At 47.8% G+C, this 70610-nt stretch overlaps 3 protein-coding genes across 3 annotated transcripts in view; 2 read left to right on the forward strand and 1 right to left on the reverse strand.

The window, feature by feature from the left end:
* Nucleotides 1–1118, reverse strand: part of LOC141552852 (uncharacterized) — a 20201-nt gene extending 19083 nt beyond the window's left edge. The window contains exon 1 of the mRNA XM_074284811.1: nt 930–1118. Coding sequence (XP_074140912.1) covers nt 930–974 — 45 coding nt within the window. The 5' untranslated portion in view covers nt 975–1118. The remainder of the gene's footprint in view (nt 1–929) is intronic.
* A 3406-nt stretch (nt 1119–4524) lies between these two features.
* On the forward strand, nt 4525–34870 carry LOC141552744 (uncharacterized). Its single transcript, XM_074284777.1, is given in 6 exon segments — nt 4525–4865; nt 7473–7599; nt 8722–8859; nt 9915–10005; nt 10389–12577; nt 33013–34870. Coding segments are annotated over 6 exon segments (4317 nt in total). The 5' UTR covers nt 4525–4622; the 3' UTR covers nt 34542–34870.
* Nucleotides 34871–48818: 13948 nt separating this feature from the next.
* Nucleotides 48819–58266, forward strand: LOC141551947 (uncharacterized). Its single transcript, XM_074284252.1, is given in 6 exon segments — nt 48819–49003; nt 49971–50058; nt 50741–50867; nt 51088–51183; nt 54770–56571; nt 56573–58266. Coding segments are annotated over 5 exon segments (2130 nt in total). The 5' UTR covers nt 48819–49003; nt 49971–50022; the 3' UTR covers nt 56642–58266.
* Nucleotides 58267–70610: the final 12344 nt, after the last annotated feature.

Below are 70610 nucleotides of genomic sequence, written 5' to 3' on the forward strand. Positions count from 1 at the left end.
TTCACAATCCTCGGCCCCCATGCTCAGGAGTGGGATCCCGGACACGGGAAGCGCCGCCCACACGCCCCACGTCCCACTGGACTCACAAGTTGGCCAGACCTGACGCGGACTCTGCACTGATGCAACAAGAGCCCTGGCGCACTAAGGGAGCCTCCCGAGCTGCTTTTAGCTCAGAACCAATCTCCGGGGGCCCCTCCATCCACCTGGACGGATGCCCCTGTGCACCCGCAGGGCGCTGCTCCCGGCTCCCTCGGGGGCCACATCGGGCCCCTTCACTGTGGCTGTTCCCCAAGCCTGGCCTAGTTCTGAAGAGTCTCAAAGGCCGGACTCCGGTATTCTCAGGGGCTCTCTGGCTTGGGCTGGCTGGACTTCATGGGCATTTCCCCCAAGGACGCTCCAGCGGCCCGGCCCGCCTCCCACAGTGTCCTCCCCTGCACCCCAGGTCAGTCCACGGGCTCATAGAGCACCCGGATCGGGAGCACCTGGGTCCAAACTCATCCTGTGACCCGGGCACTTCACCCCAACCGCCTCAAAAAAGGGGAGCGGCCATTGCCAAAGGAAAGCTCTGGGGGGGGCTTCGAGAACTAAATGTGTGAACCGGCCCAGGGGGGCGTCCGGGGCGGAGGTCGGAGGGGTGTGCTTCCTTCTCAGGATGAGGAGCCCGGGCCGCGGAGGGGGCTGCGGGGCCTGCCACCAAACCCGGCGCGCTCTGTGCAGGACCCCGCTGGCGGCTCCTCCAGGACGGGGAGCCCCCCCAGCTGTAGGGCTGTCCCTGAATTTTGGGCAGCTCCCGGGGGAAAATGCCTCCAGAGCCCCCTGGAAGGAGCGCGACGAGGGAAGCCCCCTCCCGCGCCTCCGGAGAGCAGAGCCTGGCTTCCCCCGGATACAGCAGGGGGGTCCCAGCCCGGCACGGCCCCGGCCTCACTCACCGCAGCGGGGGCCGCAGGAGACATGGGCGGGGGTCCCGGGGCCATGGCCGCTTCCTTCCCGGCACCAACCAGAAGCCGAGGACCCGGAGGGAGAAGAGCAGAAGGAGCCGGAGCCCACTCCACTAAAGGGGGCCCGGCCACGCCCCCCGGCACCGCCCAATCAGAACTGCTGCAGCCACGTGCGGAGACCAGGAAGACCGGGCGGAGAGGGCGGGGTCAAGAGCGAAGGGCGGAGGAATCCAGCCTACGCGCCTCGCGACTCTCGGACCGAGGAGGAGCAGGGTTACCGCTGATTGGCTGACACCCTTAGCCACGCCCCCTCGCTAGCGAGGAGCTAGGCGGAGAGGGCGGGGCAGGAGGGCGGCTACCCCGGCTCCTCCTCCGCTTTCCCCTCGCCGGGTCCCCCGCCTTGGCGCAGGCTCTGAAACTACGCGACAGCGCCCCGTTTCCACCGCGGTCCTCACTCTCCCCGGCCCAGAGCCCGATAGCGGCTGACGGAGATACAGCGTCCTGAAAAAAGAACCGGCCGGCGGGGCAACCGCGAGGTAACCTTGGAGCCCGCTCCGGGACCTTGCCCTGAGCGCTCTCGAAAAGTCTGCCGGGAAACGTAGTCCGGACATTGCGGGTCGGGCAGTGCGCATGCCTGAGTCCCTGGCCCCGCCCACGCTTGACCGGGAAAGCCAAACGGAGAACGCTGCCTGGTCCTGTCTCTGCTTCGGGGTCCTGTGCACGTCTGTCGTCTCCCGGGCCCCTGTAGGGCTTGGCCGGTTCCTCCAGCTCTGCGGCGTGGAGGCTTCGCTGAAATGAGGGCCGGCTTTGCCCACGGGGAACTTCCGCTCCAAGCTTCCCGCGGGCGGGCTGGAGCGGGCGCCGGGGTCCTGCGGAGTCGGCCCGCCCAGGAGGAGGGCCGCGGGGAGGGAGCACGTGCTGCTCTAGCCCGTCCCGCACCCTCTAAAGCTTGGCCCCGGGGAAAAGCCCCGGAAAGATCAGTCCTTGTACCGGACCGAGGGGGGAAGATCAGTCCTTGTACCGGGACCGGGGAGTTTGGGGGAGGATGGCTGACTCGGGGCTTGCCGGGCCTTTCAGAACTGCCCGTCGTCACTGCTGGGGTTCCAGGCTGGAGTCGGTCTCAAAAGAATTTGCAGATTATACTCTAGAGAGACAGACTTACACTCCCCTGTTAGGATTACTAGGTGAGAACTCAGGTTGTCTGGATAGTGACAAGGTGAGAATTCAGGTTGGACAATTACAAGGTGAGAACTCCGGTTGACTTGATAGAAGGAGCAAGCTCATTGCCTCCCCCACACGGCCCATGAATTGTTATCCTAGTTTCTCTGTGACATTCTACGGGCCCCTGTGTCTCCAGGCTCACACCGCAGGCCCCAGGGCAGGCTCCCATCCACCCCGCTGCTTCAGCACCTGCGCCATGTAAATGGTTTTTCTGAAACGCCTCTCTCTGTGTAGTTCTATGGGCGTTGAGGTCCCTTGAAGGTTCCTTTTTGACTTCCAACCTCACTCTCAGGGAGCATGCTTCTCAATCTTGGACTCAGCCGGGTCCAGCTAGGATGGCGGAAGTATAGAATCCAGTCTGGGGGGATTCGTGGCCCAAGGAAAACAGCCCCTCCTTGTGCCTCGCCATTAACATTTAGGGGGACCCCGTTCATGAAGGAGAAGACCAACCAGAGTGGCCTGGATGGAAATGGGTTCCTCTGTCCAAATTGCTGGAAGTGGCCGAGTCTCGTGATAAAACCCCATTCTCAGGAGGAGCAGCTGAAGACTTGTAGCTCCTTTCAGCAATTAGGGTTGATTACCGGAGCATCCTCTGAAAAACATTTTTGGAACATTCAGTGTTGCCATCAGGTTTTCCAAGATAAACATTGACCATCAGTTGGGTTTTAGTAGTCTAATAGGCTGGATGTTTGCTACCATAAACTATCTCTTGGATCTTTCATTTCAGATTGGAAAGACTTAAGCGGGTGAGAGAAGGGAAAGGAGGGACCCATTGTGGATGGTCTTTGGGAGGAGTTGAGCTAGCTACAAAGGGCAGAAGGGATTTAAGGATCAAGATGTGAACGTTTGTAGGAGAGAGAATTAGCCACTGTTCACAGAGAGCATGAGTCAGAGTGTGGATGGCTCACATCAGTCTTTTCATAGGAAGTCTTTCCCAACAATCTCCACGCTTTCTCCGTTAATTGTTGGCTTGAGTATATTTAATGTCATTGATTGATTGATGACTACGGCGTGATTTGTTGGAGGACGTGAGATAGAAGGGGATTCTTAAGTAGAGAGAAGAGGAGAATGTCCATGTTGTCAGGTGAAAGGAGAAGACAGAAGCAGAAGGCTCCGGAGTGATCCATGAGAAAGGGAAGAAGCAGCGCGTGGCAAATGGCCTCCAATGTTCCTGTAAAATAGGAGACAAGGTTTTCAACAAGAAGCTGGGAGCCAAAAGAGGCTTAAAGAGGGATGGAACGTTTGGAAGAACTGCTGGGGAGCGCGTGTTAACAAGGCAGGGGCGCAGGATCTCCCAGCGCGGCAGAGGCCTGGTAGAGCCTGTGGAACGCAGATTGATGGCGGATCCGTTAGAACGGGCGCGGGGCTTCTCTGGGCTCCGCAGTGGAACCGGTGACGTGGGAGCGGGCCAGGGAGTTGAGGAGGACAGTGTACGTTAAATGGTTTCCCCAAGGGGGTGTCTGCACCGAGTAGACTCCACTTGGAGCCCGAAGTTTCATTTTCTGTAAATGATTATGGGGAGTGAATAACTTCTCTTACGTATCTGGGGAGGAACTCGCTGGCTAAAGCAGGCAAGGACTCGGTGTATGCGGACCTTGCTGGAACTACGTTTCCCAGAAGGCTCTGCGGCTCTGAATGGGACTCTTGCTTGGGAATCCCCAAGACGTCACTTCCGCTGGCTAGTGCTCTTTGGGCCGTTTCCTGCGGCTCCCTCAGGGGCCGGAGTTCTTCTGGCTCGGTGAGTGCGAATGCCTCCATTGGTCAGAGCGAGGCTACGGGGCCAATCAGCATGCGCCTCTCGCTCCTCTCTCCCCAGCCGGTGGGACTCTTTCTCCCCAGCCCTTTTTCTTTGCAACTGCAGGATGGGGACGGGGCTATAGGTTGTCAGACAAAGATCTGCAGGTGTAAGTGGACCACAGGCCTGAGGTTAGAGCTTCCTTGGGCAGAACCCTTCCCCCAATACCTGCTGCCTCGTCAGGCGGTCCGCATTAAGCGCCAGCTGTGTACCTCAAGCACCGAGCTCACCCTGGAGATACAAAGAAAGATGGAGGCCCAGTTCCTGCCCTCCAAGAGTCTACTGGGGAGACTAGAGACAATCTCCCGAGCCCGGGATAAGTGGGAGATAATGAGCAGAGGGAAGGACCTGGGGGGGGGGGCAGTGGAGGAGGCGTGCCCATCCCCCACCCCTGGCAGCTTTGGGGGGATCCAGCTGGGGCAGAGGTGACATGGACGGGCCCTGGCCCCATATTGAATCAGGGCTGGGGCCTGGACAGGAGGAGATCTAAGGAGAGCACCGGCCGTGTGCCAGGCTCGGTGCCCGGGGCACCCAGGCAGGGAGTGGGGGCTGGTGGGGGGGGCTCGGGCCAGAGGCTCCTCTGTGTCGGGCACACCCCATTCCTCAGACCCCCGAAGCCCCCGGACCGGGTTCGGCTCCCTGGCAGCCAGGGCATGGATGGCTGAGCGATGCCTTGCCCAGCTGTGCGAGCTGGGGGAGGGGAGGCTGGCATCCCGATCCGGCTCCCAGCCGGTGCCTCCTGCTGGCCCCTCGCGGGCTCCTCCGGGGAGAGCCGAGCTAGCTGGGGCCCACCGGAGCAGCCCCCTGACGCTCCCTTTCCTGCCCAGACCCGTCTCCGCAGAGCTCTGCCCTCCCGATCCAGCAGCTTGGAGGGGACAATGGCCGCGCTGCTGCCGACGAGCCCCCCCCAGGTGAGTCCCGGGCCTCCGGGAGGAATCATTTTTGTAAACCGCGGCTGTGGGGCCCAAAGAGGAAGGGTCCCAAAGGAACGTCCTGCGTGTTGTGCTTTGCCGTGATTCGGGAACTGGCTCAGGGCCCTGAGGAGCGGGCGGCCCCGAGTTTCTTTGGGGACAGACTTGCTGCCCTGTCTCTGTGGGGCCCGGAGAGGGGCGCCTGCGGGCTCCTGGGAACCCAGCTTGGCCCTCCCTGCGCCAGCGGCTCTGGTTCTGCTCCCTTCCTCGGGTCATCCTCGTCATGCTCCCAGATTTCTCCGGAACCAGGCCCGAGCGGATGGCCGAGCCCCCAGCCGCCGCTTCTCCCTGATCTCCTTGGAGCGCCCGTCTAGAAGCCGTATCGCGGGGTCCAGAGCCCAGCGCAGTTTTCCGCATTGATTTCTGCAATGGCTCGGTCCGCCGGGCACTTTCCTGGCACCTCACTAATGGGCCTATCTTTGCAGTCTCTGCAACAAGATGGTTTTTCTTTTTTTGCCATTTTTGTCAGCCTGATTGGTGGGAGCCCCAGAGTTCCTTTAATTTGCATTTCTCTAATTAGTGATTTGGAGTGTTATTTTTTCTTTTCTTTCTGTTTTTTTTTTTTAATAGTAGCTTTTTATCAAAATATATGCAAAGATAGTTTTCAGCATTCACCCAAATCTTGTATTCCAAATTTTTCTCCCTTCCTTCCTCCACTGCCTCCTTTTTTTTTGGCTGAGGCAATTGGAATCGGGCCTTACTCAGTCACACAGGAAGTGTGAAGTGTCTGAGACCAGATTTGAACTCAGATGTCCTGACTTGGGGCGGATGCTCTACCCACTGCACCACCGAGTGGCCCCTACTCCCTCTCTCAGACAGTAAGCAATCCAATCTACATTAAGTATGTACAATTCTTCTATACGTATTTCCACATTTATCATGCTGCACAAGAAAAATCAGATCAAAAAGAAAAAAATTAAAAAACAAACATTTTTTGTTTGTTTTGTTTTGTTTTGTTTTTCCACATTGCTGTGGATTCCTTGTAACTCCCTATTCATTTACTCTGGCCATTTACCAGTTGGGGAATTAACTCTACGTCTTTTCATTTTGAATCAGTTCCTTTCTTGTAAGTGAGATCTCTATCAAGGATACTTGTTGGAAAGATTTTTCTGCAGTACTTAGTTATATTTAGTGGAGTTTTTATTGCTTTTGGTTTTGTTCATCTCCACTTTGATTTTCAGACCTTTTATTTTGGTATTTGAAACTTTTATATTTGCTCCTTTTCTAGGTTTTAGAGTTTCCTGACCAGTTCATCTGTTCTTTTTGAGATCTAAATTTTCCTCCCATGAATGTTGCCATGTTGCCTTATTGTTGTCTATTATTTCTGTGATGTTCTTTGGCCCACCGATTTCTTAGGATCATGTTATTTAATCTACGATCAGTCCTTTTATTGAGTATAATTCTTACTACCCCATAATTAGTCAAAGATATGTCCTGGGTTCAGTCCTCTTCCGGTCCCAAGATTATTCATTTGGTGGCTGGCTCAACTCCTTGCTACCCCGTGCTTTTGTTCTATTTATTAATTTTATTTATTTTTATTACACCTTCATTTATGACTCATGCTGGGAGAGAAAGATCAGAGCAAAGGGGGAGAGAGAAAAAAGCAGAAAAAAGGAGGGGACAGAGCGCGTGCTGATTTACTGTCGGCCTCCTTTGTTCCTTTTCTGGACAAAGATGGCATTTTCTGTATTTTCTGTCCAATGTCCATTGGGATGGCTCTCGCCCACAGGGACGTCCTTCCAAGCCCCTGGCCTCCCATCCAGCAGCCTCCTCCACCTCTGGGACCCAGCCCTTCATTCCACCTGACACCTGGATGAAGGGGTCCAGTGGGCAGGAGTGGAGAGGTGGGGGAGCTCAGGAGGGAGAGGTGGGACACCTCTGGGGACACAGAGGCAGGGTCCCCCCCACACTGAGTGAGGGGGACCAGCCAAGGAGAAGGGGGCAGCTGTGAGAGGCCAGTGGGAGCCAGACTGAGCCCAGGGCAGGGGGAGCACAGAGCTTTTTCTTTGAGGCTGGTTTAGGAAAGCAGGACTGAGGCTGAAAGTTGAAGGGAAGAGGGCCCCAGGAAAGTCCGAGTCGGGCCTGCAGGTCCAGGCAGGAGGGTCAGGGGCCTGAAGAGCAATGGTGTCTGTAGGAGGAGAAAGAAGGGGATGCATGGGACAAATGACCTGAGAAAATGGTGGGACTCACTTGGGTCTGAGAGGAAGAGGTCAGAGGCCCTACTGGGCCAGACCAGGGGGCCTTGAGTCCTGTCAGAACAAGGGGGCTGGGCCCGATGTGGCCTGTCGCAGGCCAGAGTCAGTGCTCTGGAACCCTTTAAGGCGCCAGATACTTTACTTCTCATTTACATCTGTTTGATTAGTTTTGTATGTGTGTGTGTGGGGGGGGGGGGGGTGGCTGCTGGTATTATCCCTGAGGAAACCAAGACTTGAGCAGTATTTATCTGAGGCAGGATTTGCACTCAGGTCCTCTCAGCCCAAGTTCACTCCTACAAAGTTGCTAGTCCCAGGGCCGGGAAGACTGACTCTGGGGTCTCTGGTGTTTCAGGAGGCAATGACCTTTAAGGACGTGGCCGTGGACTTCACCCCAGAGGAGTGGGGATGTCTGGACCCTTCCCAGAAGGCGCTCTACCGGGAGGTGATGCTGGAGAATTACCGGAGCCTGGTCTGCTTGGGTAAGGGGGCTCCCCCGGGACCCAGATTCTAGGGGGGAGGGTCTTTGGCTTCTATCAGTCAGGAAACATTTTTTTAATACTTACCACGTGCTGGACACTTGCTGAGCTCTCTTTGGGGGAAGGTTTCGGTTTCCCCAGTGTTTAAGCCCAGCTTGAGATTGTTACTCTGGTTGGGCCCAGGAAGCTCCTGTTTGCATTTTCTCTGGGCAATCTCATCGGCCATCACCGGCTGGACTCTTGGTCCCTGCTGGGTGTGACTACGGACAAGTGGCCTTATTCTCTTTGGTCCAAGGCTCTTCCCTAACAGCCCAGGGAGTTCACCTGGAAGCTTCCTGTACTCCGAGTAGGGAACATGAGAGAGAATTCACTGGGACGCCTGCTCTAGTCCAACCAGTACTAGTCGGTTTGATGGAATCCTCTCAAAGTTCTGTTCCCAAGGCCCCGGAGCAGATGCTGAGCTCACTTGCTTAGTCACAGGAAGTTCGCCACAGGCCCTCCACCCTTGTTCTTCCTCATGGCAGAGGTCCCAATACCGGAAAGTCCCCCAGGAGATTTTTGTCACTTCAGACCCGCCCCTTGTCCAGTGGGAACTCTCATGACCAGTTAAACCCCCCCCCCCCCCCCATTTTGTGATGGCTTGTACCAACCTCAGGAGGCCCTGGTGTTCTTGAGATATTCTTGCTCCCCCAACTTGCCCCGCTGACCTTGCTGACACATTATTTTGCTTATTTTAGCTGATACTTCACATGTCAGTCAATGGAATTATTCTGTATTTGGGAGAGCTGTTCTTGAATAACTAGAAAAAGAGGAGGAGGGGGCACAGCAGACTGTGAGGAAGATCTGAGGGCCACTTTACTAGGAGCCATGCACCCCTTGGTGTAAAGTGCCACGGCTTAGAGCTCGGTCTCGGTCTCTGTTAATGCACATGGGAGTGCAGGGGATCACGGCCTTGTGACCTTATGTTCTCTCTGAGCCGCTGCTCTCTATGACCCACTCCCCATCCTACATTGGGTGGGTCAGGGAGCCATTTGCTGGGTCTGCCTCTCAGGCTGCCTTTGTCCCAGGCTGGTACTGGATCCTGGACTCTTCTGTGCTCAGCTTTTCCCCATTTCCCCTGGGCAGGACTTGCTGTTCCTAAACCAGATGTGATTGGCCAGCTGGAGCAAGGAGACGCACCGTGGATGGCTGTGGGAAGTGTCCTAAGGAGCAGCTGCATGTACCAGGAATGGGAAAAGGCTACTGGGGATGCCACAAACCTGGGTGAGTGTAGGCTCATGCAGAGCCAGGAGGATGTCAGCTGTCCCGTAGTCCGACACCCACAGACATCCCTTACCCTCCTCCTGTATAACCCCAGTACCTCGGTGTCTGAGATGCTGCCTCCCACTGTTCTGCCCGTCACAGCTCCTCCCTCAGCCCAGGCCAGGCTAGGCCACTCTGCTCCTCAATTCCAGTGGCTCCATGTTACCTCTGAGACCATGAGCTTGGCATTTAAGAAAACCCTTCCTAACTTGTCTACAGCATACCTTCTCAGCTTTATTCCATCAGTCAATAAGCATTTATTAGGTGCCAACTGTGTGCTAGCCATTGTATTGTAGTCCCACGGTGGGGAAAGAGGAGGCAAGGAGATCCATTGGGAGGCTGTTGCCATAGTCCAGGCGAGAGGGGAACAGAACCTGGATTTAAGATTATGGCTGTATAAATGGAGAGATGGGAATGGATGTTAGAATGAATGGAAACTGCATGAGTTGGTGGGACAGGAAGAGAGGATTCCATCAAGACTGAAGATTGGGTGACTGGGAGGATGGCAGTACTCTCCATAGCAATAGGGGACTTTGGGAAAGAGGTGGGTTTGATGGTGAAAGATAAGAAAGTGGAGGACATGTCCAGTTGTAAATGTCTTTGCCAAATCCTGTGGGAAGTTGGTGAGGTCGTACTGAAGCTCGGGAAACAGGCTGGGGTAGGATCCATCAATGTGGGAGCCATTGGGATAGAGAAGGTAGTTGAACATATAGAAATGGGTGAGTTCTCCAAGAGAGAATGAAGGGATGGAAAAGAAGAGGGCCTCAGTCAGCTCTCCGGGAAGCATTCATGGTGAATGCTGCAGTTATCTCCCTGACCAAATACAAAATTCTCTATCTGGCTCTGAAAGTTCTTCCTGATGCTCTCCTCCCCTTTCCAAATTTTTTACACCTTATTCTTCTCCATATGATCCTCTAAACTGGCCTCTGCTCTTTCTTGAACTCAAGCATACAACTGTGTTTTTCTTTCTCTTGGCAGGGAAAAGCAAGTTATCATTTGTTTTGTTTTAATTTCAGAATTTGAGATACAGCCTGAAAACAAAGAATCAGCTCTGAAGCTTGGAACATCTAAGGAAATACTCTCCAGGGCTTGGCCCTGGATTTCCAGGTTGGAAGAAGTTTCAAAAAGTGGCACTGGGTGGGACAGGCAGCAGATAGAAGAAAAACATTCTAGACAAGTGAAAGTCGCCCAATCAAAACTTCTAATGAGATGGGCGGTGGAAGTAATGAATATGGCACAAACTAGGTCTAGGACAGGTCCTTTTTCTACAATAGAAAGTAACTATCAGAAGCAGTCTGTGCACATGATGAACGATCACCATCTGTTTGTTTAAAGCGGGTGTTTTTCTAAGTAAAATTAATGGGGGAAATTCTTAAATTACAATTCCGACTTTAGTAAATATCATGGAATAATTACTGACAAGAAATGTTATGAAGATAGGGAATATAGGCAAAGTTTAACAGTAATTCATCCATTTCTTTCCATCACAGAATTCAAGCTGAAGAGACACTTCCAACATGTAATAAATGTGGGAAGATTGTATTTGAAAGCAAACAACTTACTCAGCCCCAAACATTTCCTGTCAGAACAAAACCTTGTGAAGATAATGAATGTGAAAAGGTCTTCGATCAGAGATCAGAATTTATTGAACATCACAAGATTCATCCCAGAGAGAAATTTTGTCAATGTAATGAATGTAGTTTACCCTTTCTCCAGATTTCGAGATTTCCTCGACATCAGAAAATTCATACCATAGAGCAACTTTATGGATGTAATAATGACCATGGAAAGGCCTTCCATGAACAAACACATCAAAGAGATTGTACCAAAGAAAAATTCTTTAAATGCAAGGACTGTGGAAAGGCTTTTAGCCAGAGCTCCCAGCTCAATGTACATTACAGAATTCATAATGATAAGAAGCCATACAAGTGCACTGAATGCGGCAAAGCCTTCCAGTATAGCTCTTACCTTACAGAACACCAGAGTATTCATATTGGAGAGAAATCTTTCGAATGTAAGGAGTGTGGGAAAGCTTTCCAGTGTAGCGCAGACCTTACTGTTCATCGGAAAATTCACAGTGGAAAGAAACCTTATGAATGCAGTGAGTGTGGGAAGACCTTCCGTAAGCGAACACAATTCACTGTCCATCAACGAATTCATACTGGAGAGAAACCTTATAAATGTAAAGAATGTGGAAAAGCATTTAGCCAGAGCTCGCAGCTCAATCTTCATCAGAGAATTCATAGTGGAGAGAAACCATATGAGTGTAGTGAATGTGGGAAGGCCTTCTGTCAGAGCTCACAACTTTCTGTACACCAGAGAATTCACACTGGGGAGAAACCTTACAAATGTAGTGAATGTGGGAAGGCCTTTCGGCAGAGCGAACAGCTTACACTGCATCACAGAATTCATAGTGGAGAGAAGCCTTATGAATGTAACGAGTGTGGGAAGACCTTCCGAAGTAGTTCACAGCTTACTGTACATCAGAAGGTTCACACTGGAGAAAAGCCCTATGAATGTAGGGAATGTGGCAAGGCCTTCCGCTGCAGCTCCTACCTTACTGTACATCAGAGAATCCACACTGGAGAGAAACCTTATAAATGTAACGATTGTGGGAAGGCCTTTCGTCAGAGGGAGCAGCTCACTCTCCATCATAGGATTCACAGTGGTGAGAAGCCATATGAGTGTGCTGAGTGTGGCAAGGCTTTCCGTTACAGCTCCTACCTTACAGTACATCAGAGAATTCACACTGGAGAGAAGCCCTACGAATGCAGGGAATGTGGGAAGGCCTTCCACTGTAGCACGGACCTCACCGTACATCAGAAAATTCACACTGGGGAGAAGCCTTATGATTGTAATGAATGTGGAAAAGCCTTCCGCACACATACACAATTTACTGTGCATCAGAAAATTCATACTGGAGAAAAACCTTATGAATGTAAGGACTGTGGCAAGGCCTTTAGGCAGAGCATAGAACTCACTGTACATCAAAGAACTCACACTGGGGAGAAACCTTATGAATGTAAGGACTGTGGCAAGGCCTTCTGCCAGAACATACAGCTTACTCGACATCAAAAAATTCACACTGGAGAGAAACCTTATGAATGTTCTGAATGTGGGAAGACCTTCTGCCAAAGAACAGGACTTACTGAGCATCAAAAAATTCACACTGGAGAAAAACCTTATGAATGTAACGAATGCAAGAAGGCTTTTAGAAATAGTATTCAACTTACTCAGCACCTGAGAATTCACACTGGAGAGAAGCCTTATGAGTGCAGCGAGTGCGGGAAAGCTTTCTGCCAGAGCTCACAGCTTTCTGTACATCAGAGAATTCACAGTGGAGAAAAACCCTATAAATGTAATGAATGTGGGAAGGCCTTCCGCCACAGTGCACACCTTACACTCCATCAGAGAATTCACAGTGGGGAGAAACCTTATGGTTGTCCCGAGTGCGGGAAGGCCTTCCGGAGCAGCTCGCACCTTACTCTGCATCAGAAGATCCACACTGGTGAGAAACCTTATGAGTGTAAGGAGTGTGGAAAGGCCTTTCGCTGTAGCTCCTATCTCACCGTGCACCAGAGAATTCACACCGGAGAGAAACCTTACAAGTGCAGCGAATGTGGGAAGGCCTTCTGCCAGAGCACGCAGCTCACTCGGCACCAAAGAATCCATACCTGAGGTCCCTTGAACAGTCAGTCCTTGTGGAAGTTAGGAATGGAGGAGGAATTTTCGGACCATTCTGGCAGTCCAGCCTCATTAAAAATTTAAGTCAAAGCAAAATCTTGCAGATTATAATATTTGCAATAATAATTTGTAATAAAATAATAATATATAAAATATTTGTAACAATAAATATTTGTAATAATAACTTGACATTTAGAGAAAGTGTAAAATTTTGCAATTTTTTACATGGATAGTTTACAATAGATAACAATAGTTATCCATTAATAGTTATAATGGTTTACATGGATAACATCCTTTCTGAGGCCTTCTACCCCATGCCTCCTTCATGAGCATTGTCCAGCCGTATCCCCCAGGAAGTAGCCACCGACTCATTTTAGGATTATAGGAGGAATCTTGAACGGCTGCAGGTCCTAGTGCTATTAAATCATTGATGGATTTATCAGGATAAGCATTTATTAAACAGGTCTGGCAGAAAAAAGTGGTTACAGGAAGAATCCTTCAAAATAAGGGTGTTCTCTGCCCTTAATCGCATAAGTTCCCTGGGGAGAGTGAGCTCCACCGTGGAGTAAAAATGGAAGTGAGACGTGTAGGGCTCTCAAACTCAAATGTCTAATGGTAAACTCCTAGCTTCTGGTCACTAGAAGTTCTCTCCCTTGGGACTGCCCTCATGACTTTCCCTTTAGGTGCAGCATTCTGACAGGCCCTACAGCTCTTTTTGCCTTTCCTTGGTGTGTCTAGTTGGTCCTCGGTGTGTCAGCCACTATTGCTCCTCCCTCTGTCTACACTCGGGCAATTGGAGTTAAGTGACTAGTTCAGGGTCACACAGGTAGGCAGCATTATGAGTCTGAGGCCTGGGGTCAGGCCAGTGCTCTGTCCACCATGCCATCTGGCTGCCCCAGTACTCTGGTCTTCTGAATGTCACAGTTCCCAAGGTGGTCATCTAACCAATTCCACCACTGGATGCCCTTTTCTGGCAGACCTCTTTTCCCTCAGCATGTTGCTCTTTACTCCAAGCTGGGTGTGATATCTCCTCTTAATAAATTATCTCTTTTAATAATTATTAATTCTAACATTATTAATGGAGAGGGAGGAAGAGAATTTCCCTTCTTAAGCCATTCCCTTTCAGGGGCCTGGCAGCCTTAGTTCCTGAATTTGTCACTTGACTAATTGCCCTCTGACACAGCTTACTGATTGCATGTGTTGCTTAACAGAAAAACTTGATTTCCAATGGAAATATTTCCCATAAGGTGCTGTGTCTTTAATGACCCAAAGCCCCTAGCATTTTCCAAATTAATGATTTAATCATACCTGGTTTGCTTTTGATTGATTCAGTTGGGGTGTTTGGACCTTCTGTGATAAACTGGGGTGGGCCTTCCTCTTAAGATATGCATGATTGCATTTTAGCCTTTTTAGAAGCTGTAGATGTTATTATCTTTGTTTTAGAGATGAGGATCCTGAGTGCAAGGGACTGGCCCAGTCACACAGCTGTCTGTGGCTAGAATCAGGTCTTCCGTATATTCATTATACGCTCCAGCTTCATAACTTTTCCAAGTAGTTCACACTGGCTCTCCCTAGCCCTGATGAAGCACATCTTTGACCATTTTTCCAGTGTTCATTTTTTGTCTTTTCCTTTCCCTTGACCTCACGTCTCTCCCTAAGTTCCTAAAATTACAGATGATTGTTGAAGACTATTAATTTAAAAAATGACTGGGAGCTTTCTCAGCTATACATGAAGGCTCTACAAAAGGTGTTTGATCAAAAGGAGGTTGAAGTTCAAAGGGCCCTGGCAATATCAACCAAGCCTGATTGAGATTGGACTGGTAAAAACTGGAAAGGAAGGAAACGTTTGAAAATCATTTGAGAGTTAACAAATGGAAAGTTAAGGCAATAACACGGCAGAGGTTCATGGCGCCCATGTGATGATGGTTTGAGTACGTCTGGGCCCCTCATCTGTATAGAAGCTTGTTTCATCAGGGCCCTCATCGTTATTCAGTCTATCAAACATTTATATAACGTACTATGTGCCAGACACTCTGCCAAGTTACGGGACTGCAAAGGCAAAAACTGCCCCTATCCTCCAAGGCTCATGTTTCAATGAGGAAGACAAAACATAATTGTATACCTACTCTGTAGCTTACCTCCACATACACTCATATATGTACAGATAAACACGCACACGTGTAAATGAAACACATGCATTCACATGTGTAGAAAACATACATGCACACACTTGTATAGATAAAACACGCATATATTTATAGATTAAAACATGCATTCACACACTCACATATATAAAGGCATGCATATGCATATATGTGCATGAATAAAAACACACAAGTATGTATAGATAAAGCATGCACACATGTACCTATATAGATAAAAGTATACATGCACACACATTTATAGCTAACCATACATACATGCACACATAGGAATAGATAAAATCATGCATACACATGCTCATATATGTATAAAGACATGCACATGCATATATATGTATAGATAAAAATCTACATACACACACGTACATGTATATAAGCTTGAAGGTAATCCCAGGGAAGACGCCCGAGAGAGCTGAAGAAGGTGCAGTTTGCCCTGACTCAGGGAGCCATGCCGGTGGAGATGAGGGGAGAACTTCCCATGCATAGAGAAGAGCCAGGGGAAAGGCAGAGTTGGGGTTGGGGGTCGTGTCCACAAATGCAAGGGTTGCTAGTTCACTGAGAGTAGAGGGGAATGAATTGTGAGGATCCCTGAGAAAAAGGAGAGGTCCAGACTATGAATGGTCTTAGGACGTTTTATAGACGTTCCCCCTATAATAGGGAGCCATTAGTCTGTTGAGTAAGAGCAGCATGATCGGACCTATGCTTTGGGCAAATCCCTGACCACTCTGGGGAGGGGGAGTGATGAGATTAGGCTGGGAGCTGCTAAGAGGTTATTGTGATCACCAGGCGGAGGTGATCAGGGTCTGAACCAGACTGTATTGTACAAGGGATGATCATGAAGGTGAAAGTGTTGGGATGTGGCAATAGATTATAGGAAGTGAATGCAAGAGAGGTCAGAGGCAATACTGAGCCTGGGAAGTGCCTCAGTAATAATGGGAAGCGGCTCCTCCAGCAGCTCTGAAGGATGCGTCTCCTATGGGCTACCCTGTGACCAAAAGCCACATCAATGTTAACGTGGTTTAAGCCTTAGCCATCAAAGCAAATCAAGCTACAGCGAGACATTTTTCTCTTTTTAGGGGAAGGTCTAGCCTAAGCCAGAAGTCAAGATACTCCCAGTAGATATTGTTCCTCCCATGCTGCCCCCTTGGCAAGGTCCTACAGGTCTACATTTCCCATCTAAATTTTGAGGGGGCCATTACAGGTTAATCCTAATCTCAGAGACATAAGGTTGGCCTAGGCAGCAGTGGTGGAATAAAACAAAAAGGAATCTAGAAAGAGCCAGGACATCCATAGTTTTTTCTTCATATATTTTCCATCTATACACGCTGCCTCAAACGCTGGAGAACACAGTGGTTGTTTGTCCTTTGTTTTTGAAGAAGATTCTATGGGGTGACAGCTTAATTTGGGCAAGAGCTGGATTTAAGTGAGACATAGTCGCCCAAAGCCATCCCCCTCACTCTTCCAGTGGCAGAACAAAGTCGAGATCTCTGGCAATAGCCTGGGAGACAGCGGATGACCTTGAAATCTTCCTTGTCTGACCAAACTCTAAATGCTCCTCAGCGCCTCCCCCTGGCTCCTTCACAGCTGATGGTTTTAGTGGGCTGTCCGCTGTGCCACAGCTTCTCGGAGCCATGGGAAAGTTGGGGACGGGGGGAACTGACGATGAATGAGCAGACCTGGAAAGGGCTCGGCCAGCCCTCACGCCAGAGGGGCTAGTCCCCCAAATACTCTGTACTGGGAGTGTGAACCTCTCTAAGATCAAGTACATACTCCCACCTCCAACCTTGTTGACCTCCAATCTCATCTTCAATTGTCTGCTGACAAACTGGATGCTTTATAGACATCTTTACTTTAACATACCAAGCTAAATGCAAACAGTCCTTCCCTCTTCTTAATTTCCTTGTTGTCAAGTATTGGGGTTCTTGCCACACCCCTTGTTGCAGTCTCACTGGAAACCAAAAGTACCTTACCGCGCGCTGCTAGCTTCCTCCAGCCTTCGGACGTCTCCGGCCCCGCTTGGGAGACAGAAGCAGGGAATGAGCAAACAGAGAGCCAACATGTAGCAGAGCTGTTCTTTATTGTCTGCTCCCCAAAATGTCTCCCCGAGCCGTTGCTGTTCCCTACTTTTATACAGAATCTTCTTGGACCCTCCCAGATTCCTCACTTTGTGGGCGGGGCCAGCTCCTTTAGCAATGCCTAGCTGTTTTTCTCCTTATATGGCCAGGCGGCTCACAGCCCTACTTGTCTAGTGACAAGTAGCTCTATTAGCCAACCCGGAAATCACATCCTGGAGATGACTGACATTAGGGCGGCTCCCTTCCGCACAGGAGGCTCAGGTCCAGGTCCATTACAGTCAAGGTGACCATCTTCCTGGTCATCCTCATTCACTCTCCAAAGACAAAGAAAAAAAGCTTTTAAGAGTATCTGTAAGTAAGGGCATGATACCCTATTTGGACAGAGGGAAGGAGAGAAGGAAGAAAGGAAGTTTTCCAACTGACCAATTCCAGTTTGAAGGTGAGCTCTACTCACATAGATTGTTGTTCATCCTTCTTTTTCAACACTATGACATGTAAATGAATTGGATTTAAGTGAAAGAGGACTGTGCAAAGTCACCTGCCAACCTTTCCCTTCCAGAGTCATTTGGGAAAAGTGGAGAGATAATCAGGACCACTGGAGATGGTTCTGGATGTAATGGAAGACCTTAGCCTTTTTAAGCTAAGGTCTCAATTTGACTGAGGCTGCAACCATTCAGTGATTAAGGGTAGGAAGCCACTGTGGCAAAGAATCCCCTCCTTCCCCACTCAAGCTAAAATAAAACTAATAAATAATTTCTGACCAAAGCAGAAATGATCGGTATTTTCATTTAATCTGAATCATTCAAGACCCAAACAATAACCAAATGGTCTTGGCCTGGACAGGATCTCTTCGACTCTGGCTTGTCTTGCTCCACCCCCTAATCCTTCCCACAATTCTTGGTATACACCAAAAGATTGAGCCAGCACAGAATAGTGGGAAGGGCCATTTTCCAAGCATATGCTAATACAGTATTGTCCAATCGGTAATTAGTCTTAAGTGCATGGTTGTCTGACCTCAGTGCATCAACTCAAGAGTTTCAGCCCTTTACAATATTATTGTTACTGTGTACAATGATCTCCTGGTTCTGCTCACTTCACTCAGCATCAGTTGATGTAAGTCTCTCCAGGCCTTTCTGAATTCCTCCTGCTGGTCATTTCTTACAGAGCAATAATATTCCATAAAATTCATAATACTACAATTTATTCGGCCATTCTCCCACTGATGGACATCCACTCAATTTCCAAATTCTCGCCACTACAAAAAGAACTGCCACAAACATTTTTGCACATGGAGGTCTCTTTGGGGATATAAGCCCAGTAGTAGCACTGCTGGATCAAAGGGGATCCACTGATAGCTTTTTGAGCATAGTTCCAAATTGCTTTCCAGAATGGTTGAATCTGTGCACAGTTCCACCAATAATGCATCAGTGTCCCAGTTTTCCCACATCCCTCCCACATTTGTCATTATCTTTTGCTGTCATCTTAGCCAATCTGAGAGAAGTGGAGTGGTATCTCAGAGTGGTCTTAATTTGCATTTCTCTGATCAATAATGATTTGGAGCACCTTTTCCAATGGTTTATCCTTCATTTTTAAAGACCCCATGTGGAGTTTTCTTGGCAGAGATATTGGGAGGATTTGCCAGTCTTTTCTAGCTCTTTAGGAAACTGATGAGGAAACTGAGGCAAATAGCATCACGTGACTAGCCCGGGTTCACTTTTGAACTCATGTCTTCCTAATTTCAGGCCCAATGCTCTGTACATCACCTTGCTGCCCTCCAAATAGTCCTTCAGACATAGTTTTCAGGTCCAAGTTCAACTTCTGATCACCATTTCTTAAGAAGAATGGAAGCCCCCAAGCTGTGCATTCAAAATTTTAATTCCCATCTTACACCAATTCCACAGCGCAGGCACATAGCAAACACCCTGCTAGCCACATCTACAATAATCAGAACCTACAGTCCACGGCAAACGGAGATCAGATAAACTAGACAATCCAGAGCGGGGGCCTTGCCCACCGGGAGGCGGAGCTCGGCTGGACCAAGAATCCCAGGTCTCACCCAAGGGAACCCCCCCAGTGTCCGGTGAGTCCCGAGTCCCGTTCTCTCCTGAGACTGATGTTCTCTCTGGGGCGGCCTCCCAAAGCTGGGAGCTAGAAGATCCGCAAGCGGGGAGCCCTGAGCTCTCGGCTCCCACGACTCCCCCTCATGCAAGTGCATCAGTGTGTGTGAGGAGAGGGCCCTTCCCCGAGCGCTTTGGGGCTCAGGGTTAGAGTTCACCCACTCCTGGAGCTGGTTTCGAACAGCCCTTTTGTGGGTAAAGGCTGCATTCTGGGAGCACGTGAGCCAAGAAATCCCTCTTTCCCTCCACAGACTCCGGGGCTCTGGACCTTGGAATGACGGAACTGGCAGACCTTTGTCCCCTGGGTTACTACCTATCCTCCCCTCCCCCCTTTGCCTTACCCGCACGCAGCCCCTCCCCCCTCCCCCCCAGCTGCATTTGGGTCTATTTCCCCTCCAGTGCAGGTCTCCAAACTTGATTCCAGGAGAGCAGGATCGGGAGAGTGAGGATAGGGAGTGAGAGAGAACAGGGAGCTCTGCGGGGGGGCGCCCCTTTGAGTCCCCATCACTTTTTGTTTTCCAAGACTATTGGGATCGAGACTTGCTCAGAGACCCCCAGCTGCAAAGCGGCAAGTGTCTGAGGTCGGACTTGAACTCGGGTCCTCCTGGCCTCGGGCCGGAGCTGCACCCCTCCCCCAACACTTAAAGTTTTATTTCATTTTGACTGTGAACTTAGTCAGAAACAAACTCATCTTAAAAGATGAAGAGAAACGAGCCGAGGTCCACCCTAATCCCTCCCGCCCCAAGGTGGTTCTGAGGTGCGAGCTGAGCCAGCGTGGCCGGAAGGAAGCCACGCCCATCGGGCACCCTTTAGTTTTTTAATCTCCTGGCCGGACCGGGGACCGGAAGTTGCAGGCGGGCAGGCCTCCGGGCCACTGGCACATGGGAGTGCTGCTCCCCCTGCCGGGGCTGCCCCCAGTCCCGTCAGTGCACCATCTTCCCCGGTAGGCGGCGGCCGTGACCTCGCTGGGCACCGCCCGCCCTCAGAGCAGCGGCAGGCACGTGTACAGGTCCACGGCAGTGAAAGGGATTATGGGTCACAGCTGTCTTCTGCAGAATGAATGCTGGCAGGAGGGAGGGAGAGATGGAGGGAGGATTCATTAAGTGCCTGCTCTCTTCGTAACTCCGACAAGTAGGGTTGCCCCATGTTACAGATGAAGAAACTGAGGCAGACAAAGGGGAAAGGCCTGCTGGGGTCATCCAGGCAGCGATTACCGCTTCCGGGTCCTGCACTCCTGCTCTGCGGCGCCCCCTAGTGTTCTCACGAGGATTTAGCCCTTCCTCTCTCCAGGCCAGCGCTCTGGACACTGCGGTGCCCCCTAGTGGTCTCTTACGGAACTGAGCTTCCTGCCTCCGGGCGCCCCAGCACTGCGACGCCCCCTCATGACCTCGTGGGAATTGTCTCCCTCACACTCCTTCCGAGTCCACGAGAGTAAAGCCCTCCACGAGCTGCCCCCACCCCTTCCTCCCCACACGCCATCCCAGATGCTCCAGACTCCAGGCCTTTGCCCTGACCGTCCCCCAGGCTCATCACCTTCCCCTCCGGCCCTCTCAGGAGCTGATTGCGTCCCGTCTGCACTTGCTGGGGACGGAGTTATTTGCATGTTCCTTCTCCTCCCCATTAGCCGGTGAGCTCCTCGAGTTCAGGTACACAGGAGATGCTTACTAATGCCTCCCCTGGACTACCGAGCCTCAGTTTCCCTTGCGCTGCTCGCCCATTCTCCGTACGCGTACTACGGGGCTCAGAGAAGGGGTGCGCAATCCGGGTCGGGGGACTCCCCCTCCTTTCTGCGTGTGCGGCACACGGACTACGTTTCCCACAAGCCTTTTCTCACGTCACCAACGCTCCCTCAGAGGCGTGGCGTGACGCAACTTCCGATTCCGACTCTCGCCGCGTCCTGGACGCGCGCGCTCGTGACCGTCTCGGCTTCTTCCTCTGCCGCCGCCGTTGGGGTCCGAGCCCGTGTTCCAGGTCTCGGTGAGTGGGAGCTGGGGGCCAGTGCCCTGGCAGCGACGGGAGCGCGCAGGGGGCGGGGCGTCCGCCACTAGGTGTGGGAGCCTCCGGGGGAGGGAGGACGCCCTAGCACTGGAATGGAGCGTCCGAGGGAGGGGCTGCGCCTGCGCCCCGCCCCAGGCCCCGCCCCTATGACTAGTCACGCAACCCTATTGGCTCCCACATTTTTGCCCCGCCCCCAGGAGCTAGGGCGGGCCAGCGTTTCTGCTTCCCAGCAGGGGCGGTTAACCTGAGCAGCCCCGCCTTGTGTCCCTCAACTGCTCTCCTGATCTGCCCAGGGAGGGGGAGGGGCTGGCACTGCCGGGGAGCCTCGGTCCACTGTGTCCCCCTCACCGGCTGTGCTCCCCTTCACTGTGTCCCCATACCCGCTGTGCTCCCCTTCACAGTGCCCCCCCCACCCTCTGTGCTCCCCTTCACTGTGTCCCCCCCCCCCCGCTGTGCTCCCCTTCACTGTGACCCCCACATCCACTGTGCTCCCCTTCACTGTGTCCCCCCCCCCCGCTGTGCTCCCCTTCACTGTGTCCCCATACCCGCTGTGCTCCCCTTCACAGTGCCCCCCCCCCGCTGTGCGCCCCTTCACTGTGTCCCCATACCCGCTGTGCTCCCCTTCACAGTGCCCCCCCCCCCCCCCCCCGCTGTGCTCCCCTTCATCCGCTGTGCTCCCCTTCACTGTGTCCCTCCCACTCGCTGTGCTCCCCTTCACTGTGTCCCCCTCCACCCGCTGTGCTCCCCTTCACAGTGCCCCCCCCCGCTGTGCTCCCCTTCATCCGCTGTGCTCCCCTTCACTGTGCCCCCCACATCCCCTGTGCTCCCCTTCACTGTGCCCCCTTCACTGTGTCCCTCCCACTCGCTGTGCTCCCCTTCACTGTGTCCCTCCCACCCGCTGTGCTCCCCTTCACTGTGTCCCCACACCCGCTGTGCTCCCCTTCACTGTGCCCCCTTCACTGTGTCCCTCCCACTCGCTGTGCTCCCCTTCACTGTGTCCCTCCCACCCGCTGTGCTCCCCTTCACTGTGCCCCCCACACCCGCTGTGCTCCCCTTCACTGTGCCCCCCACACCCGCTGTGCTCCCCTTCACTGTGCCCCCCACACCCACTGTGCTCCCCTTCACTGTGCCCCCCACACCCACTGTGCTCCCTTTCACAGTGTCCCCCCCCCGCTGTGCTCCCCTTCACTGTGACTCCCTCCACCCGCTGTGCTCCCCTTCATAGTGCCCCCCACCCACTGTGCTCCCCTTCACTGTGTCCCTCCCACCCGCTGTGCTCCCCTTCACTGTGCCCCCCACACCCACTGTGCTCCCCTTCACTGTGCCCCCCACACCCGCTGTGCTCCCCTTCACTGTGCCCCCCACACCCGCTGTGCTCCCCTTCACTGTGCCCCCCACACCCGCTGTGCTCCCCTTCACTGTGTCCCCATACCCGCTGTGCTCCCCTTCACTGTGACCCCATACCCGCTGTGCTCCCCTTCACTGTGTCCCCATACCCGCTGTGCTCCCCTTCACTGTGACCCCCACATCCACTGTGCTCCCCTTCACCCGCTGTGCTCCCCTTCACAGTGCCCCCCCCCCGCTGTGCGCCCCTTCACTGTGTCCCCATACCCGCTGTGCTCCCCTTCACAGTGCCCCCCCCCCGCTGTGCTCCCCTTCATCCGCTCTGCTCCCCTTCACTGTGTCCCTCCCACTCGCTGTGCTCCCCTTCACTGTGTCCCCCTCCACCCGCTGTGCTCCCCTTCACAGTGCCCCCCCCGCTGTGCTCCCCTTCATCCGCTGTGCTCCCCTTCACTGTGCCCCCCACATCCCCTGTGCTCCCCTTCACTGTGCCCCCTTCACTGTGTCCCTCCCACTCGCTGTGCTCCCCTTCACTGTGTCCCTCCCACCCGCTGTGCTCCCCTTCACTGTGTCCCCACACCCGCTGTGCTCCCCTTCACTGTGCCCCCTTCACTGTGTCCCTCCCACTCGCTGTGCTCCCCTTCACTGTGTCCCTCCCACCCGCTGTGCTCCCCTTCACTGTGCCCCCCACACCCGCTGTGCTCCCCTTCACTGTGCCCCCCACACCCGCTGTGCTCCCCTTCACTGTGCCCCCCACACCCACTGTGCTCCCCTTCACTGTGCCCCCCACACCCACTGTGCTCCCTTTCACAGTGTCCCCCCCCCGCTGTGCTCCCCTTCACTGTGACTCCCTCCACCCGCTGTGCTCCCCTTCATAGTGCCCCCCACCCACTGTGCTCCCCTTCACTGTGTCCCTCCCACCCGCTGTGCTCCCCTTCACTGTGCCCCCCACACCCGCTGTGCTCCCCTTCACTGTGCCCCCCACACCCGCTGTGCTCCCCTTCACTGTGCCCCCCACACCCGCTGTGCTCCCCTTCACTGTGCCCCCCACACCCGCTGTGCTCCCCTTCACTGTGTCCCCATACCCGCTGTGCTCCCCTTCACTGTGACCCCATACCCGCTGTGCTCCCCTTCACTGTGTCCCCATACCCGCTGTGCTCCCCTTCACTGTGACCCCCACATCCACTGTGCTCCCCTTCACCCGCTGTGCTCCCCTTCACAGTGCCCCCCCACCCGCTGTGCTCCCCTTCACAGTGCCCCCCCACCCGCTGTGCTCCCCTTCACAGTGCCCCCCCACCCGCTGTGCTCCCCTTCACAGTGCCCCCCCCGCTGTGCGCCCCTTCACTGTGTCCCCACACCCGCTGTACTCCCCTTCACTGTGCCCCCCACACCCGCTGTGCTCCCCTTCACAGTGCCCCCCCCCCGCTGTGCGCCCCTTCACTGTGTCCCCACACCCGCTGTACTCCCCTTCACTGTGTCCCTCCCACTCGCTGTGCTCCCCTTCACAGTGCCCCCCCCCCGCTGTGCTCCCCTTCACTGTGCCCCCTCAGGATCCCCCATACTTGCCCTGACTCCCCAAAGCTTGTCCCCCCCAGGGCGCCCACCGTGATTCCCCAGGCTGCCTGTGCCCCCTTCGTGCCCTCAGGAGGCAGTGGCGCGGTGACTCGCACCTGGCAGGAGGATGGCGCCCGTGCTCCTGATGCCCGGCAGCTGCCAGGTGAGCCACAGGGGCCTCTGGCTTTGGGGGAGCCCGGGAAGCTGTGGGTGACCCCGGCCCAGGGCCCTTTCTGCCTCAGTTTCCCTACCTGTAAAATGGATGAAGCCGTGGAAAAGGCTGAGCTGGGCCCTGGAGCGAGGTGCATGGCATTCAGTAGGTGCATAATGGGTACTTATTTCAGGGAAATGGAGGGGCAGAGTGCCCCCCAGTGGCCCCCATTTACCCTTATGCCAGATCTAGGAGGGCAGGCTTCCTCTGGGACACGTGGTCACATTTCCACCCAACCCGGGTCTGCTCCTGGTCTGTGGTGAGAAGCTGTGTCAGAGACCTCCTGGGTCCCCACCGGGTACCTCCCCCACTGTGGCCAAAGCCCGGCCCAACGGGAAGAAGGGCCCCGACGGATCTGTGGCCACGCCTAGTGTGCGCTTTCTTGCAGGGCTCTGTGACCTTCCAGGACGTGGCCGTGGACTTCACCCCCGAGGAGTGGGGGCGCCTGGCCCCCGCCCAGAAGAGGCTCTACCGCGAGGTGATGCTGGAGAACTACGGGCACCTGGTCTGCCTGGGTGAGGAGGCTCTGCCGGGCTGGGGGGCTCCCGAGCCTCCTGGCGGGGTGATGGGGAGGTCCGGGCAGACCATCCTGCAGGGCAGCTAGGTGGGCCCAGCATCCCCCAGGGCAGGTGGCCAGGGCCCAGCATCCCTTGGGGTGGTCAGGGCCCAGCATCCCCCAGGGCAGGTAGCCAGGGCCCAGCATCCCCTGGGGCAGGTGGCCAGGGCCCAGCATCCCTTGGGGTGGTCAGGGCCCAGCATCCTTTGGGGCAGGTGGCCAGGGCCCAACATCCTTGTCCCCACAGCCTCCCACATTTTCACATTCCCAATGAGCAGGACTCGCAGTGTCCAGTCCCGACGTGATTGGGCAGCTGGAGCGAGGGGACGCCCCATGGATGGCAGCCAGAGACCCCCAGAGAAAGAGCCGCCCCGGTGAGTGAAGCCTGGGCCAAGGGTCTGGCATTGAAGTGCTTGTGGGGTTGCAGGGTGGGTGGGTGGCAGCTGGAAGGGACCAGATTCACTTCTCTTCCTTCTCCTCCTCCATCCTCCCCTTTCTCTTCCCTTATTTTCTTCCTCTTTCTCCTTTTCTTCCTTCCCCCCCTCCTTCTCTCCTTCCCCTCCTGCTCCCCCTGATTAAACTGGTTTTTAACCCATCCCATCTCCGTTGTCGGTCCTGCCAGCCCCCCTTCTTCTCCATTCTCTTTTCGGAGCTTGGGTTGCTCCAGCTGAGCTCCTCCCCTTAGCACTGTGGAGAAACCCTTGGGTGGGTACGGCAGTCTGTATCATGTTGGCTCAACCTATCCATGGACCTTTAACCCTCTCACAAGTCTTTGCTGATGTTTTGTGATCGTGTCAGTGTGGTTCCCACTCTGTAAAGTCCGAGCCTGCTCCCTGGAGGCCTCAGGGTCAGCCAGGGTCAGGATAAGCAAAAGTCCTTGGTCTTTGGGAGTAGAAGAGGAAGAGATGGACAGAACTGCCAGGAGTTTTGCCAGAGATCTCTCCTCGATTCTGGAGTCTCGAATCTCCACTTTTCTCCTTCTCATCCTGCCTCCAAGTGAAGTCTTGCCTCTCCCCCTGCCCTGTAATCGTTGTCTAGGATTATTTTAACATCAAACAGAACACATCTCTGGGAACATGGGCACCGCCAGCCCTGTGCCGGGGGCACCAGGCCCCCTTGTGAAGGGGGTGGCAGCCTTTTAACCTTGGAAGTCTGAATTGGCTGGGGGGAGGCAGGTTGTGAAGTCTCTGCTTTGGCTAAAGCTTGTGGGCTCTTCCTGCCCTGCCCTCCCAGGGACCTGTCCCTCTCCTATGTGAGCATCCGTGGTTCACCCTGATAAAGAAGGGGCTCTAAATTTGGGTTAGATTGGTACCGCTGCCCTTGCCCCCTGCAGAACCCAATGCCAGAGGCTTTAAGTCCCTTCTCATCCCTCCTCAGTCACTGATTCGTCTCTTTTCCTCTGTCCTGTCGTTCCCTCTTCTCTTCTGAGTGAAATGTGCCCAGCTCCATGTATGTGAGTGAGTGAGTGAATGTGTGGGTGCTCGGGGTGCTTGTGGAAGCAGGGGTGGCTGTATGTCCCAGCCCAGCTGCGCGCTTCCCCCTTATTCTTCACGCTGGTCCGCCACAGCATTGGCAGCAGCCCCTTTAGGCCATCCGTGGTGCACTCCGAACATTTCCTGGCTTTCTTGGGTCGGGTTTATTCCTGCATGGGCCCCCGCCACCCCTTTCTTGGACCTTGAGGCTTGTGCTGCTCTGGGATCTTGGGGAGAGTCCGGCCCGGAGATGTCCAGGCTTCATTCTCCAGCCACTGCCCCCAGTTTCTGGCTGGCTCTTGTCCTGGTTCAAGTGTCCACTTCTGGCTTCCCCTGGCCTCAGGTCTAGAGCCCCTTCTTGGGGTACATTGGTGCCCTGGTGCCCATCGGCAGCTTTGGCCTCTCTGCTTGCCCTGGAAGAGATAGGGCTTGAATATATCTTGGGATCTCCCAGTCTTCCTGGCCCAGGTTTGTCCTGCACGTTGCTGGATCTTGGGGAAGAGGTTCCATGGGCACTATCTCTACAATTCTGGGAGTCCCATCTTCCACCAGGAGCTTTCTCTGCGTGGCCCATGACATCAGTTGGGTTTAGATGTGCTCTTTGTCTTTGGTTCTGGCTGGTCCACTTCTGGGCCTCTTAATCTCCCCCTCACAGCATGGAGATGGCGAATGACCCTCCTGCTCTCCCTTCCTCCAAAAATTAAGCTCATGCAGTTGCCTTTTTGCTAATATTTGTGGTTTTTGGATCAGTGCTCCTTAAAGAGGCTGGTCTGTTGTCTTTCGGTTTTGATGATTCCAGCTACCTCTGATCCCATTTGTGTCACAAAAGGAAATTGTAGGATCCCTTCCTGGCCTTCCTTCTTTCCAAACAATAATGGAATTTGTCTTTGAATGCTTGATAGAATTCACTTGTAAATTGATCTGTCTTGGGGGTTTTTTCTTTATGATTTCATTTATGGCTTACTCCTTCCTTTTTCTGTTATTAGGATTATTTAAATCCCCTATTTAGTTGTTTTTAGACATTTGTATTTTTGTAAATATCCCTTTTTTGTATTTTGTAAATATCTAATATGTCCATTTTATTGACAAAATGATTTCTAACAATTTCCTCTTTTTCTTAATTGTTAATTTTTTTTTTTTTTTTTTTTTTTTTGAGGCTGAGGTTAAGTGACTTGCCCAGGGTCACACAGCTAGGAAGTGTTAAGTGTCTGAGAACAGATTTGAACATGGGTCCTCCTGACTTCAGGGCTGGTGCTCTATCCACTGCGCCACCTAGCTGCCCCTTGTTAATTTTCTTCCTACATTTGTTGCTGCTGCTAATTTAATTTTTCCTCTTTCTTCTATGTAATCATTTTATTTTTTATTTTTTTTATTATAACTTTTTATTGACAGTAGATATACATGGGCAATTTTTTTTTACATTATCCCTTGTACTCACTTCTGTTCCTACTTTTTCCTTCCCTCCTTTCACCTCTTCCCTTAGATGGCAGGCAGTCTTATAGGTAATCATTTTAGCAAATAGTTTAATTTCTTGCCCAAAAAAGTATTTCTTCATTTTATTCATTAACTCTGGTTTTTTTAAGCTTTTAGATTTTTCACCTTTGGCTTTGATTTTCTCAATCTCTTCTAATATTTGAAATTTTATGGACTTTTCCTTAAAATAATAAGGAGCATATATTTAAAACCATCAGTAAGCATCATATGTAATGGGGAAAAACTGGAACCTTTCCCAGTAAGATCAGGAGTGAAACAAGATTGCCCACTATCACCATTATTATTCAGTATTGTATTACAAACACTAGCCTCGGCAATAAGAGTCTAGAAAGAGATTAAAGGAATTAGAGTAGGTAATGAGGACACCAAACTATCACTCTTCGCAGATCATATGATGGTATAGTTAGAGAACCACAGAGATTCTACTAAAAAGCTATTAGAAATAATTCATAACTTTAGCAAAGTTGCAGGATACAAAATAAATCCACATAAATCCTCAGCATTTTTATACATCACCAACAAAATCCAACAGCAAGAGATACAAAGAGAAATTCCATTTAAAATAACTGTCGATAGCATAAAATATTTGGGAATATATCTACCAAAGGAAAGTCAGGAATTATATGACCAAAATTACAAAACACTTTCCACACAAAGTCAGATTTAAATATTTGAAATTTTAGAAAATGGGTTGACTTCTAGTTTATTTTTTGTTTTTTTAGTTTTATGCCTAATTTATTAATCTGTTCTTTACCTCTTCTGTTGATCAAAGTGATTAGAGATATCACCCAAATTTGAGTAGGGTGTCTCATTATTGTTATAATAAAGTTACCCATCATTTCTATAATTTGTTCTTTGACCCACCAATTCTTTGGGATTGATTTATCTAGATTACAGTGAATTTTTTAATCCTCTCTATGACAGCCCTGATTGAACATAATTTTTAATTCTTTGTGGTCAGGAAAGGCTATGCTTATATTTCTGCTTTTCTGCATTTGTGAGGTTTTTGTGCCCTAACTGGGGGTGCCATTCATAGCTGATAAATATACTCATGTTTTGGGCTGTATGGTGGTCCAGAGAAAGCCTGGCATTCACAGCCAGCCTGGATGCTTCCTAGCTGGGCTAGTGGTGTACTTCTATCTCCTCAGTTTCCTTCCCTTTCTTTTTTTTCTTTTTTTTTTTTTTTTTTTTTTGTCCTGAGGCTGGGGTTAAGTGACTTGCCCAGGGTCACACAGCTAGGACGTGTTAAGTGTCTGAGACCAGATTTGAACTCGGGTCCTCCTGAATTCAAGGCTGGTGCTCTATCCACTGCGCCACCTAGCTGCCAGTTTCCTTACCTGTAAAATGGGCCTACCTCAAGGGACTGTTCTGAGGGTCAAATGAAGTCATATTTGTAAAAGGCTTAATTAATAAAAGCTTATTCCTCCTGCCCTTCCTATTTAGCAGTTGATAGCTAGGGGGGCACCATAGTGCACAGAGTGCCTGGCTGGAGGCAGGAAGCCCTGGGGGCCTGAGTTCAAATCTGCCTTCAGACACTTCCTTAATGTGTCACTTCACCCTGTCTGCCTCATTTGTAAAATGAGCTGGAGCAGGAAGTGGCCAGCCCCCATCTTATCCACTGTGTTTAACTTTCCAGACACTCTACCTAAGTCCTTATTATGGGCCAGAACTTGAAACAAGGTATTAAGTCAGTGGAATTGATAGAGACAATGATTATTTAGCATGATATTTAACAGTTCTCTAGTTCAATTCATGTGCTTAGTACTTACTAGAGTTTTACAAGATTCACACCTTTAAGAGAGCATATATAAGCATGGACAAATTCAGGCAGGATTCAATCGAGGAGATTCAGAAGCCAGAGCTCAAGCTCTTTGACCAAGACTACAGAAGGCCTCTAAGAGAGCTAACCGGGCCGCAGGAAAAGAGACAACACTTGGAAAGAAACAAAGTATTTGGACCTTAATACCTGGCTGCATTTGGGGTGATTACTGAACTGAAAGGAAGGATGCCCCCCAGAAACCCCCCAAGAAACCTGCTCCCAGAGAAGATTACATTTTAGAGAAGAATATTACACTGGAGGCCATAATTTTAGATTTGTCTGGGGCCAGAAGGGTGAGTTCTTCACTGGAGTTCCAGCGGCTCCTTGAATCTCTGGAGCCTTCAGCCAAGGGCACTTCCCTGCCTACCTCTGGGATGCAAGCTTGGCTAAAGCCTGGGAGGTCGGCTGGCCCCTTGGCTCTCCTTGGTGTTTCCTTCTGTGAGTAAGCCGGTGGCACTGAGATCCCGGCTGATCGGGCCTGCCCTTTGCCCACTCGCTCCCCTCCCCTTGGTCTCCCTCTTCACAAAGAAGTTCAGGGAGAAGCAGTTTCTAGGCCTGCAAGGGCTTTCTCTGGTCCTTCTGGTGACATCATCACCCCCGTGTTTGGGATGGAGATGAGGTCCAAAGTGTCTTAAGGTCCCTCTTCAGGGCATCAGAATTGGTGGCACTGGAGAGCCCAGTTCAGGATTGCCCGGCGCAGTGAAGCAGCCCAGCCCAAAAGGCCCCAAGGTGGGGCTGGGGATGTCCAGCGTGATTTAGAGTTAGAGTAAGGAGTGTGGTCTGGCCATACCTGGTAGGGTCACTGGGCTCCTCCCTGATGCTGCCAGAGCCTGAGCCCACTGGTGGCCTGTCCCTTCCTGCCTTCCTCTGAGCTGCTCTCAGACCCTCTTTCTGTCTGTGAGCCTGGTGCCTGCCCTGCAGCCCCTTGAGTTCACCTACTCAGCCATTATTAAGTGCCTGCTGTGTGCCAGGCCCTGGTTTTGGGCCCTATGCACTTTACTCTCTGGTTTTTTCCTGCAGCATTTTCATTTATAAAGTCTTTTTTACTGGCTTCATCTGGTGGCCAATTTGGGTCCTTCCTATCTTCCATTCTTTGCTTCTTGGAGTTGCTGTTCTCTCCAGATTTGTGTCCTAGGGTCTCGGTTGCAGGGGATGCTCTTCATGGTGGCTCTGACTGCTCCTTCTGGCCTTATTCCTGCCAATGCCGTGATGTTGAGTCTGGGCTTTGTGCTCTGCTGCGTCTTTCTGGAGGTGTTCAGGGGTCTCTGGCTGGGTCGGGGGACCCACAGACTCCCTTGTGTCCTTAGAGCCTGATGGAGGCAAAGTCTGGTCCGATTCTGCCTGGACATCACACCCGCAGGCTTCCCCTGTGGGTTCCCCGCCCCAAGTCAGCTGGCTGGAACGCCCTGCAGGTTCACTGTCACCTTGTGGCCAGCTCAGCTTGATCACTCACACAGACCTAGAACAGGCTTGAGGCTGAACTTGAGGCCTCCCTTGGAGTCAGAGCCATGGAGCCGTGGCTGCCATTTTCAGGCCAATCCTTTGCTAGATCCATGAGCTCCAGCGTCCTGCTGGTGCTGGCCCGGGGCCAGAAAGGCTCTCCCTGAGTCCAGGAGCTGTGGCCTGGGCTGGACAGGCTGGAAGCTGAGCCAGCTTCAGGAACCCAGAGAAGGTGAGCGGGCAGCATGGAATACAGAGCTGGGCCTCCAACTCTTAATCCATGGCCCTGATTATAATCCAGAAATGCAGTGGGAAGTCATCCTGGTAACTGGAAAGATCTGGATTCAAGTCCTGAGCTGTAGCTTATTGCCTGTGGGACTCTGGGTAAATTGTGTGACCTCTCAGCATGTCCAGGCCGTCCTCTGACTGTCTGATGGTGTGCACTTACCTCTCTGCATTGCTAAAGGAGTTTCTTTGCCTGGAGAACTGTGCTCTGCTGACACCAGCCCCACTGTGCTTCCTCAGTTTTCTGAATGTAAAATAAAGGCGCTAGACAGGTGCTTTCAGAGTTCCCCGCCACCTTTAAGCCTTTGACCGTAATTATCAGATACTCATTCTTCATCTTGAATTCAAGTGGTCTCCCTGGAGCTTCAGCCTCTTCTTCTTGATCAGCCTTTTGGACTTGGTCAGATGAGTTTGAAGAGAGATAGGGAAGTCAGCAGGCACTGACAGAAAGGCAATGGAGCTGGCAAACAAAGATGTCAATCAGTCGAGCTGAACTTATTTCTTCCTTTGGAAAAAAGAATGCCCACCCCACAGGGTGTGGCAACTTGGAATGGGAAAGGAGGTAAGTGAACGATGTGCAGAGTGGGCTGAAAATCATTTGGAGCTTTGGGGAAAAGGTTCCCCACAACTGTTATGTCCAGGCTAACTCCCTGAAAGGCTAAGAATCAGCCAGAGTCAGGATAGGCAAAAGTCCTTGCCCCACATTGGGCGCCAAAATGTAATGTTCTGTTGTCTCTCAATTATAATCCTTCTCTGGGAGGAGGTTTCTCTTGGGGAGCTTCTGAGGAGGCAGCCTTCGTTTTAGTTCCAGTACCAGTAATCCCCAAAATGCAGCCAGGAGTTAAAAGTCCTTTCCAAATCTCTAGCCAGCTTCAATCTCTAGCTCCCTCTGAATCCAAAGCCTCCAGTCAGCACGAAGGTAGACGTGGGAATGAATCAGACTCTGCCTCCAAGAGTGCGGGATTATGGGTTTCCTGGAAATCAATCCTAGTTGTGAATCTCCATAAGCAAGCTTTTCCTTTAGACTTGTGAATCTGCTCTTGTCCAAGTGTCCCCAGTCAGCACCACAGTAGAATCTTGAATCCTCCTCTTCCTGAATTCTGGCTCCTTAAATTTTCCCAGAGAATGGGCTTGTGGGAACTCCTTAACGGTGTAAACTCCTTTCAGAAGTCTAAAGATGTAAACTTTTAAAGGTGTTAACTAAAGGTGTGAATTCTGAGCTAGAGAATTGTTAAGTACCAACTTACCACCTAGTAAGGAACCTAACACACAACCACCCTGAAAGTGTAGGTTCATGTTTTTAGTATTTGTCCTGCTTTGTAAAGTTTAATAACCTTTTTTTTTCCCCAATGAGGAATGCTTCCCCCCCAATACTTAAACACAATTCCTGGCACATAGTAGATGCTGAACTTTTTTTGTTGTTGTTAACCTGAATTGGGTGAGTCAGAAGCTGAAAGACTTGGGAGTATTTATATTTTGCATTTTCTTTTAGATGGCAACCCCAGGAGTGAAATCGAGTCAGTGCCAAAACTGGGCCTTTCTGTGGAAGAAGCATCCTTTGAAGGGCTCACAAAGGATGGTCCCTATATCTCTAGTTTCAGAAAAGCTGGTGTGTGCAATTCTAGTTTAGAGGGACAGCAGGGCAATAAAGAACAGAACCTTCAGAGAAGTGATACCCATGGGAAGAGCTTCAGGCTGCAGCCGGGCAGAAGAAGATATCACCGAATCTGCTTAAAGAAGATATTTTCCAAATATAACGAGTGTGGGAAACCCTTCGATTACAATTCAAGTCTTATTGACTATCAGCTAATTCATGCTGCAGAGAAACCTTTCGAATGTAATGAATGTGGCAAAGGTTTTCGCTGGAGCACAGAACTTACTGTCCATCAGAGGATTCATACCGGAGAAAAACCTTATGAATGTAATGACTGTGGAAAGACCTTCCGTCAGAGCTCTCAGTTGACTATCCATAAGAGAATTCACACTGGCGAGAAGCCTTACAAGTGCTTTGAGTGCGGGAAGGCCTTTCACCAGAGCGCAGGACTGACACAGCATCAGGCAATTCATTCTGGAGAGAAACCTTTTGAATGTAACGAGTGTGGGAAAACCTTCCGTCGGAGTTCACAGCTTACAGGACATCAGAGGATTCATACTGGGGAGAAGCCGTATAAGTGTAGTGAATGTGGGAAAGACTTCCGGCAGAGTTCCCAGCTTACCATACACAAGAGGATTCACACTGGCGAGAAGCCTTACGAGTGTCACGGATGTGGGAAGGCCTTCCACCAGAGCGCGGGACTGATGCAACATCAGAAAATCCACACTGGTGAGAAGCCTTATGAGTGTAGTGAATGTGGGAAGGCTTTCCATCAAAGCTCACAGCTCACTGTCCATCAGAGAATCCATACTGGAGAAAAGCCGTATGTGTGTAAGGAGTGTGGGAAGGCCTTCCACTGGAGCTCCCGGCTCACCCAGCACCAGAGAATCCACACTGGGGAGAAGCCCTATGAATGTAATGAATGTGGGAAAGCCTTCCGGCAGAGCTCCCAGCTCCTCGTGCACCAGAGGATCCACACGGGAGAGAAGCCTTACAAGTGTAAAGAGTGTGGGAAGGCCTTTCATCGAAGCACGGGGCTCACCCAGCATCAGAAAAGTCACACTGGAGAAAAGCCCTATGAATGTCATGAATGCGGGAAGACTTTCCTGCAGAAATCTTGGCTTACTGTCCATCAGAGAATCCACACCGGAGAGAAGCCTTTTGGATGTAAGGAGTGTGGGAAGGCCTTCCGCCGCAGCTCACAGCTGACTCAGCATCAAATAATTCACACCAGAGAGAAACCTTTTGAATGTCGTGAGTGTGGAAAGACTTTCCATCAGACTTCCCAGCTTATTCGGCACCAGGTAATTCACACTGGAGAGAAGCCTTTCATCTGTAATCATTGTGGGAAGGCCTTCCGCCAGAGTAAACACCTTACTCGCCATGAGATAATCCACACTGGAGAGAAGCCTTATGAATGTGGTGAATGTGGGAAGGCCTTCCGCCGGAGCATAGAGCTCACCCGACACCAGACCATTCACAGTGGAGGGAAGCCCTTTGAATGCAGTGAGTGTGGGAAGGCCTTCCGCCTGAGAACGAGACTCACTGAGCACGTGAGGATTCACACTGAGGAGAAGCCTTATGAATGCAGTGAGTGTGGGAAGGCCTTCCGCCAGAGTGCGGGGCTCATCCAGCACCAGAGGATTCACACTGGGGAGAAGCCATACGGGTGCAGCGTGTGTGGGAAGACCTTCCGCCAGAGCTCGCAGCTCATCCGGCACCAGAGAATCCACACTGGGGGGAAGCCTTATGGATGCAGCGCCTGTGAGAATGCCCTCTGCCTGAACAAACCCCTTGCCACACAATACGTCACCCGGGGGGGAGAAGCCTTAGCAAGGTGAAAGCCAGAGTTCCCCTACATTTTGTCATAGAGAACTTATACCATCTACCAAAGGAAACCTTACAGACAGAGCAAGTCCCTGTCACGGTTCCCCCAGGGACCACTCCCAACCATTTCCTTCCTCCAGTTCCAAGCCATCCATTTCCTCTAGCGTCTACCCTGACAGTAGGGGCCTTTGCTGCACTTTCTCCCCCAAAACAAAAGTCTGTCCAAATTGAACTGGTTTCTTCAATTCCAATCTGTACAGTTCTTTTTGAATGTCTATTGCTTTCTTTTCTGCCTTTTATGACAGAAAGTCACAAAATCACCTAAGTAAAAACATTGTCCTGGTCATCTTGTCCAGTTTTTATGTTTAGAAAAATCTTAGCTAGAACATATAAAATGAAATGAAAATGCTTTCTCTATTAGAAAGTCTCAGAGGACCTCAGTGACTTCTAGTCCAATCTGTACCTAAGAACACCCTCTACAACAAACTTAAGTGGCCATTCATGGTTTGCTGGAGGACCCCCACAAAGTGGTGTAGGAACTATTTTCTCTTGCTCTACTCCATTCCTGTACAACTTCATCTTATTACTCTGGGTTCTATCCTTTAGGACCAAACAGAAAAGAGTCCATGTTATGGTCTTTCAAATACATGACTATTTATCATGTTCCCTAATTGCTGAAATGCCTGATGATATTGACCCCATTTCCCTCTCCCTCAATCCAGTATCCAGGGACTTGCCTGTCCTCTGCAAAGTTCTCCAGCTTATTGACATCCTTACGCTGATTCCCTACTACTTAGTTCTAGAGACGGTGTCTGACAAGGACAGAGTCCAGTGCCAGACTATCACCAGATGCCTCTTTTAGTCTCCTCACTGAGCAAGTGAATAAAAAATCCAATCCTTGATACTCCAGTCTAACACTAAGCTATCTCTCTTCCTTGTATCTCATGTAATCCTCTAAAAAATCCTGGTATTAGCATTCTCACTTAGTGGATGAGGAAACCAAGACTTAGAGAAGCTATGACTTGTCCGTGGCAAGAAAATTACTGTTGTCTTCGTATCTCACCACCCGCCCCTGTCTCAGTGTTTTGCATTCTCCTAACTTTCCCAACCACTTTGATCTCTCAAAGCTCATTAGAGTTATTTCTCTATTCAATACAAATCTTCCTTTGCCTTTATGAGACATTTCATATTGATGGCCACCATTTTCTTTTTGGTAATCTCTATTCGTCTTCAGAGGCAAGAAGCTTAGCTTAGCCCTCTTAGCTAAATAATATAAATAAAGAGCCTGGCTTGTAAAATCCTTTTCTAACAAAGCTGTAAGGTAAGTGGGCAAGTATCCCTATTTGAGAGGGAAGAGAAGGGAAGCAATGAAGGCATTGCCTGTGATCCAGCAGCTGGTCGGTGCTAATGTGGAGTTCAGATCTGTCTGATATTCTTTTCACTGTTCCTCCTTTATCTCTCTTAACTCCTTTTTGGTGTTCTTGATTTTATCTTTCCTCCTTTATCTCCTTTTCTGGGTCCTTGATCTTTCCCCAAATCCTAGAAGGAAAGCCAGGTGCTCTCCAAGGGCCTGCCCTTGACTGTTTTTTTTCTTTTTCTAATCACCTTGGGGTCAGTGGACTCAGGACCAAATCACCCTTTTCCACTTAATAGCTGTGACCTTGGACCAGTCACTTTCTGGGAACCTGTTTCCTCTTCTGGAAGTGGGGGTGAAGCTGGATCCTAGTCAGGCCTCTACATCCAGCCCTGACCTGGCTCCGGGTGTCATTTCTGCCAGAAGGACCATGATTTTCCCGGTGTTGTTTCTTGCTGAGAGCATCTCCCGAGGGTTTGAAAGACTACATTTGGTTAAGAGACATGTATTCAGTCTAATTCCTGCTCTGCCTTTACCAGGTACTTGGCGATGTTGTTTGCCCTTTCCTTAGGATGCTCTCACCCCTTGCCTTCAGAAACGCATGTGCTGTTCTCTGCCTGCCTCTTGAAGGCAGAAATAGTAGGGCATGTTGCAGTGAGGCGTATTTCAGCTAAATTAGAGTTGATCCAAAGGGAATGGTCCTTGTGTGATGTGGAGGCAGCACTGAACCACCCCCAAGCTTGGCTGCAGGAGCACTTGTCAGAGCCCTGTAGAGGCATCCCAGGGCATGGGGACCAGCTTGGACTTTCTGCTGGGGGATACAGCCTGGCCTCAGCGAAGCAAATATGAAATCTCATGTTGGGGGGGGGACTCCCAACTGGGAAAGAAAAACCACATATGGGGCAGAGGAGGTGCTTGTGCTGAGGCTTGGAGGGAGCCAGGGGTTCAAGGGACAGATCAGGGAGGGGAGCGGGGGCTGGGCTGGGGAGAGGGGAAGGAGTCATGACATCCACTGGAAAAGGAGAGGAAGAGGAGCAGGCATTTTATCTCTTGGGGAGAGGAGCTGCCAAAGCTTTCCTGGTGAGTGACAGGATCAATTACTGGATCAGGAGGGCACAACAGGAGCATCCGATGATGGAGGGATCGTGAACAAATGGTGATAGGTGACGGCACTCACAAAAGTGACAGAGATAGAATGAAGGGGCCGTGTCTATGCCGACTGCAAATGTGCAAACAATAACCACAAAATCCAGAAGAATCCCAGAAAAATAAAGAGGAAGTATTTGTTCCAACTGTTAAGTTTGGTGCACTCAAAATAAGCCAACCTGTACACATGAGAAGTACAGTGGACGTGGTAGCACTGAGGTGTGTGTATCAGTGTTTTGGTTGATTGTTTATTAATTTTAGAATAAAGAAATAACACTTTCCAGTTAACTGTAATTAATAAAATTCATTCTGATGCCTTGTTTTCCACTTAACAGAAGTAATGGAGAGGTTTTCAGGCCCTGGTGTAGAGACCTCCAAATTGTTTCTGATGTGCCCGTAATTTCATCCCCAGCCTCACAGCATGAGGATTCTGAACTATGCTGGGCACCTCTGTGGGGCTGCCTCCTAAAGAGCATCGGGTGTCCCCGTTGGGCATTTGTAGGATATTTGGCCCCACAATCGCTTATTTTCCCATTCATTTTGACACATGTAAGCCCTGGCCCCTTCCTGCAGTCTCTCTCTCTGAAGATCTGGTCTCAGGAAGGAGAAGAGGGCAGCCACAAAGCAGATTGGGCTGGAAGGGTTTGAAGAAAGAAAAAATTAGCGGGACTAATAGGAAGAGGCTGATTTAGGAGCACTCTAGGAGAAACTTCCTAACCATGAAAGCTATCCCGGAGTGAAGGGAGTGCTTTTGGAGGAACTGGGGCCGGGGTAGATTTAGGTGCACGAACTCAGTCCTGAAGACAGTCCTTTTACACCGCTCTAAGTAGTCCAGAACTTAAGCCGCACAACAGATCTTCCAAACCTTTTCATCCCTCAAACGGACCCTAGTTCATCTCTCACCTGAGAATCATTTCTCCTGTATCTCACTGAAAAAATCTTGGGCCATTTGCTAACCTTCCTTCCCCATCACCAAGATGCTGTCTACCACCACCACCTCACCAGTGTCACATGAGAGCTGACCCTTCTCACCACCTTCCTGGGGCAAATCCTTCCCCAAGCCTGAGCGATCCCCTTCCAGCCTGTCTTCTCCAGCATATTTGCCACCTGCTCTCCCAGTTTTTCTGCTGGCTCTTTTGTACTGCCTGCCCACACCCCCAAACCTCCCAGTCCCCCAAAAATGAGTCCTCTACTCCCACTCACCCCATCTACCTTCCTTTGATGACTAAAGCCCTAAGGCCAAATACTGTTGTACCTCCACTTTCTCATTTTTAATGCTGCAGTTTGACTTCTGACCTCATCCTTCCAACCAAATTCTGATGATCTCTTGTTGGCAGCCTCTGACCCTGGCACTTGCCGTCTTCTTCATGTTGTCTTCTCTAGGCTTCTGAGAGGTTCTTTCTTCATTTTCTTGTCTGTCTGACCCCCAGTCTGCTTTACTGTTAACTGTGGGCTCTGTCCTGAACCTTGTCTCTCTCTATACCGTTTCACTTGGTGATCCCAGCTCCCATGATTCAATGATCTCTTCTGGATGATCCTCAGATCTCTGTGTCCAGCGATAACCTTATCCTTGGCCCCCAGTCTCCCATCTCCAACTGCCTGCCCTAGACAATAATTGTCTGGCTCTTAAAGCTACATGATCCAGACGTGAGATGCTGTGACTTGCTCTCCTTGAGTTCCTCACCATCTCCTGATTCTCTGCATTTTTACTGGTTATCTACCCCATCCACTTTTAAGATTCTTGGGATTCTGTCCCTCCTCATCTCGATCTCTTTCCCTTGCTTCCTTTAAGACTCAGCGAGAATCCCAACTTTCGTAAGAAGTTTTTCCCGATTCCTCTATAAAGCTAAAGGCTTCTTTCTGTTGATTATCTCCAACTTATTCTGAGTTCAAATCTGGCCTCAGACCCTTCCTAGCTGTGGACAAGTCACTGCATCCTGTTTTCCTCAGTTTCCTCATCCGTAAAATGAGCTGGAGAAGGAAGCGGGAAACTACTCCCGTATCTGCCGAGAAAATCCCAAATGGGGTCATGAAGAGTTGGACATGGCTGAAGAGGCTGAATAATAACCACCATAATCCTGTCTGTATTTTGTTTGTGTGTAGATGTTTGCATGCTTTCTCCCTTAGACTGTGAGCTCATTGAGGGCAGACATTCATGCTTTTGTCTTTGTATTCCCAGGGCTTAGCGCACTGCCTGGCACACACTAGGTGCTTAATAAATGTTTATTGACTGGCTGACTCATTGTCCACACTGACTGCTGTCCTCTCCTTCCTGTGCAGGGAATGATGTGGCCCTTCAAGAAAATCATTTATGCGGCTGTATGGAGATAGGTCCAAGCAAGGACAGATGAGGCTAGGGGATCAGTTGGGGGCTATTGCAACAGTCCAGAAAGGAGACAGTGGGGGCCATAGGGTGGTGGGTAGGCTTAGGATAATTAGTTGCTTAAACCAGTCCTTGTGGGATGGGGACTCAAGGCCCTTCATTTTCTTGGTCACCCTCTTCTAGATTCATCCCATTGTTAACCTGCTTGAGTCACGCCTGACTCTGTGACCGTATTGGGGATTTTCTTGGCAAAGATACAGGTGAGTGGTTCACCATTTCCTATACAGATGGGGAAACAGGCAGAGTTAAGTGACTTGCGCAGGGCCACATGGCTAGTAAGTGTCTGGGGCTGGATTCGAAATCTCTCTTCTGGACTCCAGACCTGGTGCTCTACCCGCTGCACCATCTTGCGGCCTAGCTGGACCACAGGAGCCTCCGGTCTGTGGATCCCAGACCTGAAGTGTCTGTTCCTTTCCAGGGTTCACACCTTTTTATTCCTCTCCTTCCACTGCTTGCCTTTCTCAACACTCGGCCCTTCTCATAATGTCACTTATGAGGGCTTGCCCGGCTCAAACCACTGTAGTCCAGACCACTGTCCAGGGGGGCCCCTCGCAGCTCGCTATCAAATACAGTTTTGTAGGGGTCCCATGCATGCCCTTATCCCAGCCTCAGCCAGAGTTCCCGGGGAGCCCTGCCAGAGACCTCCTTCCCAGCCAGCATCAGCCCATGAGCGATGACTCCTCTGGGAAGGGACCAATCCACAGGCTGCGTGAGGCTGGATGACTTTTTGGTAGGCCCGCCTCAGGATTCTTTCCGGATATGTATTGGAAAACTCTCAAATTCAGGGATTCTGAGTTCGAAAATGCATCTTCTAGTTCTATAAAGCAGCCCCCAACTTCACAAGAATGGCAGGAAAGATGGTCAAAGACTTTGTTAAAATCAAGGAGCAAATTATATTTCATCAGTTCCCTGATTTACTAATTGAATAACTGGAAAAGGAACCCACCTGGTGTGGGAGCCCCAGTCTTCTGAAGCCAGGCTCTTTTCTAGATGTTTACTAATTATCCCTCTATTGACATTTCGGTTCCCCAAGGAACTGAATTCAAATACACTGGCTGAGAGTTTGTAGAAAACTCCATGTTCTTGCCTGTTGTTGTTGTTTTAATTGGGAAAACTTTTAATAACTGTGAGTTGCAGTAGATTGGGCTGGACCCAGATGTAGAGTTAGGAAACCTGTGTCTATTTGTTATCTTGTGCCTTCGGAGGCTGTGTGGACCCATTTCCTCATCGGTGAAATGGGGTTAAAGTGCTGTTATCCATAAGACCCTTCTTCATTGATGACTTTTCTTGGAGGAGGGCCATTTCACAAGTTGGGTGAGACACGTTCATTTGATCTTTAGATACTGAAGGCTGTACCAGCAAAACATGAGCTCTGGCAGGTTCTACTGGCCCAGTAGAACTCCGAGTACGGTCCCAGAAATAGGCTTCCTGAGGACTGACGTCTGTTCACTTCTTTGTGATTTTTTTGGATGATGGCAACCCATGGAATGAACAAAACTCCAATGTGAGGTGGTGTCCTGTACCCCTGCAGCTCCTTCAGAGGTGGAGGAAGAGGGACAGAAAGGGAGGCAAAGAGGGCTGAGCATCCCCCAAATTTGAGACTTTCTAGAAACTTGGAGGGGGACCCCTTGTCCAGTGCCCAGCATGTCCAATGCCCATGCTGGAAGAGGAGGATGGTGCGATTGAGAGGCTGAGAACTAAGGGAGGCTGAGCCCTGCCCTGCCTCCTTGACCCCAGCCTCCTGGATCCCTACATTTTTCCCACACTCTGTTTTTGCCGAGTAGGCTTGTGCTCTCCCAGAACCTTTTATGCCCTTCTGTGCGTCCCCCTTCCCCTAAGCACAAAGCTGCCTTCCTCATCTTCAGAGTTGAAGCTGTCTATGGGACATCCAGTTGGGGATGTGATGGTGGAGGTCAACAGAGAGGTCAGGGCTGGCTAAGAAGTGAAGGGATGGAGTGTGTCTTTCTGCACTCCACCTTGTTAGAAAGAGTGAGGGCTCCTAAAGAAAAGAGATGAGATAGGAAAGAACCAGGAACTGAGGAGGAGGAAGAGGAGGGTTTTTACTCTCAGATAGAGGATGGAAGTATTACAGTGAAGAGAAAAGGAAGGAAAGGAGAGCTGGACGAGAACCTCAAGAGAGATTGGAGGCTTAAGCAATGAAAACGTGCTGGTTTTCCATTAAAGGCTACATATAGCAGTGAGGGGCCAGAAGCACTCAAGGGAGAGATCATACATGCAGGAAGAGAGGAAAAAGAATAGGAGGAGTTAGTTTTCTGCTCCAGGGTGCTGAGACTGCTATTGTTCAATCTGATGGTAGACCCATAGCCAGGAGTAAAACCCACGGCCTCAAATGCCTATTTATGGAGGTCCAAAGTTTAGACAACAAATAAGAAAAGCCCAGTTCTACCTGGATTCCCCGGGATTCAGCCGGCTCAGACAGTGGCTCTGGATGTGTACTAATTGCTCAAAAGAAACAGGATGGAGAGTAGTGGGGCCGGGATGATGGCGTTTTCGTATGAGCAAGCTGAAGACTCAGAGAAGGAAGGATGAGAGAGATTACTCGGGTGAAGGTCAAAAGAACAAGAATAATGATTTTGTCATTGGACATGCTATCAATCATTTTGGCAGAAGGAGAACATACCATGAGGAGTGACAGAAGGAGCCCAAATTTAGCCCAGTTTTTTATATAGTGCAGGATATCAGTTATCTGGAAATCAGCTGGTGTGCTCATTTGTTCTGCCCGAGTGATCACTTTATCCTTCAAAGGTGGAGGAACCAACAAGGAGGAAATCCCAGCCTGGATCTGATTCTCATTAACAGGGAGAAACTGGTCACTAGGGTGGAAATAATGGGAAGAACCTTATGAATGAGGCAGTGGAGTATGGAAGAAACTGTCTTTGCCATCTGGGGTTAGGGAAGAAGTCGTGATGGGGGTTATAAAACGTAAAATGAAAAGTTTTTATTATATAAAATTTAAGAGGTTTTGCTCACAGCTAATGGAGCTACAATTAGAAGAGAAATAGGTAAATAGGGGAAATGTTTGCAACAAGTTTCTCTGATAAAAAAAAAATGTTATTTCAGAGATATATATTTATACATATGTAGAAAACATTCAAATTTACAAGACTCAGACCTATTCACAATTAATCAATGGTCAAGACATTTTTTTTCTTTTTAATATTTAATTGACTTTTTTTTGTTATATTTTAAGTTCTACAACTCCCTCTTCCCAACCCACACTAGAGGTCGCCATTTCACACACACTCACACGTTCTATAGATATAGATATAAAACCATACAGTGCATATTTGTATTTATCGGTTCTTTCTCTAGTAGTGGATAGCATCTTCCTTCAAAGTTGGCTTGAGTATTTGCAATGCTCAGAATGATTTTGTCATTCAGTAATTCTTTGAAAAATGAATACTAAGCAGAATTTAGTAACTTTTGGGCTATAAGAAATAATCAAAGTGATGCTTCAAAGAGACCTAGGAAGATTTATATGAAATGATAAGAGTCCAGTGAGCGGAACAAGGAGAACAATGTATACAATAACAACAGTTTTCAAAAAATGAACTACTTTGAACAATGCAATAATTGACCATTATTCTAGAGGACTGATGATGATCAAGAAATGAGATGTGCATTATTGACCAAAGGCAACATGGAAACTTGTTTTGCTTGATTATGCTTATTTATGGCAAGGAAGAAAACAGGAGAGAATAAAAAAATGTTTGATAATTTATGAGAGAAACACAAATTAACCCACCTCAATACATAATCATTTGCTGCTGGAATAGTAAATAGAGGAAATGATAAAGTTATATTGATTGGACTGTTAGAAATGCTCCAAATCATCAAAAGAGAAATCACAAAATCAAAACAACCCTGAAGTTTCACTCACCCTCTGCAAATGAGCAAAAATGGCAATAGTCAAAGTCACAGGGATTGTGGGAAGAAAGGCCCATTAGTACATTGGTTAGTAGAGTGAGATGGTACTGTCGTTTTGTTAAGCAGTTTGGGATTACACAAATAAAGTGACTAATCCAACATACCAGAGAGCCCTGTATATTCCAAAACATTATAACAGCACTTTTTGTGATAGCAGAAAGTTTGAAACAGAGCAGATGCCCATTGACTGAGTTTTGCTACATAAATTGTGGCGTTCATGTAATGGAATATTCCTGCGTTGTAAAAAATCCTGGCTGCGATGAACATCCAGAGCTTGGAAAGACCAACATGAATGATGCAGAAGGAAGTCAGGAGAGCCAGAAAACACTCTACCCAGAGTCTAGGACCGTGTAAGCGGAGAGAATGACTCACTAAAAAATCTAAAATAAACCTGACAAAATATAAAACCCAAACAGGACTGCGATGAAGAAGGGGGGCCTTTGGGGTTACATGCTATGTACAATAAATGTTTGGGGGTTTTCCAATGTTTTGATCAGTTGCTCTGATTTTCTTTCCTCTTTTAAAAACTACTCTTTGTTCCCTGGGATGGTTCTCTGGAAGGGGTAGGATACAGGAGATCATCATGAAATTGTAAGAAACACAACTGCAGTGACCCAACTGTTGAGCTGCCTCTTTTGTTCATAAGCTTGGGAATCGTTCTTGAGCTTGTCTCACTCCTCTGACCCTTTTAGGGTCATCTTGGCATCCAGCATGCATTACAAATAAGGAAACTGAGGCAGACTACCCAACGTCACACAGCTAGGAAGCATCTCAGGCCAGATTTTGAATTTAAGATGAGTCTTCCTGACCCCAGACCTGATGCTCTGTCCACTTTGCCACCCAGCTGCCTGGGACATAGTAGGCACTTAATGTTTATTGACTGCTGACGATTTGGGGGGAACATCCAGTTTAAGGCCGGCATCTCTGTAAAAAAGAGGCTTGAACAGCCACTTTTGGTTCTTAATCCAGGTGTCTGCAATGGCCTGCGGCTCACCTGAGACTGAGGGCCATTTCAGGAAAGAAGCAGATTCTGCTTAGCTGGGATCTGGCTGTCAGGGACATGAGGGTCAGTCCTTCCAGCTGCTTCTGCTCTCCCACTTGCCTCAGGAGCCAAGATAAGGTGGGAAGGCAAGGAACCAGGCTGAGTCCCTGAACTGTCCCCATGGTGCAGTCCACTTAGAAGTATTTGTTTAGCATTTCCCCACTGCCAGGTGTCAGGAAGACAGGAGAGGTCTCATGTACTTAGACAAATGAACAAAAGGGATGTTGCAAGATATATGAAACAGAGGGCCAGCTGAAAGAAGGCCTGAAGGAAAACCTGATTTATGAGAGGCTAAAGGGAGGAGGGCCACAAAATCTGCAGAGCGACCAATGCCGTGGAAGCCCCAGATTACAAGGTGAAACACACTGCTTACCTCCCATCACAGACCCACAGAGGGAAGGGAGTGGAGCAGGGAGGACCGTGGAGTCCACAAGAGGTGAGCCCAGAGAAAACCCCCTTGGAACGCCCCTAGAGCTCCAACTGATGCCAGCCCCAGAGTCCAAGATGAAATACACTGCTTACTTCCTATCACTCTACAGGGGATGAACGTCAACTATAAAGACTCACATACATTTCTGACCCATGAGCAATGGAGGAATGGGGTTTGCCAAACGATGCAGCTATGGTTTGAAACCTTTATTTTTTAAGTTAAATGGTTTTTTTGTTTGTTTTGCAAAATGTAGGGGAAGAAATGGACACATTAATTTTAAAGACTATTTTTTTTTAAAAACTGAAGAGAGTTTTTAAGCATTTAATACAGTATAGATTTGAAGATAGATTAAAATACAATAAATGTATCAAGATGCACTTGAAAGTGGAAAAATTTTTAAATGTAATTACACACAAAGGCTTTAATTAATCTAAATTGTAGATGAGTGACTTTCATTTTTGACTCCCCAAAAGCAGGAAGATAGAACTAGTGACTTCACTTAAATAGGGATTTATGAAAGATCCTCATTTGGTCCATCAGAAGCTCCAATGGTGTCCAACTAAGGAGTAACAAACCTCAGATTGCAGAAACAAGGCAGTTTATTTATTTATTTATTCAGTTATTTGTTCATTCATTCATTCATTTATCTATTTTAAATGAAAGCTTTTTATTTTTCAAAACATATGCACGGACAATTCTTCAACATTAGTCCTTTCAAAACCTTGTGTTCTAATTCCCCCCTTCCTCCATGCCCTCCCCTAGATGGCAAATAGTCCAATATATGTTAAACATGATAGAAATATATGTTAAATCCAATATATGTATACGTATTTATACAATTATTGTGCCGCACAAGAAAAATAGAGAAGCAAAATAAAATATAAGCAAAAACAAGAAGAGTGAGAATGCTGTGTTGTGATCCACACTCATTTCCCATAGTTCTCTCTCTGGGTGTAGCTGGTTCTCTTCATTACTGAACAATTGGAACTGGAACAATTGAATCATCTCATTGTTGAAGAGGGCCACGTCCATCAGAATTGATCATCGTATAGTCTTGTTGCCATGTACATGATCTCCTGGTTCTGCTCATTTCCCTCAGCAGCAGTTCACATAAGTCTCTCCAGGCTTCTCTGAAATCATCTTGCTGGTCATTTCTTACAGAACCATAATATTCTATAACATTCAGATACTATAACTTATTCAGCCATTCTCCAAAGGATGGACATCCATTTGGTTTCCAGTTTCTTGCCACTACACAAAAGGGCTGCCACAAACATTTTTTGCACATATGGGTCCCTTTCCCTCCTTTAAAATCTTTTTTGGGATATAAGCCTTGTAAAACAGTGCTGGGTCAAAGGGCATGCCCAGGTTGATAACTTTTTGAGCATAGTTCCAAATGGCTCCCAGAATAGCTGGATATATTCACAGTTCCACCAACAATGCATCAGTGTCCCACTTTTCCCACATCCCCTCCAACATTCAACATGGCCATTTCTTGTCATCTTAGCCAATCTGAAAGGTGTATAGTGGTATCTCAGAGTTGTCTTAATTTCCATTTCTCTGATCAATAGTGATTTAGAGCATTTTTTCATATGACTAGAAATAGTTTCAATTTCTTCACCTGAAAATTGTCTGTTAGCATTCTTTGACCATTTATCAATTGGAGAATGGCTTAATTTCTTATAAATTTGAGTCAATTCTCTACATATTTTGGAAATGAGGCCTTTATCGGAACCTTTGAATGTAAAAATGTTTTCCCAATTAATTGGGCAGCACAAGTTTAAAGTTTAAAATTATATACCTCATTGAGTTACTAGAAAATAGGGGTTTGGCGTATCTTTAGATTGAATTGTACCAAAAGAGATGTTCGTTTCCTTTGTGGAGAAGCTGGAATTAGTTTTGAAATGACTGATTTCCAAATGTAATATTCCCTGTTAAAATAAGTAATTGGTTTGAGTCCAAGATCAGTTGATTAGTTAGCAAGCATTTAATAAACACTTATTAGGTACCAGGGAACATCTTAAGTGCTGGGAATACAAAATAAGCAAAAGAGAGAGATTTCATAACCCTTGAGTAACTTATATTTTAACAAATAGGAAAAGCAATATATAAAACAGGAGAGAGGCAACTTGATGGAGAAGACCAAAGAAGTATCTGGAGAAGTGAAAAGATGGTGAGCCTGATGTCCTTCTAAAATGGACATTTAAAAAAATTCATTACGGCTTTTAGAATTTAGAAATTAGAATTTAGAAAAGGAGCTGCAGTTGGGGGATTTTACTCTGCTGTTTGTGAATTTGTTTAAAAATATCTTAGCAACTCTTTTCATATAATTGGTTTGTAATCTTATGCATTTTTTGGTTTTGTTTTTCTGCATTTAAAAACCATGGATCAGGGGCAGTGGACACACCTCAGTAAGACCATCTCAGCAGAAGAGCTAACCCAGCTGAAGGGCAACTGATGGCCCTCAAGCTACAGTGAATCTGCCCTGAACTTGGGAAGCCTCCCCCAGAGGAATGGATGAGAACAATCCGGCACTTTGTTGTTCGGGCCATGAAGATGGCTGAAGAGGACACTGTGGCGCTTAAAGCAAAGGTGCCAAGGTCATCCACCGCATTTTGAGCCGGTGTCAGTCTTCCTGGCCTTTGTTTTGCCACTGGACATACATGGCTCTGAGAGAGCCGATGACATGGTCTAATTCTGCTTCACTTAGATCCAGTTCACGTGCAAGTCAGAACATCGCCTGGGATGTCACTGGAATTCTTCAAAACAACATCAAACAACTCTCCAAGTTAAACTGGAATTGGGAATAGGAAAGGGCTTGGGGGGAAAGCACATTCAGTTTTGGACATTTGAGTTCGTGATACAAACAGGCCATTCGGTCTGAGATGTCCGCGAGAAATCCACTTTAAGAGTCTAATAAACAGAGAAAAATATGAGTTGGAGGTCAAGAGAGAGGTGAGGACTCCCAGATGTGAGGATCTTCTGCACAGAGATGGTCGTTAAATCTGTGGAAACTGATGAGATCACCAAGTCCAAGGAGAAGAGAAGGGCATCAGGACAGATTCTTGGGGGACACTCGGGATTAGGGGGAGACTCAGGGTAATGAGATGAGCAGGAAGAAACAGGAAAAAGTAGCAGTTACGCGCACACAAACCTAGAGAGAAGATCAAAGACAAGCGGGTGACCTAGTGTCGGGGCTGCAGCAAAGGGGGTGACAAAGAGCCGCTGGATTTGGGAATGGAGATTCATGAAAACTGTCTCCCTCCATAATAACCAGAATTAAGTTAAAGGACTTGTAAAAGTCCCTCTCAGACAGTCAATAGAAACACAAATAAATAAGTGGGATAAGGGCGACTTCGTGCTAGCGGGGGAGTAGAGAAATGGGCCGGCACTTGTGATCGTGGGGCGTAGACTCTCGCGGCGGAGTGGACGAGTTACGGAGGTCCTGCCCTCGGACTCCCGCTCCATTGTTTGGAGCATCTTTTTTTCTCGATATTTGGTAACACTTTCAAAGATTCCCAACGGCATTATTTGGAATTGGAGAGAAAAGACTGGAAGCTCCTTAAATGTGCATCCGTGGAGGGTGGCTCCCTCCACGGAACTCTATCGTTTCCACGAGCGAAGAGCTTGGCCCAGCGGTCCCCTGCGCTCCGGCTCTTCTCCCTGCCACGAAGAGCTCGCAGGGATCAGCCTCCCGACCCGGCCCGTAACTGCCAGCTGGACCCACTCCTGTCCCTGCCGCGGTTCCACTTAGAGACGTTCCCACAGAGCCCGGGATCACGCGGGGCAGCCGCCGGACGGAGCCCAGACTGGGGCGGGGCAACACTGCCCAGAGCTCTTCTCTCCAAGATGCGGGGATGCTCTTCCCCACGCTGCAGGTGCTGGGCCTCCGGAGCAGGGCCCAGCCCAGGAGCCCAGACAGCAGTCACCCGGCCTCGCCTGCAGGCCCCGCCCTTCTTGGCTGCAGACCCTGGCCCAGAGGGCGCCCCGCCCCTTCCTCAGATTGCGACTGTACGCAAGGACACGCGGCCCGCCATTAGAACTACATTTCCCAGAAGGCCGCGCGGCCCACGTTTGGGAGGGGCTCCAGCGCCGGCCCAGAGGTCTACGTCACTTCTGCCTGGACCAAATACTACCACCTAGGCTCCGCTCCACCGTCGCTCCAGGGCCTGGGTGAGTGGGACCCTAGCCGGGGCGGGCTTTGACGTCAGGTTTTTGCTCGGGGCAAGGCTACTTACCTGCCGGAAAGAACGGGCATGCGCAGTACGGATCGTCCCCATCCCCCCCTCCTTGCTTCTTGCGCATGCGCGCTCTTTCTCCCTGTGTTGACTAGCTCCAGAGCCTTCCTTGGCTCCCCAGCACCTTCCTTCCCGCTCTGTCCCGGGACTCGAGGGCGCATCGCAGCCCATCCCTGGAGCCGGCCTGGAGCCCATCCCTGGAGCCTCGGATCAGCCGCCCTGCCCTTCCATCCCCTCGGGGCCTCAATTCCCCCCACCCACCCCAACCCCCGGCACTGCCCCTTCCTCTCCCCGGACCCTGGTCCAGCTTCGGGTCTTCCCAGCCTGGCCGTGCGGCCCTTCTCCTGCCCCGACACTGCGCGGACACTGGTCAGAGGGGCCTGCCAACCCCCCAGCCCACATCCCGGTGCCCCCCGCCCTCTTCTCCCCCCACATCCTGGTACTCCTCCCCTTCCCCCACATCCCGGTGCCCCCCCCCATCCTGGTACTCCTCCCCTCCCCCCTTCCGGTGCCCCCCCCCACATCCCCGTGCCCCCCCCCCCACATCCCGGTGCCCCCCGCCCTCTTCTCCCCCCACATCCTGGTACTCCTCCCCTTCCCCCACATCCCGGTGCCCCCCCCCCACATCCTGGTACTCCTCTCCTTTCCCCCCCTTCCGGTGCCCCCCCCCACATCCCCGTGCCCCCCCCCCACATCCCGGTGCCCCCCGCCCTCTTCTCCCCCCACATCCTGGTACTCCTCCCCTTCCCCCACATCCCGGTGCCCCTCCCCTCCCCCCCCATCCTGGTACTCCTCCCCTCCCCCCCCTTCCGGTGCCCTTCCCCTCCCCCCACACCGTGGTGCCCCTCCCCTCCCCCCACATCCGCTGCCCGCCCGACCCGCTCTCTTTCTGTTTCCCCCAGCCGGACGTCCCGGTGCTGCCCATCCCAGCAGAGAGGCCCCGGGGAGGAGGAGATGGCCCCCGTGTTCCTGGCGGCCGGCGCCCAGCGGGTGAGGGGCCTCCCGGTCCGGGCTCTCCCATGATCCTCAGCGGCGCCCGGGGACAGCCTTGGAGTCCTGTGTCCGGGCAGGAAGGACCCGGGCGGTCCCTTGGTGGGGAGGGGGAAGGAGCCCTGGGCGGGGCCTCGGCTGGGCCCTGCCCTCCCCGTGACTCCCTGCTCCCCTGCCCCGATCCTCACAAAGGGAGCCTCGGGAGACCAGAAGTCCTTTGGGCGGGGGTAGTTCTAGGACGTCACCGTTAGGGGGCGCCAGGGACCCCCAGCCCCTTGTGCCAGGCAGGGTCCCCGTGGAGCGTCCTCCCGAGACCCGACACTCCTGCCTGTACTTCCGGGTCAGGCTCCCTGTGGGCCCTCCGGGGTCAGGCTGCGTTATCCCCTTTTAAAGATGGAGACTCTGGGGGTGGGGCTGCCCCGCATCTGTACACGAGGCTGGGAGAGGGGGCAGGCGCGGTGGGGAGGGGGAGTCCCAGGCAGGACACAGGCCCCGGGGCGGAAGCGAGAGCTGACCCCTAGGAGGCTGAGCCCCCACCCGCCCCTGTCTCCTTAGGCCTGTGAGAGGGGAGGCTCCCGCTGGGTCAGAAGCAGGTTCTCCCCAACCAAAGTGGGGTCAGTGGGCAGGGTCTTCCACCTGCCCATCCCCCTCCCTGAGCAGCCGCGGGTCCTGGGTCTTGCAGGGGCCGGTGACCTTCGGGGACGTGGCCGTGGACTTCTCCCGGGAGGAGTGGGGGCACCTGGGCCCCGCCCAGAAGGAGCTGTACCGGGAGGTGATGCTGGAGAACTACCGGAACCTGGTGGGCCTGGGTAAGGGGCTCCCCCTGAGTCCGTGCCAGGGGGGGACAGGGGCCCCTGAAGCCAGGAATGGCTCCCAGGCTTTGAGGGGGGCCCAGGCCTGGGGAACGAGGCCAGCCCAAGAGCCGGGTGCAGACCCCCCAGGTGGGGCCCATCTGTCCTGGAGGGGGGGCCTAGGAGCGGGAGGCTGGGGGCTTCTCTGGCCCCAACCTTTCCCATTTCCCCTGGGCAGGACTCGCAGTTTCCAAACCCCGTGTGATTGAGCAGTTGGAGCGAGGGGAAGCGCCCTGGACGCCGTGGGGAGGGGTCCCGAGCAGCTGCGGTCCAGGTGAGTGGGAGCCCCCCTGAGCTGCTTGGCGGCCGTTTCTTCTCAGTCCTGACCTCGTTGGGGTCCCATCCGCCCTGATGTCTGTGCTCCGGGTGACTTGCTCTAGTTTACGGGTGAGGAAACTCAGGCAGGGTCACACAGGAAATAAGGGTCTGAAGGAGAATTTGAGCTCAGGCCCCCCTGCCTCCAGGTCTCTGTCCATTGAGCCCCAGATCTGCCTTCACTGAGTTATTCCCATGAGTCCCCTGGAATTGTGGCTGGTTATTGCATTAATCTCATTTCCCAAGTCTTTCAGAGTTTCTTGTCTTTACCATATCGTATTGCTGTATAAATGGCAGTATTACTTCCTCACAGCCATTCCCCAGTGATGGGCACCCTCTTGGTTCCCAGTTTTATACCCAGGAGTGTTAGGTTCTCACTAAGTGCCAGATAATGAGATATTAGCTTCTTAAGAAGTGCTAAGTCCGCACTTGACAATTCTCAAGTTCCGGCCTATAAGGGGAGTTTTACCCCTGCGAACTTCTGGGGAGGAGCTTAATGGTTAAAGGGAGCAAGTTCATTGGTAGAAGTAATCTTCCCACAAGCCCTTGTGTTATCCCACGCCCATTCTCTGGGAGGATAAAAGAGGGCGGCCCTTGAGAGGTGGAGAAGTCTGCTCTAGGTCAGAGCTGGCAGCAGTTGAGACAGCGGATCTCCTCCCAGAGAGCGATGGCAGTTTCTGGAGACAACAGAGCATTACAAGAGTCCTTTTCCTTTTTCTTTGATCTCTTTGAATTACAGACCTAGTAGTGGTTCTGCTGGATCAATGCAGTTTAATACCTTTCGGGGTCTGGTTACAATTTGCTTTTCGGAATGATTGGATCAATTCACATTTCTACACATAGTGCATTAACATACCTGCTTTCTCACTGCCCTTGAGCATCTGTCCTTTTACTTTTGTGGTCAACTTCGCCGATCTGATCCTTGGGCTGCAGAGCCTCAGAAATGATTTCATTTGCATTTGTAAGGATGTGTTTTTCATATGGTTATTCCTTTGAAACCTACCTATTCCTATCCATTTGGCCATTTATGAACTGAGGAATGGCTCTTGTTCTTTTATATTTGACTCAGTTCCCTTTATATCTTAGAAATTAGACTTTTATCAGAGGATCTTGCTGCAAAGATTTTTCCCCCATCAATTTTCTTCCCCTTTTCTAATTCTAGCTGAACTGATTTTGTTTATATACAATTTTTTATTCAATAGTATTTTATTTTTCCAATTATGTGTAAATTTAACTTTAAACTTTAATTTTTATAAGATTTTAAGTTTCAAATTTTCTTTTCTTTCACCCTCCCTTACTTTCCCTTCCCCAAGACAGCAAGCAATCTGATAAAGGTTATACATGTACAATAATTTTAAACATTTCCCTATTAATCCTGTTCTACATAAACTTTTTTAATTTAAAGTATTCAAAAGTTTCCATTTTTCCTCCTCTATGTCCTGTTGGGTCATGAACTCTTCTCTTACCCACATACATGACCCTTAATTTTTGGATGCTTCTTTATACTGTCACTCTATTTAAATCATGTAGCCATTTGGCACTTGTCTTGGTACATGTTAATGATGTGTTTCTCTAGCTCATTTTTTGTCAGTCTGCTTCCCAGTTCTTCCCAGGTTTTTTGTTTTTTTGTTTTTTATCCAATTGCGACTTCTTGCCCCAGTTGTTCGATTTTGTCCAACTGTTGATGACTTCAGGGACCATAGTATACCAGTTCCTTCTGCCTTCCACTATTTACCTAAGTCTGTCTAAGCTCATGCGCATTGTTTCCATGAAACTATCTGTCCATCTCATCCTCTGCTGTCCTTTCTTTTACCTTCAATCTTTCCCAACATCAGGGTCTTTTAAAATTTTTTTGTTTTATTTTTTAAAACAATATTTCATTTTTTCCAGTTGCACATAAAAACAATATCTAACATTTATTTTTAAAAGTTCAGAGTTCCAAATTCTCTCCCTCCTCATGGCTCTCCCTGAAAAAGCAAGTCAGAATAGTGGCAGAGAAGGGTCTGGGCACAGTTGCCTATTAGGCAACTTCTTTTTGTTGCCCAGACATAGGGTTTTATGTACAGACACCTGACGTGATGGATTCTTCTCTTCTCCTTTCTTTATTGTGGCTACTCTCCATTATATTTAAGGAAATTGAGGGAATTAAGACAGCAAGTATTAATTGTGGGGATTGAGTGAACCAGGTTTCTGGAAGAAGTGTTGAAATCATTGCAATTCCTTCAATTTCCTCATTTGTATAGATTAACTACCCTTCTAACCCAATAACTTTGTTGTAATTTTATCATGTGAACTCAACTATAGTGTTAATAGTTTCAATTTCTATAGTTTCTTAATCTTGGTGAGGCAGTTCCCTCATAAGGACTACCATAATACGAGATTGTACTATATGTGAGGGTTTTTTTTTTTTTTTTCTGTTTAAAGTGTGGTAGTCATTATTGATGGAGACAGAGACCATTGCAGTAAGGCCCTTTCTCTCAGTTATAACACTATTTAGACACATGACACCAAAGAGATCAGTGACAAAAGGACCCATTTGTAGGGAAAAAAAATAAAGTAACACCTTTTGTTGTAACTAGGCATTGGAAACAAAGTATCCATAAATTGGAAATGATGACTTCATAAAAATTTCAGAAAACTTTTATTAAATTATAAAGAGTAAAAGAAGCAGACCTAGGTTGTCTATTGATAAGGTGAGTACAGTATTGTAAAGGAAAATTGTTAAGTCTTTGAAAGACTTGGGTATTCCAAGTAGTGCATTGATCAGTTATAATTTGATATTTATCAGGTATATTATAATGGGGATTCATTTGGTATCTGGAGAACTTGGACTAAATAGCCTATGAGACCTTAATATTTATTTTATTTTAGTAAATTATTATATATAATATGTTTATATGTTAATAAATTAAAAAATTTTATTTATAATTTATAACAAAAGAGGAAGGAGAAGATTCTGTAATACTAACCAACGTATCAAAAAAAAAAAAGTATTACATTATATGTTGTATTTCACATTTTTGGTCCTATCTTCTTCAAAGAATTCATTGGAAAGGGAAAGGAGACACATTTGTAATTTGTGAAGATTTTTGATAAATTGTGTTTCTTACTTCTTGGCAGAGAAGGGACTAGATTTATTTATGAGACCTAACATTTTCAGATTTGGGAAGTGTGTGGATTTAGTTTACGTAATATATTACACATGGGCTTACTTTCTTGTAGGGATATGGGGGTGGACACATAGTAATGCCAGAAAGAAATGAGCATCAATTAAAACATGAATAAAACACAAAAAGCAGAACATTCAGAAGGGGACACAGGGAAGTGTTAATAAATACTACCATGTAAATTTCAGATGGACTTTAAATGAACAAGCTGTACATAATAATAAATTTCCAATTTCATATGAAATCTTTTTCTGGATTGGGAACTTTCTGATATATGGAAATCTTCATATTGATGTTTTTCAAATTCATCAAACTTTAAAATTTTGATAAAATAGCAACAAGAACAAAAGAGATCTATACAACTTTTATTTCTTTCAGATTCGGAAGCTAAGCCTGAAGTCAAGGAATCGGCTTTAAAGTTTGGCCTTTCTATGGAAAAATTGTCTGAGGAAATGCTAGTGAATGTTGGTGATTGTGCCTTTGAGTTAAGAGAATTCTGCAGTTTTGATGCCGGCTCAGAAAGGCAGCAGAGTAATGAGGAGAATCCTTTTCAAGTCACAGCATTCATCCAGGAGAAACTTCCCCATAGAGTACAACTCTCTGAATACAATAAATGTAGTGGAAGCCCCAGTCCAGCACCAAGCCTTTTTCCACAACCAGTTGTAAGTGTGAAAAGTGACCATGAATGTGACACAAATCAAAGACACTTTACCTTGATTTCAGATCTTCCAAAATATAATAGAACTTGTTCAAAGGAGGTATTTTCTAATTATCATGAATTTGGAGATTGCTTTAATTATAATTCAGAATTTAATGAAAAAAGATTACATTCTAAAGAGAAACCTCAAGAATATAATGAATGTGACAAAGCCTTTCACCTGACTTCACAGCTTATACAACACCAAAAAATTCATACTGCACAGGGATCATATAGGCAAAGGAACATGCTGAGTTCATCCAGAAATTTTAATGTCCACCAGAGAATTCAAATAGAGCCACCATACGAATGTAAGGAGTGTGGGAAGGCATTCAGTCAGAGTAGAAACCTTACTCTTCATCAGAGAATTCACACTGGAGAGAAACCATATGAATGTAAAGAATGTGGGAAGTTCTTCCGACAAAAGGCACATCTTACTGTACATCAGAGAAGTCACACTGGAGAGAAACCTTATGAGTGTAATGAGTGTGGCAAGTTCTTCCGCCGGGGTACCCATCTTATTCTGCATCAGAGAATTCACACTGGAGAAAAACCATACGAATGTAAAGAGTGTGGCAAGGCTTTTACCCAAAGCAATACACTTACTCTCCACCAGAGAATTCACACTGGAGAGAAACCATACGAATGTAATGAATGTGGGAAGGTCTTCAGTGACTGGTCAAACCTTATTCAGCATCAGAGAGTTCATACTGGAGAGAAACCTTATTACTGTAACAAATGTGAGAAGGCCTTCAGCCACAGTGGAGACCTTACTCTGCACCAGAGAATTCACACTGGAGAGAAACCATATGAATGTAAGGAGTGTGGGAAGTGCTTCCGACAGAAGGCACATCTTATTGTACATCAGAGAATTCACACTGGAGAGAAACCTTATGAGTGTAATGAGTGTGGCAAGTTCTTCCGCCGGGGTTCACATCTTATACTGCATCAGAGAATTCATACTGGAGAAAAACCATATGAATGTAAAGAATGTGGAAAGGCTTTTACCCAAAGCAATACACTTACTCTCCACCAGAGAATTCATACTGGGGAGAAGCCATATGAATGCAGTGGATGTGGGAAGGTCTTCAGTGACTGGTCAAACCTTGTTCAGCATCAGAGAATTCATACAGGAGAGAAACCTTACTACTGTAATGAATGTGAGAAGGCTTTCAACCACAGCGGAGACCTTGCTCTGCACCAGAGAATTCACACTGGAGAGAAACCATATGCTTGCAGTGCATGTGGGAAGACTTTTCGCCAGAGTTCAGCCCTCACTCAACATCAGAGAATTCATAGTGGAGAGAAGCCTTATGAATGTAATGAATGTGAGAAGGCCTTCAGCCGGAGTAGAGACCTTACACTCCATCAGAGAATTCACACTGGAGAGAAACCCTATCAGTGTAATAGATGCGGCAAGCTTTTCCGTCAGAGTGCACACCTTCTTAGACATCAGAGAATGCATACCGGAGAAAAACCCTATGAAGTGTATTGAATGTGGGAATGTCTTTTACAAGAGCTCATACCTGGAGGAAAACCTGTCAATGAAGTGAATGTGACAAGGCTTTCAGCCAAAACCTTAATTCTCCATCAGATAGTCCATGTTGAAGAGAAATCATATGAATGTAACACATGTGGGAAGTTTGTCAGAATGCACCTTTTTCAACATTACAGATTTCATGCTGGAAAGAAAATATGTGAATATATTGCATGTGCTCAGACCTTACTCAACATCAGAGAATGAATACTAGGAAGAAACTCTGCTAATAACTGTGGGAATACATTTCTGCCTGGGATGAGAGCTTAGTGTACACATATATTCATTTTTAGAGAAAACCTTATGAATGTAATAAATGAGTTCATGTCTTCTGTGAGAATATATACCTTTCTAGCAGAAAGTTTACACCAAAACTTGCCCTTTACCTAATAAAGTAATGGATGTCGGAAGGCCTTTTGACTGCTAACACATCTGACTCACCATCAGAGATAGGAACGTAGCTGAGGATTTTAGACCATGACACAGCCCTCTTTGTGTTTAATTAAGTGCAAACAAAGTTTTTAATCTTCAACATTAGTCAGATGTTGTAATCCCACTTTTCAGAAAAGGGAACATGGGAAAAAGGTGAATTATTGGGAACTTTGTCAGTTCACACATAGTGAGAACCATGAGAGACGTCAGCAGCTGTAGAACCCATCCCATTCACAGAGTCCTACTTCCAATATGCAGGATAAGTAGCCATCTGGCCTCTGCTTGAAAACCTGCCACAGGGGTGTACCAGAACAACTTCGGGATTACAAGTCTTGCGACCTCAGTCTCAAATTTTCCTCTTTGCAGCACCCGTCCATTGCACCTGGTTCTGTTTTCTGAACCCAAACAAAAGTAATTGAATCCTTCTTCTACAATGACAGCTTTTCACATTCTGAGACTTCTCCAGGTGCATCCAACCCAGTTCTTTTAATGTCTTCTGATGACACAGACTCAGCAAAGACCTGTCCTCATCCTGGGTGATTTCCTCCGGACACTCCAACTAATCGGTGATGTCCGGAACTGAGTGCGATACTTCTCTCTTAAGATCTGATGACTGCAGGTTAGAGGGAGACCATCCTCTCCCTATTCCTGGGAACCGCACTTTTCTTAATGGAAGGAAATTAACATTTATTAAGTGTCTACTGTTTTGTCAGGCACAGTGCTGAACACACTTTACAACTATCTCATGTAGTCCTCATAACAAATCTGGGTAATAAGTAGTATTATCCCCATTTTACTGTTGAGGAAGCTTAAGCATACTGGAAGTTAGGTGACTAAGACTGGATTTGAACTCAGGCCTTCCTGACTCTGGGCCCACAGCTGTAGTTACTGTGCCATCTAGTTACCTTATACAGTTGTCCCACCATGACCCTATGGACCACAGCTGTCTAATAGACTTTCTTGGCAAAGGAACTTCCTTCTCTAATGGATTCTTTTGTTTAGGCAGAGATCAAATGACTTTCCCAGGGTCATGCAACTAGGAAGTATTTGATTTGAAATCTGGATTTGAACTGAGATCTTCCTGATTCCAGGAGCCCAGTACTCCAACTGCCTCATTGCAGCCCAAGTTCATATTAGCTTTTTGGATTGCTACATCACACTGTCAACTCACTGAACTTTTAATTAAAACTCCCAAGTCTTCCAGAACAACTGCTCTCTATCCATTCTTTCCCTTATACTTATAAAGTTGATTTTTTTTTTTTTTGCTCAAGTACAAGGCTTTACAATTATCACTGCAGAATCTCATCTTAATGGATTTAGTCTAATTTTGAACCTATCAGGATCCATTTGGATTCTCTTTCTATCATTTGTTGTGTTGGCTATCCTAGCCTTCCATCATTTGCAAATTTATTGAGCATGCCATTTGCAGCTTTATTATAATAAAATGTTCAACAGCTTAGGGTCACACATTCCTGAAATACTTTACTGGATATCTCTTGCCATTTCAGCAGTCACCTTTGGAATCTAGCCATCTGGCTTGTTCTAAATTTGATTGAGTTGTTGTCCAATCTACATCTCCATCTTCTCCATGTATCTAGAGCGCGGCACAGTCATTGCTCAGAAAAGGATTTTTGGTAATATGGCAAACTGACCTTTGCTAAAAGCTAATTATGCAAAGGCCATAGTGTTCCTGGCACCTGCTGGGTTAGCAATCCCATCATAGAAAGAAATAACCTGTTCTTGGTCTTAGTCTGCAGCCCTTTTGTAATTACCAGGTCCCATTCTAAATGCTTGCCAGTGCTCTTTGAGATTCTTCAGAATTTGCCCAGGATTCAGTCAATCTCGCTGCCTGAAAAGAAACTTTTCTTTTCCTTTTTTTCCCCAAAGCCACAGTAATATTTTCCAGTTTCGTAGTACCTCTCCCATTTGGGGGGATCTTTCTAACATTGTTGACAGTAGTTTAGCAGTTAGGTTTGCCAGTTCTTTATGGACCCAAGGACATAATTCTTTGGACATTTCTGTCTTATTTCCATTGCAAAGGTCTTCATTTGTAGAGAAAACAGAAAAGCAATATGCCTTGAGAAACTCTTCATTCTTAGTTCTAAAGTAATCCCCTGCACTCCAAGTGAAGTCCTGACCCTTTCATTAATGCTTCCTCCCGCCCCCAGATGTCATTTGCCCTTAGTTTCCTTCATTAACCTCAGCTCCTTCTGAGCTTTGGGATTCCTGACACACTTTCCCTGGGCTTTTGCCATTGTCTTACATTCATTCTGTTGCCTGGCCTTGTTTGTATCTTACTGTGTGTGTGTGTTTTTTTTTAATGTAAGTTGACCAAACATATTTTTACCTTTTTTTGTTATTATCATTTGGTGGTTGTTTTTTTTTTCCCTTTTCATTTGATTTTTCTTATGCAGCATGATGAATATGGAAATATGTTTAGAAGAATTGCATGTTTAACATATCGAATTGTTTTCTATCTAAAAGAGGAGGAGGGAGGGAAGAAGCATAAGGTTTTGCAAAAGTGAATATTGAAAACTAGCTTTGCATGTATTTGGAAAAATAAAAAGCTACTAAAAAAATAAATAATAATGTAAGTTGATCAGTGAGTTCCCTTAGCATTCACATTGATTTCTTAAGAGACATTACATTGTATCTCCTCATTGGAACTGTTTGATTTTACATCTTTGGAACATCAGTCTTGAGTATTTCCCATCCATCCTGGACTGATTTCCTTTAAAGCATGTTACTCCCATAGATCCTTATCTAGGTATCCTTTGAATTGCTTTCCCAAAATTGAGGACACCTGTCCAAGAATGCCCATATTTCCTCTATCGCAGATTTTCAAATGAAATGGTCGCTAAGTCTCTCATACAATTTTTACCTATTTCTCCTTTGTGAGAAGATCAAGAGTAAAAATTCTCCTTGTGGGTTCCTCTGTCTTTTAAAGGATAAGATCATTAAAGTAAGTCATGGAATCATTAGCTTCCCAGTTTGTGATAATGGTAGAGTGCTTACTCTTTAATAGGGGATCTGAACTATTAAAGAGGACTGAGTAAGGAATACTTACAAAAGTAACCCTCCAGCAGTATTTTTAGATAGAAAAAAAATTCAGAAAAAAAGTTTTGTTACTACATATCTAAAAAATTAGACATTATAAAAGTTAATAGTTTCAGACTTAAAGTGATTCAGAAGTTGAGATAGACTGTTATGAGAAATTTCTGCTTCTGTTGATATTGTTAGAATAATTTTTAATTCTCCCCCCAAAAGTTGTTAGTTTCATATACAGTTCTTTTGTGTATTTTGAAAAGTTTTTTTGATGATTTAGTTCTAATAAAAAGAAAAGTTTAAGGAAAAAAAAAAACCCTCAAGCCATCACGTTTCTTTTGAATGTGCATACCTGTCCAGAATAATGGCCCAGTAGTGGATTTCATTCCACCAAATCTCAGTGATAGTGATTATGTTTGCTTGCTTGCATCAAAGGTCTGGGTGTCTGCTAGTATTCTTTATAGCTACAGTCTCTGATTTTGTTTTTTAACTTGGGGATTATTTATAAACAATCTTTCTCTCCTATTCTTTTTAGTTTAAAACTTGGTTAGATGTGCAAGAGAGCTGGGAAATATGTTTTTGCCATTTTCTGTTAGATATAATCCTATTAGATGGAACCTGTTACCTCTGAACTTTAAGCCATTGTCCAGAAGTCCAAACATTATTTTTGGCTAGCCGTTTACTTTCCACATCTGTTTTCCGGTTTCATTTCCCTTCCCTTCCGTGGTGTTCTTCACTGTAGAGCTCAACTTCATAATCATCCCAGAAACAAGATGGTGGCGATGGTTGTCCTTAGTTCTCAGAGACCCGAAATGACATCACAATGATAAGAGTGTATCTGATTGAGGCTGATCAGACCAGTACAAGCTCAGAGTGTTGTGCCCTGAGTTGGACACAAAAAGTCCCTATGAACTTTGTGCATCTCATCTTTCTTCTGGGCTACTTTGATTCTGCTTTGCTTGCAGACCCGGCCCCTTCCTGAGGAGGGTACACCATGCTGGGCATTCCTGTATCAGGATCTCCCCTGCCATAGTATTGTTTCTAAAGTTCTTGAAAGGCCTTGAGAGTGTCCTTGTGTTGATTTTTCTGCCCACCTTGTGACGCTTGCCCCATGGGAGTTCTCCATAAAATAATCTTTTTGGCAAGCGTCCATTGGGCATTCAAACAATGTGGCCGGCCCAATGGGGTTGTGCTCTCTGCAGCAGAGTAGGAATGCTGGGCAGTTTGGTTCGAGAAAGACCCTCAGGGTCCAGGACATTATCCTGCTGGGGATCTTCAGAATCCTAAGATTTCCTTTTTAACACTTCTTGGTAGATTCTCATCTCTTTCAAGGCAGCAAGGTGGCACTGGACCTATCAAGATGACCTGAATTCAAATCTAGCTTCAGACTCTTGCTAGCTTTGTGAGCCTGGGCTCACCTGTCTGCCTCAGTTTCCCCATCTTCAAAATGGAGATGATAGTACCTGCCTCATAGCATTCTTTGGGTGATCAGATGAATGACATGCAAAGCATTTTCAAACATTAGCATTATGGCAGTGTTATTATTATTATTATTGCTGCCACTGTCTTGAATGCATGCCTCTAGAAGACAACAGCCTGAGGGAAATGGGAGAGAGCACAAGCTCTGCAGGAGTGAATGTTGAGGGCAGGTTTTCCATGCCTTTGGAAAAATAGAAAACTACTTTTTAAAAAGAGATGGTAGCAAACTTCTCAGATTATCAGGGCCCCAATAACTGCCTCTGTATTCCTGAGCAAGAGAGTGCTTCCTCCAACCACTGCTAGCTCATATGGTACCTGATGATCACCACCTTCTGTGGCTCTATCACAGTCTTGGTCGACAGGTTGCTGATTGCCCTCCCTCTTAAAATGGAGGGAGTTGGATTTGCTGGTCTCTAATTTCCCTTTCAGCTGGGAATCTGCCATCCTGTGATGAGCCTCTTCTTCCCCCTCAGTGCATGTAGCCCAGGCATTTCAAGAAGAGCTTCGGCCTTCCCTATGGACTTGGTATTGGACTGGTATTGGACTGCTTTTGTACCACGTTCCATATTCCATTGTCCTGAGGAAATTCGTCACCTCAGACTCCCTGCTCTTTTCCCAGGGAGGTCTCCTTTCAGAGCACATATTCTCTTGTAACTACAAGAACGAAATGTAGGGATGGGTTCCTTGAGTCCTTTTACCTCCCCACAGACACACTTGGCACGAAGCACTCTCCTGGCATGGCAGAAGTATAAGCATTGCCTGTTTGGTGCATGTCACAGGGCAGTTTCCTTTACTGTCCATAAGAGTAGATATCTTTATCATTTAAAAACTACTCAGAGGGCTTTTCTTCTGGACACATGTGATCTATCATTAGAGTGATTTCTTCCTGCTCCAATACTCTTTTCTCCTCCTTGTTCAGAATCCAATCAAAGGTTTTTATCCTTTAAAAAAAAAAAAAACGGTTTACAATCCACCCTCCATAGATATTTATTTTATTCATGGTTTGATCTTTCCCAGGTTCTGTCCTTCCTCTTAAACAGCACCCTCTGTTCTGGTGGGTTTCCCTGTTGTCTTGGCTTCTCCCCCAAACTCTTTGGATGTGTGTTCTACTCTTTGTCTAGTTCAGATGAAAATAAGATTCATGCAATACCTAATTCCCTCACCCCTTCCTGCATATTTAAATTAAATAGTATACCACATCACATTGATGTGGAATGATTTTATTCACTTGCTTCCCTTTCTTGGCTAATGTATTATTTTTTCATTTCCTTCTCTTCACTTTTGTGTCAATCATGAGGCTCCTTTGTTTTAATTCCCCCTTAGATCTCTGAAGACACTTGGAGACTTCTAGTTTCTTCTTTCTACTATTAGAATGCAAACATTTTCACTTGCATTTTGTTTTCTTTCCCATTTTTCCCCTTTTTGATATGATTTTTCTTCTGCAGCAAGATAATTGTATAAATATATGTATACATCTATTAGATTTAACATATATTTTAACATGTTTAATTGGATTGCTTGCCATCTAGGGGAGGAAGGAGGGAAGGAATGGAAAATTTGGAACACAAAGTTTTACAAAGGTCATAGTTTAAAAATTATCCATGCATATGTTTTGGAAATAAAAAATCTTAATAAATAAAAAGAAAAAAAAAAAAAAAAAAAGCAAACATTTCCTCATTGCATAGTTCATTTGTGTGAGGAAGAATACAAAGGCAAGTCCAGAACTTTTTATTTGCTAGGTTAATTAATTTCCTTTCATACATGAAAATGATCCAGTTCATCTAAATATAGGCAACATACTATTGGTTGAGAATCCATAAGCTGCTTCCATAAAAAACTCCATGTTTTCAATTCTAAGAAAGATGATCAAACAATTTTAATGACAAAACATTTTGTTAAAGTTAAGGAAAAAGAACTTCAATTACAGATGATAGACAATTTTGATCAACAAATATTTTTCTTCAGCAATAAAAACAATACAGGCAAGGAAGCACCATTATTGAGAAGAAAGGAATGAAACCGACTATTTCATATTTAGACAGTATGGAGGAAAAGATTTACTTACAGAGTAAAGCATAGGCTCCGAAAGGCAACTAGAAAGTGCAAGTGGATAGAGCACTGGCCCTGAAATCTGAACCCCAGTTCAAACCCAGCCTCTAATACTATCTGTGTCACTTAACCCCAATTGCATCTCACACACATAAACATCACACACCAACACTCCCTTCTCTTTAGTTTTGGCTTGTAGCCTTTTCAAGAATTTCAAGAAGAATTTAACATCACTGTGATAACTGACTTTTGACTTCATATTTGTCCTCATTGAAGACATTTGTTTGACAACATGGCTGAAAACAAGAGTCAAAACAAACAAACAAAAAAAAAAACTATAGACCAATTTGCCTAATAAATTGATACAAGCATTTTTAAATACTAGCAAAGAGATTACAGCAATACATTACCAGAATTATGACCAAGTACGAGAATTGCAAGGGAACTAATGAAAAAAAACTCAGAGGAAGGTGGTCTAAGTGTACCTGATCTAAAGCTATATTATATAGCAGCAGTCACCAAAACCATTTGGTACTGGCTAATTACATACAAAGGACAAAAAAGGGTACATCTATAGCAATCTAATCTTTGACAAACCCAAAGATTCCAACATTAGGGACAAAAATTCATTATTTGGAAAAAACTGTTGGGAAAACTGGAAATTAGTATGGCAGAAGTTAGATATGGATCCACACTTAACACCCTATACCAAGATAAGATCAAAATGGATCCATGATTTAGGCATAAAGAGGGAGATAATAAATACATTAAAGGAACAGGGAATAGTCTACCTCTCAGAGCTGTGGAGGAGGAAGGAATTTATGACCAGAGGAGAACTAGAGATCATTATTGATCACAAAATAGAAGATTTTGATTACATCAAACTAAAAAGTTTCTGTACAAATAATACTAATGCAAACAAGATTAGAAGGGAAGTAACAAATTGGGAAAATATTTTTAAAGTTAAAGATTCTGACAAAGGTCTCATTTCCAAAATATATAGAGAACTGACCCTAATTTATAGGAAACCAAACCATTCTCCAATTGATAAATGGTCAAGGGATATGAACAGACAATTCTCAGATGATGAAATTGAAACTATTTCCACTCACATGAAAGAGTGTTCCAAATCACTACTGATCAGAGAAATGCAAATTAAGACCACTCTGAGATACCACTACACACCTGTCAGATTGGCTAAGATGACAGGAACAAATAATGATGAATGTTGGAGGGGATGCGGGAAAACTGGGACCCTGATACATTGTTGGTGGAGTTGTGAAAGAATCCAGCCATTCTGGAGAGCAATCTGGAATTATGCCCAAAAAGTTATCAAACTGTGCATACCCTTTGACCCAGCATTGCTGTTATTGGGATTATATCCCAAAGAAATACTGAGGAGGAGAAAGGGACCTGTATGAGCCAGAATGTTTGTGGCAGCTCTTTTTGTTGTAGCTAGAAACTGGAAGATGAATGGATGTCCATCCATTGGGGAATGGTTGGGTAAATTGTGGTATATGAAGGTTATGGAATATTATTGCTCTATAAGAAATGACCAGCAGGAGGAATACAGAGAGGCCTGGAGAGACTTAAATCAACTGATGCTGAGTGAAATGAGCAGAACTAGGGGATCATTATACACTTCAACAACAATACTGTATGAGGATGTATTCTGATGGACGTGGAAATCTTCAACATAAAGAAGATCCAACTCACTTCCAGCTGATCAATGATGGACAGAAACAACTACACCCAGAGAAGGAACACTGGGAAGTGAATGTAAACTGTTAGCACTACTGACTATCTACCCAGGTTACTTATACCTTCGGAATCTAATACTTAACGTGCAACAAGAAAATGGTATTTACACACATATATTGTATCTAGGTTATATTGTAACACATGTAAAATGTATGGGATTACCTGCCATCGGGGGGAGGGAGTGGAGGGAGGGAAGGATAATTTGGAAAAATGAATACAAGGGATAATGTTGTAAAAAAAATTACTCATGCATATGTACTGTCAGAAAATTATAAATATAAAATTAATTTTAAAAAATGATGTTTAGGAAAACATGGAAAGACTTATATGAAATAACAGAGTAAAACAAGCAGAATAAAGAGAATGTTGTACCCAGTAAATGCAATATTGTTATAAGAACAACTTTTAACAACTAAGTTATGTTGAATATCAAAAATGCTGACATCAACTACAATGCATTTTTGAAGGAAGATCTAGAAAAAGAACTGATAAAGAGAAGTATGCATAGTATGGTTAAGTATATATACATACATCTGTGTGTGTGTCTAATGATAGCCCTCTCTATGGTGGGATGGGGAGGAAAGGAGAAAAAAAAAAAACCAATACACAAAAGAAATCTTAGAAAGAAGCCCAAAAAAGCAAGGTGCTTTGAAAAGGATATGGAGTATTCGGTTTTTTTTTTTAAGTCAACAGTGTAAAATAGCAATTCAATTTTTTATGTTGAAACTTTTTTTTCTATTATAGCATTGTGTATGTAAAAATGGGGGATGAGTTGTTCTTTTTGGATCTAAGTTCAAAATGAATAAATTTTCTAAAAGCCTTAAAGCACTTTATAAACACTAGCTGTTATTATTATGGATGCTTGATTTGGAGGGCAGGATAACAACAGAGCAGAGGAGATTAAGGTTTGAAATTCAAAAGCAACTTTAGCTCTTCCTAATTATCAATGTCAATAAATGGAAATGTCTTCGGTTACAATCATGGCTGCCATAGTCAAGATTACTTTTGGACGTCTGTAAGTTATTTTTATTCTATTCTGGTGGACAGCAAAGGCTTATATTGTATACATATGTATGAGGGAGCTTGGAATATGAAGGTAAAGAATGGCAGTCGCCAGATCTGGAATACTTTTGCGTAAATCTTTGAAAGTAACTTTCATTTTCATTCCTTGTCAAAGTTTCCAGTGACCTGGAAGGACGTCGAGGCAAAGCCAATTGACAAAGCTAATTGATAATTCCATTCAGTGGAAGTGAAATTTTCTAGTTTTACAAAGCTCTGAGGTACTCTGGGATGAAGGACCCCTGATGGAAGCCTGTGCACAGGGGCATGGAAGACACTCCTGTTTCAAAGGGGGACGTATGAGTGTGACCTCACTAATAAATTATCTATTGGGAACTCCAGAATTAAACCTGGCTGCTCCCCAGGGCAGGGAAGGTAATGCCTCTTCCCCCACATCCCTCAAATAACACAACTACCCAAGAGATACGACCCAATTTCAGGGTTTCTTTCCCAGTGGATGCTTTGGTAAGGTCACCTACAGATCAAGTGTAGCCAAAGAGGGTGTCATGGCTAAGGGAAAGTTATTGACAGAGACCCCCAGGTGTTAGAATTCTTACAAGGTGCTAAGTCAGTGGAATTGATAGAGATAAAGGCAAGGTACTTAACAGTTCTCTAGATGTACTTAGTACTTACTACAATTCCACAAGATTTACACCTTTAAGAGAGCTTAGATAAACTAGGAGCCTCCACCAGGATTCAGTCCGGGAGATTCACAAGCCAGAGACGGCAGTCGGTCAGAAGGAAGACAGAGAAGTGGGCCAGGCTGTGCTGTGGAGAACACTGAAACCCAGATACAGAAGCCTCCAGAAAAGCTAGCCGAGCCCCAAGGGAAGCAGACAAGGTGTTGAAGGAGATGATAAAGGATTTGGACTTTTAATACCTGGCTGCACTTGTGATTACATTGGACTGAAGCCCCAAGAAATCAGCTCTCAGAGAACATCACCTAGGGAAGAGGTGACTGAGGGAGTTGAGCAGTACTTCCCTGGGGATCCTAGATAAAGGAAATCTCGACTCAGAATAAAAGCGCACCAGGAGCCCTCAGTATATGAGTCCTACAGCGTTGGTTGTAGTAATCGCCAGTTTTGGTAAAAGAAATTCACAGTGTTCAGAATGCTGCACGCAGCCCTTAACTATCGCATAGCATTCCAACCTCGGGTAGGGGGAGGGGTCTCCCGTTATTCTGAGATTTAAGGACTCTCTGACCACCTTACTTCTGGAAAGCAGGAATCCCCCTGGCTTCTCCCTCAATTTATGTGCCAGGCCTCCCATGCCTTCTGCAGTCCGATTGCACAGCCACTGTGCCTTCCTACCCACAAGAAAGTAGGCTACTTGAGAGCGGGGACTATTTCATTTAGAGGTATTGCCATAATTTCGGAGAGTGCTGGACATGTAATAGTTAATAAAAACTCTAAAAAAAAATAAAAATCTATTATCTGTCAATTTGCCTCCAACGGAATGAACAATCCTAATTCCAGAGCACCAGAGAGAACCCAATACCCACCGGCTAAAAAGGGATCGGTTCAGAACGAGCCGCACATCTTCAGGCCCGGCTGATGGACGTTTTGTTTTGTTTGGCTTAGTGTTAGGAGTCTTGCTTTGCTTTCAGTCTGGGGAGGTGCCATGAGAGAAGGGGAACTAGTTGAGTGCCTTTGGCCTGTCCTCTCTTGGAGGAGCCTCCAGTTTAGCACAGTGCCCGGCACAGAGTAGTCATTAAATGTTTATTGATCTCTAACAGATCCCCCCCCATCATCCCCACTCCTTCACTTACCTTTATTTCTTCCTGTGGACGACTCTCCCTATTGCCTGGTGTTATGCCTACATCTCCTCAGTGTCCCCCCAAACCCTTACTTGATCCTTGCATCCCCATTAGCGATCGACACGGAACTGTATCTCTCTTTGTTGCTGATAAGCTCAGTCAATAATTTGCACCCTCACTCCCTTTCCTTCCTCTCTTCTCCATCTCTTACAATCAGGTTTCCAACCTCATCCTTCCACCAAAACCACTCTCCCAAATCACCAATGATCCTGAAACTGCCTGATCAGGGGCCACTTCTCAACGGCCATTTTCCTTGACCTGTGGCCTGTTGGCCATCCTCTCCTCCTGAGACGGTCTTCCCTCCAGGCTTTCTGCTTCTTTTCCCACCCCCCAGCCCTGGCTGATCCTTTCCCATCTCCTCTGCTGCAGCTTCACATCCACATCATATAAAGGTTGGGTGTCTGGCCTGGGCCCCCTTTTCTCCTCTATACCATCTAGCTCGGTGACCACATTAACTCCCATGGGGTCAACAACTCTCAGATTTATCCACTGCTAACCTTCCGACCTCTAGATCAGTAGCAACACCAACAGCCTAATGGCCAAGCCCAGTCGGACCTCGCATGGACACCTTAAACTCAACATGTCCATTACCTCTTCCCCCAAGCAGCCTCATTACTACAAGAACACAAACCCTCCGAGCCGTCTGGGCACTGTCCTCTCTCCCAGAATATGGGGCTTTCCTACTGCCTTTCCCAAGGGCCTCCTCTTCCCTCTGACTGCCAATACCCTGGTGCTGGTCCTGGTCACCAGCGGTTAGCTGCCTGCCCCAGCTCGGTCCATTCTCCATTCAGTAACCGAAGTGACATCCCTGAGCTGAGGGTCTAACCTGGCCATTTCCTCCCACCCCTACTCAATAAATTCTACTGACTCCTGGACCCAACACAAACCGTTCCACTTTTAAAAACTCTATGGACTTCCTGAAAACCAATGTGAGAAACCTCCCCACAGCTTGGAGCTCTCCTCCTTCCAGTCTCCATCCCCACCACTCCCCCACCTGCGCAGCTCCATCAGCCTGGCTCAGCGCCCTCCCCCGACTCTACCCCACTCCACCCCATCTGCAATGTTCTCCGGCCTCTGGCACGCAGCTTCCTGGACTTCTCAGGCCCAATCTCATCTTCAGGGGCATCTTTCGGTCCTCCCGTGGCTCCTTCTCTCTAGGTTACCTTCCATTTGCCCCCTTTGTATCCTTTATGCCCTAGTTATTTGCTTGTGGTCCCCATTGGGTGAGCTCCTGGAGAGCAGGGACTATCACAACCTGGCCTTTTTATTTGGAGCTCAGCACAGCGCTTGCTGCCCCGACTCGGTGATCTAGCCCTGCTCCTCCTGATGTTCCTCCACTCTATGTCCTTTCTCCCCCCCTCTCTCTATATGATGTTCCAAAAGTCTCAGTGCATCTCTAGGCTTTTCACAGACCTGCACTACGACTCTGGGGACCCCTTCATGTGCCTTGGCAACATCTTTGCCCTTTGGCACAGTGCCTGGCACAGAGCAATGCCAGGTGGCTGAAGTCCTGGGTTGTGAAGTCTTTTGATTTTCTAATTTTCTGTAACAGACTTCCTGGCACCCATCCTACCTGCACCGATTCCCCAATAGCGAGCACCCTTGCCTTCGTCTTGGGCACTCAGCAGTGACAGCAAACCCACTGCCAAAGAGCTCCCCCAATCCCATGCCCATCCCCCGAAGTTCATCCACTCGCACCCAGTCATAGCATTTGCACAGGGCTGAACATCTCAGCTGCTCCTCCCTGGGGTCCTGTTCTTCCATCTGATGGTGAGAACCCAAGTACCAGGAGGTGAAATGGCTTGTTTAGGGTCACAGGATGCCGTGTGGGGCTCCACACGGTCTCCTCCTCCTTCTCCACGTGGCGGTCACTCCCGCGGTGCCACCTGCTCTGTGGGCAGCACTTCCTTTTATTTCACATCTCCTCCATCCTCTACCCCTCACCAGTAATGGGGGCACGTTCCCCTTAGCCCCCTCCTGCTCGGGGAGTTGCAGCACTCATCCCTCAGGCAGCACCAAGACTCTCAGACTTTCTTTTTACCATCGCTCACCGTCTCCTATGCACATTTATTCTATCCGGAATTCTCATTCAGCTCATATTCTGGGGGAGTTTAATCTACTTTTTTCTTAAGGAGTTCAGTGCTTGGATCAGTCTCCTCTGGACCCCATACTGGAGAACCTCAAACTACATGTTGATGTTCCCTCTGGCCAGTCCATTGGTCTTCTCAGACCCAAGGACCAGCTCCCCCCCCCTCAGCCACGCCCAGATCCGGTCAATATCTGCCGCCGTACTGCTGCTATCATACATAGGGGTTGTCCCTGCATGTCGATTTTTCTTTACACC

Source organism: Sminthopsis crassicaudata, chromosome 1 (assembly GCF_048593235.1).
Source record: "Sminthopsis crassicaudata isolate SCR6 chromosome 1, ASM4859323v1, whole genome shotgun sequence".
Classification (NCBI taxonomy): Eukaryota; Metazoa; Chordata; class Mammalia; order Dasyuromorphia; family Dasyuridae; genus Sminthopsis; species Sminthopsis crassicaudata.